At 35.1% G+C, this 72089-nt stretch overlaps 1 pseudogene; it reads left to right on the forward strand.

Annotated features, from left to right (window-relative positions):
* Positions 1 to 20236: 20236 nt before the first annotated feature.
* On the forward strand, positions 20237 to 21321 carry LOC125938115 (heterogeneous nuclear ribonucleoprotein A1-like; annotated as a pseudogene).
* The last annotated feature ends 50768 nt before the right edge of the window (positions 21322 to 72089 follow it).

Below are 72089 nucleotides of genomic sequence, written 5' to 3' on the forward strand. Positions count from 1 at the left end.
TTTGTGCTTTGAAGCCATTTCAGTATCTCTCTAGCAATTCTTATCAACATTGTCCATTTTTTTCTGCACGGAGCTATTCCACCAACTGTGCTATTATTTATTCAATCTCAAAAACCTTCTCTTGACTTCACTTACTCTTCCAGCAACTGTCATGATCTATATATAATTTTATTGTAGTACATACTTAGAAAAAACTATGGAAAATTATATGACCAAACTTTTAAAAGGACCATCTAAAGTAATGGAATTATTTGGGGTGCCTGGGTGGCTCAGTTGGTTAAGCATCCAACTTCAGCTCAGGTCATGATCTCAAGGTTCATGAGTTTGAGCCCTGCATCGGGCTCTGTGCTGACAGCTCAGAGCCTGGGGCCCGCTTTGGATTCTGTGTCTCCCTCTCTATCTGCCCCTACCCTACTCACACTCTGTCTCTGTCTCTCAAAACGTAAATAAGCGTTAAAAAAAAAAAAAAAATATATATATATATATATATATATTAAAGTAATGGAATTATCAGATAATTCAAGATAATCCATTTCTTAATCATATGTAACTATAAGTTTTAGTGTCTTTAGTGTCACACATGTTTTCATGTGTGTACACATGATAGTTATGTAACCATGAAATTGAAAATATATGTTCCATTATGCTTTGAAATATAAATAAATTTTAGGAACATCATTTACAAATGCTGAGATGAGAGTTCTTTCAATTTAACAGTTTCATAAATGTAGTACCTAAATGGGGTGTATCTGGATCAGTTGGGGGCCACCAAATGTGGGGCGATGATCCAGTGGAAGTTGGTAGCATGGGTGGTGAAAGAATTCACCTCGGGCAGAACAAAGGAGATAGAGGTTTACAGAATACACACCAAGGGAGCAGCAGACAGGACAGCAGAGGAGGGGCTGTCTGTAAGAAGGCGATTAGAAGGGGCTGCTTTTAAGGAGGGAAGATGAAGAAGTATGGTGACCTATGGAATTTTCCCTTTTTTGGTAACTGTGCCTGGTTGTTAAGTACCCCATTGGTCATTTAGGGCCAATGGATATGCTGAGGTGGGTCGCCTGGTGGACCTGTCTGTATTCAGCCAGATGATCACCATGGCCCTGTCTACATTCCATTGCTCAACCCTGTTTGCCTGAAAGTGACTTCCACCATAAATTTATACTCTGTCAGGTTATTAGTTACTAAATGACATAGGCAGGAAGGATCATTTTAATGTAATTAAGATGACTAAAAATAATAGGACACCAGTACCTCCAAGAATGAAAGCTCTTCTTAAGGAAAACAATTTGTCATCCCAAAGTAGGCCTCTATGACATAAGGATTGTTTTAGGCAAATTATTTTTAAGAAAGAGCAGACATAGGGAGAAGCTCTGAAAACTAAGCAGAAGTTACCTGTGGTGTCTAAATAGAGGATCTGTCCAATTGGATGGGGATCCCTAAACGTGGGGTGATGGTCTTGTGGGAGCTGGTGCTGCAGGTAGTGAAAGGATTCCCCTGAGGCAGAACTAAGGAGAAGGACTAAGGAGAACTAAGGAGAAGTTTATTGAATACATCACAACGGAGGAGCAGGCAGGACTACAAAGGAAAGGCTGTCTGCAAGGAGGTAGTGGATGGGGGCTTTATTTAAAGGGGAAAGATGAAGAGGTAGCCACCTCTAGAATGTTCCCTTTTTTGGTAACTGTGCCTAGTTATAAGTAGCCCATTGGTTATTTAGGGCCTATGGATATTTTGAGGTGGGTCACCTGTTGGGCCTGTCTGTATTCAGCCAGGTGGTCCCTGTGGGCCCTTTCCACATTCCATCACTCAAGCCAGTTTGCCTCAAAGTGGCCTCTGCATTACCCTTTTGTAAGAGACATTTACATTTAGAAGGGAAATCTCCATTTCTGAGAATGTCTCTCTCCCTGTACCAGGAAGAAGAGGATGACTAAATCTCCAGAAAATGTTATCATTGGAGAAGGTAGAAACTAAATCTTCTTAACAGTCATACCCTGGTTTACTGTGCTTTGCCTGAAAATGTCCCAAAACTGGCTTCCCATCCCCCAAAATCTTACTTTTGGCTTTAGCTAGAGATAGTATTTAAGGTGCTGGCTCGGTACATTTTGAAGAGTTACTCAGCTTCTCTGGGTATCTCCCATATATACAGCAATAAAGGGATGCAGGAGAAGACACCCTAAAAATGTGTCACTTTAGCATAAAGATTATTTCAAATTTAAAGTAATGAAAACCAGGGCTCTTGGGGGGTCTCAGTCAGTTAAGCATCTGACTCTTGACTTTTGGCTCAGGTCAAGAGCTGAAAGTTTGTGAGATGGAGCCCCATGTCAGGCTCTGCACTGACAATGCAGACTGCTTGGGATTCTCTCTCTCTCTCTCTCTCTCTGTCTCTCTCTGTCTCTCCCTTTCTCACTGCTCCTCCCCCATGCTCTCAGTCTTCTCTCTCTCAAAATAAATAAACTTAAAAAAAAAAAAAGATTCTCTGTCTCTCTGCTCCTCTCCCAACTCTCTCTTTTAAAAAAAAAATGTAATAAAAACTCAGCAGATGCAGGAAAGATGCTCTGCCACCCCCATAACTGCCTAAATTTACATTGGAAAGGAGAGCCTGCAACAGGAAGAGAAATATTAACAGGCCCCCTGTACTGAAGGAACTCATCTGAATAATAGAGCAATCTTGTTTTCCCCAAACATCTCCTTTCACTTTCTTGCTAATGAGTTTTCTCCCTTTTGTGTCCTTAGGCCCCTATCCCTTTCCTTGGATCGTATAGGGTTCATGCTGCCTCACTGTTAATTTCATGTCTGTGTGGATTCCAGGTATGTATACCTATTAAATTTGATTTTCTCCTATTAACCTGTCTTATGTCAATTTGATTCTAAGTCCAGCTAGAAGGACCAAAGGGCAGAGGAAGGTCTTCCTCCCTGACAGGAAGTATACATGTTACTAAATTTCCGTTTGTTTTTTTCCAGTTAATCCGTCTTTTATTACATGGAAGTTTCAGCCAAAAACCTAGAAGGGTAGAGGAAAACTTATTTTTCTCTCTCTATAATTCTGTGAAATAATAAGACAGGTTTTCTTTGAAGAGTTAACATGGAAATTTTGTCTTTATTATTACAATATTATCATCAAAAGGAAATGGCTTGTTTGTTTTGCCCTGAAGGTCAATTATTTGTGATACCCTCCAGTACCATTTAATTTAAACTAGGCTTATAGTATAAGAAACTAACATTGTTCCAGGTTTTACTAGCATTTGTTGCAATTAAAAATCTGTAACTACTATTTATTTTCAAATGCTGAAAAAGGTTAAGAATTACGTTATCTTCTTAAATTGCATTGTTTTTGAAGGTTTGTATCAATCCTTAATTGTTACTTCAAGTTCAAATCATGAATGAAGGCTGAATAGGCTTTATTAAACACACATTTGAGACTTCCCTTGACCAAACACATCAGGAACACTTGTATTATGACTTTGAATAGTAATCTTGGATTTATGTTACCTTAACACTTTTAAGTGTTTACTTGATTTTTTATGACAGCTGTCTACACATAATTCAAGTAACCAAAACATAAAAAAAATTAGCTTTATTCACAGCAAAATAGAAATCTTTGTGGAGCCCTGTCCTGAGAAAAATTTGATGACTGAAACCTACACAATCATGACCTGCATATTCTGAGCAGAGAAACTCATGAGAACAGGGAAAATAAGTTTTCATGCTCTCCTGTTCTCATGACTGCATGTAAATTTACCTGAAAAATAAACTGAAATATATTAGGAAGATATATGGTATTGTACTATTAGAGACTATTTAGATTATTATTTCACATAAAAAATGAGAACATAATTTTGTAACTATTTTTATGCTCCAAATATGATCTACTAATAAAATGATGTGTACATGTGAGTATTACTACTAAATAATTGCTGTACAGTATGATCTTAAAAAATCTCATTTGAAAGATGTTTAAGGAAGCAACTGTATTCCTGTGTGATCAGTTTATTTCTTCTGAGTAATTCCATGCTATTAAGAAGCATTATTATAAATGCAAACATAATTAGCATCTTGAACATGTGTGCTACAATTGACCAATGATACTGGATCTGAACACTTGTGATTTCACTAAAAACAAGTGGAAAATGATTTATATAGCAAGTCTCTAAGTGCTGTAGTAAGGCTTTATTCCAAATTCCAATTCTATATTTTTGTCATTGTTGCTGTTTTTTTTTTTTAATTTATTGCTTTCATAATGTACATAGAGCATCCCAAACCATACAACATTGGGTGACAGTTTACTAGGGAACATTTTAATACATTTTCTTCAGGAGAATTCTATAACCTTTATCAGACTGACCAATGATAATTAAAATTTAGAAGTAAATGCTCAGAGCTAGACATAAATATGAACAGGAAGGAAATCGAAAAAGAACCATTCAATGCCTCTGTGGAAGAATATTCTTGCTTTACCTAATATTAGTGGACCCCATGCTCCTTTGATAGTACACATTTTAGATATGTTGTAGTGCAAACATGAATGAGTGAAATAACCCATTCAACTCTCATTAAGTATTATGTTCCTTTCCACTTTAATCTTGAACAGACTTCATCCCAGAGTAGTCCTCAATCATGGCAGTGCATCTGAGTCACTTGCAAAATTTTGCCAAGATTGACTAGTCCTTAGTCCTGAAGTTTCTGATGTGGGCACCTGGATCATATCTTTATTTAGAAAATTACTTTTACCTCTACTCTACTTTATCCATGTGTGACGCTTTGTGAAAAAAAAAAAAAAAAAACTTCCAACATTTTTACCGAGTTGGAAACAGAAGGCCCAATGTTTGCTTCCACTTTGGGTAGGATTAAAATATGACCCCAGTAAGTCCTCACTCATCACTCTCAAACAGTATTTATGTAATGACCACAAGAGTAAGCCATCACATCAGGAAATTATTATGCAATCAAATTAATCCACCTACACAAAAATCTTTCTGAGATCTAGTTTGTATTTTGCACCATTCCAGAAGGCATTAAGAAGAAAGGAGCAAACACATTTTAAGAGAAATAATTCTTCAGTGGGTCTTGATAACTTTCAATCTAATGAGAATAGTTTCAGTGTTACTTTTCACCTTTTGGCAATGGCCATTTAAATAAATATCTAAACCAACTCTGCTGTTTTGTAGTATCCACGAAGGCATCTTTTGAGCTTTAATTTGATCATATTTACTTTGGAGATTAGCAGGTGAAGACATTTCTATTTTTGCAGACAGATTCACTAAACAATGTACCATGTGGGGAGAAAAACACTAAGTTTTATAAATACATCAGTAAATGCAATCAAAATATATTTCAGGCAGTCTTACAAATGTCTTACATGCTTTTCCATGCTCTAGGCTATTGGTCCACCTCTCCCTCTCTGACGTTTGAAGAACCTGTTTTGAGAATACCATTACATGGGGGAGTAATACATGGGGGGTATTGAACAAAGTCCAGACCATTCAACCTTTGCAACACATAAGCTGTATCTGCCCACTTGGGTATATTCTTTACCTCTATTCACTACTCCATTATTTCTCTCTAGTCCTACAGGGAGGTTTAAGGATGTCCTAGCCTGTATTACAGCTCAAATAAAGCATATTCTCTGGAAGAACTGCTGTACTTGATGTGAAAAATGTTGGGGTTCAGAGCCAATGTTTAAGAAATAATTCTTGAGGCATCTTCCATGCAAAAAGGGTGATTTTATTAAAGCATAGGGACAGGACCCATAGGCACAGAGAGCTGCCCTGGGGTTGTGTGAGGAGTGGCCTATTATATACTTTCAAGTTGGGAGGGAGTTAGGGATAGCATAAGTCTCTATGGAATTTGGAAGCAAGGTTTCCGGGACCTTGAGGGGCTAGCTGTTGTTAGGATAAGGTCATTTACTACTGTCTAGTAAAACTTCAGTCATGAGACCCTTCAGATATATATCAGTGGACCATATGTTTGGAAGATGATGGCTAACATAGCTTGGGGAGTAGAGATAAAGGAAGTTTCCGAGGGAACTTTATATGTTAAAGGAGACTTACAGGATTCTGGAGGCCAGGCTAATGTTGAAATTGCCTTTGCCTTTAGCAAACTATTAACATGGAGGCAGTTGAGTTCCTAGAGGAAGGACTAGGCACTTACCAACATCTCAAGGACTTACCAGTGGGCAATAGGTTGTAAGGAAATATATATATTTTTTTCTCTTGCCTTTGTTCTCCACATCACACTCAACTGAGTTGTGAATTCCAGTGATTCATAATTGTGCACCTGTAACAACAGAGTAAATTAAATAAAACATAATTTAAAAATAAAAGTAAACATGCCAATGAGTTTTTGAGGTGCTGATGATGATCAGTGATGATCAATTTAAAAATTTTTTTTTAAGTTTATTTATTTTTGAGACAGAGAGAGACAGAGCATGAACGGGGGAGGGGCAGAGAGAGAGGGAGGCACAGAACCGGAAGCAGGCTCCAGGCTCTGAGCCATCAGCCCAGAGCCTGATGCGGGGCTCAAACTCACGGACCGCGAGATCGTGACCTAAGCCGGACGCTTAACTGACTGAGCCACCCAGGCGCCCCGATGATCAATTTTATATTGAAGTGGCTGGGAGGAGATATTTGAGATGGGCTGGGTTGACATTGACATTGCAATTTTTTGTTAAGTGGTTTAAGAATTCATGATCTTGGTCCAGGGCTGGTAACATTGTGCCATTTGCTTCTCCCTCACAAAAAAAAATGGTTCTTGATAATGTTGAAAGCAGTCAGGGTAACCTGAGGGTTCTCATGAAGTTGCAAAGCCTCAAATTTCTTAACTACAAGTATGTGAAAAATAGATCAAAAGTCTTTGATGGATGAGGGCAAAATATTTAGAGTTATATTTTTTCAAGATTATTATCCAAATTAGTTGTGTGGGAATCTGTGTTGTTTGCAAACTTATATATCATCACCTATGCAATAGAAATCATTTCTTTACCTATTTTTCAGAGATGTTCAAAGAATGAGAGGAAATAAATACAAATCATCCATATTTAAAAGAACATAAAATAAAATGAAGCATCATTTGGGTTTTGCTATAGAATGAGGTGTTCATCTAGGTGAATAATATAATCAATCAACTTTCTTCCTTTTTGTATTTTAATAGAAGCATTTAAAAACTGCATGCATTACATGCTCTCTACAACAAATGGATTGTGGGAACACTTTGTACACTTCAAAGTATCAATGCCATCATTAAAAATATGTTCTTATTGTTTGTACTTCAATGGAAAGATGTCCAAAGGGACTATTAGACTTCTAAGACATTTTGCCTCTATGATTCTTAAATCTGTTTTGTATAATTTTCTTTCTCTTTTCTCTCACATTTATGCAATGAACAGTTTTTTTTCACTGCATGTGTACCTGGTAACTACCTTTAAAATCTCTCATCCATTAGCACGTTTGTACTATGCTGCTCCAAATCTACTGTGAGCTGGAAAAAGAGAGTTAATTTTGCTAAATATGTGGCCAAATAAGAGAGAACATATGTTAATTAAAAACAAAAGAGCTGGGGCACCCGATTGGCTCAATCAGTGGAGCCTGTGACTCTTGATCTCAGGGTTGTGATTGTAAGCCCCACTTTGGTGTAGAGATTACTTAAAAACAAAGCAATCTTTAAACAAACAAACAAAAAGACCTGCCTATGAAATAAGAAGGTGAGGTTTAGAACTTTATATGCATGCTATTTTTGTTGACCCTTTTGTTGTCTCATTTTCTAGTTATGTTTCTCAACACACTTTTCTATATTTGAAAATGTTCTATATATTATAAAGTTCTATTTTATTCAACAATCTCTGAGGTCACATTCTTTTTAGCAAAACAGGATGTGAAGCCCTCTGAATGATGGAAATATGACAAAAGCAATTACACAAAGGGTTTGTAATAAGGACAGAGATAAGCTTTCTTAATAATAGAATATTTATTGAGTTATTATAATATATAATGCCTTCTTTCAGGAGGTCACAATCTGTAGACAGAAATGTCTCTTAACCACAATAGAGAAATATTAAAATAGACATATAAAATAGTAGTCTGAGGAGGATATATAAGAATGAAGATAGGCAAGTAGAATTTTAAATTCAAAATGAAAAGTGAGGATATTTTAGTCTTAAGGATTAATTCAGAAATTCATAGAAACAGCCTAATCAATGTACAATTAAGTATCTCTCTTTCTAGCTGTGCATATCCCATCTATAAAGACTACAATTTGGCCACCTTTCTTTTACAAACCCTAGCTAGATATTTTGAAGTATTTGCTTTTTGTTAAGAAAATGAACTCATTCATATTCATTATAATTTTCCCATTACCTCAATATCTTCTACTACAAATTTTAATTAGATTTTTTAAAAAATATATTTGATTGAGCAAGTTTCTTTTTAATTACATCCTCACTAATTTATAAGTTCCATCATGTACCTCTATTTGACTACTATTTATCATTCTATCTTTAAAGGAATATTAAGTCTGTATTTTTCTACCATTAAATGTAAAGAATATCCTTCTTTATGAGGCTGATTTACTTTCTTTCTTCTCTTTTCACCATTGAGATGAAACTTTTATAAGGCTTTGATTTTCCCAATGATGTTTAATTGCAAAAACTTTAGGACTTTTAGTCTAAGTTAGTGTTTCTTCCCTTACTTGTGTGTGTGTGTGTGTGTGTGCGCACGTGCATGTGTGAGATCTTTATTTAACACATTTTACAAATCCTCAGTTGTACTATTATGATTACATTCATATACATCAATCTATCATTTTTTCTAGATTTATTGTTCATCATTATTTAGTGTGATCTTTGTCTTTTCTGTATTGGAAATTTTTCCTGATTTAGTTTAATTAGAATAGTTTCCTAATGATTTTCCTCATGTAGGGGACAGAGGTGACATCCATTCTTGGTCCTTCTATGTTAACAAAATCTTTCTTCAGCTCCAAAATGGGACTACTCTGGGTGTAGACTGCTTGCACTATTGCACTGTTTTTCTTCACTGAGGTCTATAAGTTTTGCTCATTTAGATTCTAGCATTGTAGGTAGTAAATTAAAACATGGGTTTAATTTTCTTAAGTCAAATACTCTTTCTGCCCATAAGCAGTATGTATTATTTACAGTCAGGCTTAGCTTCAAGGAATATAATACAGAAAAATAATAGCTTAAAACAGTAGTGTTCGTTTTTCTCCCATGTAAAAGAAATGGGAGATGAAAAGTCCAGTGATCTCTCTGTCTAGATGTGTATATCTCATCTAGATATACATGACTCATGTATACCTATCATGAGTATGTATCATTTCAGAGACTGGAAGTCTTTCATGCATTTCTCTAGTATCCCCTAGGAGACAGATCTTGTCCTCGTCCAGTGTAGCTGCTAAAGCTCCAGTTATCAGATTATCATTCCAAGAAACAAGTTGAAAAAGGAGATGAAAATGTAACTTTTTTTCTTTTATGAAATCAACCTTATTAAGGTATAAATTTCATAAAATAAAATGCACCTATTTTAAGTTTTCAGGTCAATGAATTTATCTGTATGAGCACTAGTACAAAATTTCAAACATTTCCATCACTCCAAAGAGTTCTCTCATGCCACACCACTTAGCTACTTGAAGCCCAGTTCAAAACAAATGCTGATCTGATTTTTATTCATATAGGATAGTACTGACTATTCTAGAATTTCATACAAATGAAATCATACAGTATGTATTATTTTGTATCTGATTTCTTTTTCATGTAATGGTTTTGAGATTTATCAATTTTCTTATGTATTGGAAGTCTGCAGCTTTCAATTGCTAAATAGCCTTTTATTTCTAAGTTGTTCCATTTACAATCCCCAGTAATTGTTTTTTGCCTGGTGTTGTGGTGTATCACCCTATGAAATTTAATATTCAGCCAATGACTCAAAGAAAACTCCATGCAGGTTTCTGAAGTTATTTTTTTTTTATATTTCACTCCTCTCTAGAATTATGCTCTACAAATTTCAGATACCAACAATTTCTATTTTCTCAACTCAGTGAGATAGCTGATCTCTGAATTTTTCCTTTCCACACTAATATCTAGATCGTACTCTCAGATAGAAAGCTGGGACAATTGTTGGACTTTCCTTCTTTTCATTCTTTCTGGGGTTATAATTCTATGGTGCCTCTTATCTAATGTCTACAAACAGATGCTTAGTTATTTAATTCAATTTTCTAGTTGTCTATGTTTGGAAAGCTAGTCTGTTACTAGTTATTGCATATTGACTAGAAATTAAGAGAAAACCCCTTACTGTTTAAGTAAACATTCTGGAAGTTCCATTTAACATGTCAGCTTATATTTCATTGATCAGAACTCATAGCTACATTCAGTTTATAAAGGAGACTTAGACAGAAATATAAGGTTCTGTTACTAAAGAAGTAGGGAACAGTGGGATTTTAAAGGCAATTAGAAGGCACAATCACATGAAGCCTATATGATTTTCTGTTTATTTTAGTTTACATACACAGGAGTATTGTCAGGGAAAATATATATAAACCTTTGGGGGGATGGAGAGACAAATAAGAAGCAATAAAAATTATGACACACAAAGAAAGCTCAACTATCTAATCTAGTAATCAAAGAAACGAAAATTAAAACCACAGCCATATAGGGGCAAACACTGAAAAGTCTGGCAATAAAATAGCAGAAAGGATATGAAACAATGTAAACTCTCATAAACTGCTAGTTGAAGTTAAAATTGGTACCACCACTTTGAAATACAATTTATAAATATCTAGTATAGATGAATATATGCATAATATATATTCCAGCCATTCCATTTCTAAGAATTTGCCTGAAAGAAACTCTTTCACAGAAACACAAGGAGACCTATATGAGGACATTAATAGCAGCATTCTTTGTAATAGCCAAAAAACAAAACAAAACAAAAAAAAACCAAAAAACTAAGTGCACACACAAAAAGGATATATTGTGGTATACGATTATATTTCAATCAGTGAAATACTTCATAGCAGGACAAATGAACTAAGAGCTTCCATGGACCATAAATTTCTCTGCAAACTCATGTTAGTATGTTTGAAACCTCTCAACATGGAGGTAAACTTATTGGTGTCTTGTGGCTAGCATTGGATGGAGAAATGGTAGAAACTAGAATGAGAGTTTCTTCTTCAGAGATTTAAGGTCATTAGTTTAGGAAGTTGTGTTGAGGCTACTCTACTCTCAGGTACAAATGTATAGGTTATTCTCAGCCGACAAATATAATTCTTCTCCAATGTTTCCATTTCTACTAAGAGCTAGTCACCACAAATCCACAAGAGTAGCACCTCATCCATGCTCCAAATACATTGTCACACAGATCAAATCACTCCCTTCCTCCCACATAATATTAGTGTAATGCTTCTGTTCATGAACTTTGTTTCAGATTCCATTGGCAGTATAAGACTTTTAAAGTACTTGGGGCTTTTCTATGTGCTATCTACCAAGATTTATTTTAAAGGTCTCAGCTATCTGCAGCGAATCTCATATATGATATTTCCTTCAGGCTCTAATAATCAGCCATGATTAGGTGAGCAGTGGGGAGGGGTAAGGGACAAGGTACCAGGCTCTTACAGAGGCTGCCATCTTCCTTCAGTTTATAAATTTGTAACTCTTACTCTGCTTTCTAGTCTATAGACCATAGCAAAAATAAATCATTACAGCCTCCTAAGACATCAGAGATGGCGTTTAGGTTCTTACTAATATTAGGAAAAAATTGTTATTTTCAAAGTATCAATGGTATTAAAGATCCACACCCTCCTTAGTGTCTGTTTTACTGATGACATGCCTGTGCTTTTTTGATATGTATTCTCAGCCATGCCCACTGCCAAGTGACACTGAAGTGTCTCTTTGCCCAAGCGATTTTACAGGCAATCTTCAATGATTATCTAATGATCACTGCTTTCCCAGTTTCATCCACCCTGCTTAATCACTGGAAAGATTTAGTTTTAATGTCAATAATAGAGATCTAGTTTCACCAAGAGGAATGTAGTTCACACAAATAACTACATTTTTTTTGCATGCCCAATATAGATTCTCCTAAACAAAATAAATCAAAACATAATAAAATAAAACCTCCCAAAGTGCAGATAATCTTCCAAAACAATTCCAAAAATACATAGCAAGACTTTATGCTATCTACCTATTGAAAATTACCAACGGAGAGGACCAATGAAAAAAATCTGTTTTGTCCATTACTGAATAGCATTGGAATTGTTAAAAAAAATAAGCCAACACATTTTTTGAAAAGGAACATCCATTGGCGTTAGCTAATCTGAATCTATCCTTAAAATTTCAAATCAAGCAAGTGAAAATAATAATCCAGATGAATTGGCAATAAAAATTAGGCAGTATGTCTGTTTTTAACATTGACAGCTCCCAATATTTCCAATTTTATGAATAATTTACGTCACAAATGTGTTGAAAAGGTAAAACACACACACACACACACACACATACACACATACAACACAATGCCATATATATTGAAAAAATAGATTTATGGAGAAATGGTATTTTGTGCAGCATATCTGGAGCAATACTTGAGTCTCCTAAACCTGGAATACTCCATTCTGAATATCTTCTATTTCTGCTTCTTTTCAGAGATCTCTGAATAGTTCTGTTTTATTTTTATTTTTTAATATTTATTTAATGTTTATTCATTTTTGAGAGAGCACAAGAAGGGGAGGGGCAGAGAGAGGGAGACAGAGGATCCCAAGTGGACTCTGCACTGACAGCAGCAAGCCTATGTGGGACTCAAACTCGTGAACAGTGAGATCATGACCTAAGCTGAAGTCAGACACTCAACCGACTGAGCCACCAAGATGCCCATCTGAAGAGTTTATGTTTTATACTTTCACACTTTTAATATGTAATTATTATAAAATAGCAAAACATATTGATATAAAAAAAGGCATTCTCTCAATGTGGTGGTTTCTGGACTTTGTTTCACAGGAGTATTAAATGGTTTTAAAAACCCAGTGCCAATGCTGAACCTCAAACTTATTAAATCAGAATATGTGGGAAGCAATGCAGGTATCAACAGTTTCTAAAGATTTCCCAGATGATTCTAATATGCAGTATGGTTTGGGAATGACTGCTTTAATGTCTCTATCATGTAGTAGTTCAAATAAATGACATTTTTATTTTACATATACATTGTTATCCCTAACGTAATGTTTCAAGAATTTCTGGGGACCACTGGGTGGCTCAGTCAGTTGAACATCTCACTCTTATAAAAATTTTTTTTTAATTTATTATTGAGAGACAGAGCAGGAGCAGGGGAGGGGCAGAGAGAGGGAGACACAGAATCTGAAGCAGGCTCAAGGCTCTGAGCTGTCAGCACAGAGCGCACCACAGGGCTCGAACCCACAAACCGGGAGATTATGACCTGAGCCGAAATCAGACGTTCAACCAAGTGAGCCACCCAGGTGTCCTCGAACATCTCATTCTTGATTTTGGCTCAGATCTTGATCCCAGAGTCATGGGATCAAACCCCGTTTGGAGTCTGCTTAAGATTCTTTCTTTCTCTACCTCTTCCCCTCTCCTCTGTGCTCTCTCACTTTCTCTCAAATAGAAAAAAGAAAAAAAAAGGAAGATGGGGTGCCTGGGTGGCTCAATTGGTTGAGTGTCAGACTTCGGGCTCAGGGCATGATCTCACGGTCTGTGGGTTCGAGCCCCAGGTGGGGCTGTACTGACAGCTCAGAGACTGGAGCCTGCCTCCGATCCTGTGTCTCCCTCACTCTCTGCCCCTCCCCCACTCTCACTTTGTCTCCCTGTGTCTCTCAAAAATAAATAATATTAAAAAAATTTTAATTTAAAAAAAAGAAGAAATTCTTAGCCAAGTGTTATGAGGTAGAGCCCAGCTATTGGTATTTTTTTCAAGGTTCTCCAAATTAGTCTAGTTTTCAAAATTGAGTTTGAGAACTCTGCCCCAAAGTGCTCAGTAACACCTTTGTAGCCTACACAAATGACCGGATGCAAACAAATGATCAGGTAAAACTTAAGTAATTTGTAGGATTATTTTCATGTAATTAATTTAGTATAATATGCTAAATTATTTTCAACTATTTGTTTCCTCAGGAATGTCTCTTGGAAAATTATTAATATTATATATATATATTTATATATATATATATATATATATACTTAGATGATTATATTTTCAGTGGTGGGAAAAACTTCAGATCAACACAAGGTAAATGATCAAATGAAAAATGAAGTTAAAATTCTATTGAGAGAAATGAAGAGAAATTCTTTACAACTGCTCAGTGTGTCTTGGATTATCCCACTGCCTTTTACTGTCTGGTAGAACAGAAACGTTAATAGCTAAACAGCAAGGAAAAGGTAAGGCTTATAATCTCCAGTGAACACAGGATTTGACGAATATGAGCTTGAAGTCAATTGAAGTCTTGAGATTTCAGCACATGACTAAACTAGCATTAAAAATGAATGCTTCTTTTTTCATAATGGAACAAAGTCTGTATGTCACATCTAGAAATATCTGCCTTTATTTCAAACATATTTTCAATCAAAGAATTAAAGTCACTTGAATATTTACAGATAGGTAATTTGAAACCCTAGGTTTTGCAAGAAAGGAAACAGAGGTCCAAAAGACATGATTAATCTTGAGAATGCAATGTTTGTTAGTAGCTAAGCTGGGTCTGGGACCCTGATTTTCTGACTCTTTTTTTTTTAAATTTACATCCAAAGTAGTTAGTATATAGTGCAAAAATGATTTCAGGAGTAGATTCCTTAGTGCCCCTTACCCATTTAGCCCATCCCCGCTCCCACAACCCCTCCAGCAACCCTCAGTTTGTTCTCCGTGTTTATGAGTCTCTTATGTTTTGTCCCCTTCCCTGTTTTTATACTATTTTTGTTTCCCTTCCCTTATGTTTGTCTGTTTTTTCTCTTAAAGTCCTCATATGAGTGAAGTCATATGATTTTTGTCTTTCTCTGACTGACTAATTTCACTTAGCATAATACCCTCCAGTTCCATCCACGTACTCTGAGTCATCATATGACAGTACTTTCATAGGCCAGACAATGGAAGACTATAAACAGGGCACAAGCTGATGGAAAATGGAAAATGATGTCTTCCAAATTATACATGCTATCTTTATAATGCAGTTGAGCCTGAAAATCCATCTGAATTAATAAATGAATGAGAAGTAGACAATAAATCACCAAGTGATTCCTTTACACTTTGGTTCCAAAAAAAAAAAAAAAAAAAAAGTTTATATTCTTTGAGAGACATTAGGGGACTTATTCTATTGTCATTGTGTTTCTAGACACCCAAATACAAATAGAGCATCCACTTCAGAACATGGGTGATATAGATAATATGCAACCAGAACATACCTGGTCAACTATATTGGCTTTTAATGGCAATGATTGGAATAGCTATGGCTTCTGGGGACTAGTTCATGAATACAGAGTGACTGGTTAAGGCTCTTACCTTATCACTTATTAAAGGTTTTGTATATTACTGTTAAAAAAGTTATTAAAAAGCACACAATTAAAAAATGCTCTATAAAACAAACAAAAAATGTAATGAATAGGACAAAAAAAGCAATAAGACAAAAGGTTGACACCACTGAAAGTTTAATTGTTAAATTGCAAGAATATGCTAGGCCTTGTTGAAACAAGTATGTGCTAGTAGTTAAGAATTAAAGGGGCGCCTGGGTGGCTCAGTCGGTTAAGCGTCCGACTTCAGCTCAGGTCACGATCTCATGGTCTGTGAGTTCGAGCCCCACGTCAGGCTCTGGGCTGATGGCTCAGAGCCTGGAGCATGCTTCTGATTCTGTGTCTCCCTCTCGTTCTGCCCCTCCCCCGTTCATGCTCTGTCTCTCTCTGTCTCAAAAATAAATAAACATTAAAAAAATTTAAAAAAAAGAATTAAAAAGGTAGGCTTTGAAATATGAAATATTTTAAGCAAAAAGGGGAAAGGAGATTGCAAGGCATTTGCATTATTTTTACAGTGCGGTTAAATAGTAATCACACTTAAATATACACAATGCTAGAATGCATCCAAGCTTTCGCATGTCAACACTCATACCATTCATGGTTTCTGAAGATTTGTAAACCATAATAAACTGCTTTGACCCTAATAAATGACACAAATGTACTACATAAATAGAACAATCATGTGTTAGAAGGCATTTTTGTTTGTTACAAATCTAGCTCACTCTCTACATCATTTGGGAATTTATTTATACTTTATAGCCCTAAACACCTGATTGATTATTCTACAAAATGAATGGTTGTTAAACCATTCATAAAGTCAACAGAATTTATAATAATAATTTGGTATTAGTAAACCAAGTCCAAAGCTTGTATTTGGTATTAGTAAACCAAGTCCAAAGATTGTTTTTAGACCATCAATCAGTGTGATATGAGCACTAAGTAAAACCACACAAAATTTGTCGCTTTCAATACTCAATGGACTTTACAGTAACATGTGGTAAATATGTGCCCCATGAAATGCATCTTGATTCCAATACTCTGGTGACTTAAGGGCCTCCAGGCATCTGGTCTTCTATTCAGTTCATTAGATGGCTCATTTTTAATGCAGACTTTATTTGTAAAGTTCAATTTGTTGAATTAAAATTAAATTGTAAAGTTCATTTTAATTTCATTAAAATGAAAATGAAATGATATCCATGGTAAAAATGTTGTTCATTAATATGAAGTTGATGATGATGAGTGGCAACATTAAAGAAGGATTGTCTCCACGTTCCAGTGGGAATTGTAAATACTTGCTGAAACTACTTACAGAACTGGATTTTCCAGAAGGAAAGTGGAATGTTTCAACAAATTTGTGATTTCACCTGCTAATCAATCCAGCAAAGTATTAAAGATGGGATGATGTGAGAGTGACAAATTATGCTTAAAATAAAACAATATTTCCCCATCATTTTCCACTTCTATTGAGCCCTTCTTTCAGATGAAACTGTGTCATTTTTAAAATGAAAAAAAATTCAGTCTAAACTATCTTGTTGGCAAGTTAAGTTAGGAAATGCACCCTTGTTGCCAGCCGGCAATACAAGTCAAAAACTCAGACTTTCTCCAAGTGACATATTTCCCAAATTCTCAAACATCAACACACACTTCAAGATCCATGGTAGCATTCCAAGCAAGGTCAAGGTAGGATATTGACTGGAAGAGAAGAGGGAGGGAATTCCATCCCTCATAGAAGGAATGACACAAACAAAGGCTCAAAGATAGCAAAGTGGAAAGTATGTTTGGAAAATGGAGCGCGATTCAGTGTGCCCAATGAATAGGGCTCTTGTGGTTGGAAATAAAAATGAGAAAGCAGTTTCTGTACTGATAGTCAAAACTTCACATGTGAGACTAAGGAATTCTGAGTTTGTTTTGTGGGATACGTGAATCATTGAAGAGTTTTGAATAAAGTGAGGAAATAACTCTGAACAAAATCAGAGCTCACATTGGCTTGAACATGTATGAAAGATCAAAGGAAAAATCTTGTGTTTTAATCTTGTCAAATGTTTGCTAAAGGTTCGAAGTACTCAATGAAGATGTAGCAAAAGCATCATCACTGGTGGGAGGATATGGCCCATCTTGACCTTTCACATTTGGAATCACAAGGTAGAAAGGGGTTTTGCAAAAGTGATGAAATTAAAAAACTATATGATTACTAGAGAACATTTTTGATTTCCAGCCTAGTATTAGTGCAAGGTTAGTCCTAATATTGAACACAATTGTGTCTTTTCAGACTTGTGATTCTAATAGCAGACCTAATAGATGAGTTCTCAAGGCAACTTGAATATAAAACAAAGGATACACAGAGACACTTCTAAATATATTCTCTTCCTCTTCTCGTATAGGAAAGTGGCATTTATGGCAGAGATAGGAGAAAGAAAAAATACCAAACATCTTTGGCTTTTGATAGTTGGGAATAAAAAGTACACATTTTAAAACAAACAAAACAAATAAACTTCACTTTCATACAGTTTTGCATCCAAATACAATTTCTTATTCAGAGAACTTAAATTTTTTCCTAAAAAATGATATCTAATGATATATCTAATAGGTATGCTCTAATAGATATCTAAAAATGATATCTAATGATATACCTAAAATAGGTATATATCTAAAATGATATATCTAATAGGAAGGTAATATCTTGTGACCTCAGATTAACTGATGAACTGAGAAGAAATTCTAAAAGGAAATATGGTGACCCTATGGCATGCAAATATGCTGATGTTGGTTTTATTTCAAATAAACTGACCACTCAAGAGAAGTAAAGCCTTTGTAGTTAATGGCCCTTCTGGGGAGGCAATGTGGTTTGGAGGTCTAAGACTTGAAATCAGTATCCTCACATTTATTAACAAAAATTTCTTTCTTGGTCAAAGACAATGTCCTTCCTATCTTTCCAACAATGTGTTAAAAGGATCAAATATTTTATTGAATATGAAAGTGATATTTCCATTATTATATTCTTTTTTAAAAGCGTTTATTCATTTTGAAAGAGAGAGAGTGTGTGTGCACATATGTGCACACAAACGGGGGTGGGGAGGGGAAGCAGAGAGAGAGAGAGAAAGAGAGAATCCCAAGCAGGCTCCACTCTGTTAGAGCAAAGCCCAATGGGGGGCTGGATTCCACGAACTGTGAGATCATGATCTGAGCCAAAATCAAGAGTGGGAGACTCAACTGACTGAGACACCCAGGAACCCCTCAATTACATACTTGAGTGAAAGTTAATATTCAACAAGAATATTTTTAAAAGAAATAAAATTTTTAGTATTATTAGTAGTTTATAATAGACAAAATATATGTACACATAAAAGAAATTATGACTGAGTGCCTGTCATAATGCATTTGTCTAAACCCATAGGATATACAACATTAAGAATGAAGCCAATGAGGGGCGCCTGGGTGGTTCAGTCAGTTAAGTGTCTGACTTCAGCTAAGGTCACGATCTCATGGTTCATGGTTTCCAGCCCCACTTTGGGCTCTGTGCTGACAGCTCAGAGCCTGGAGCCTGCTTCAGATTCTGTGTATCCCTCTCTCTGCCTCTCCCCTACTCATGCTCTGTCTGTCTCTCTCTCTCTCTCTCAAAAATAAATTTAAAAAGACAGTAAAGAACAAAAAAAGAATGAACCCCATGTAAACTATGAGCTTTGGATGATTATGATGTGTCAGTGTAGGCTCATTGGTTGTAACAAATGTACTCTGCTGGGGGATGTTGATAATGGGGGAGACTGTGCATGTATGTGGGTGGGCATATGAGAAATCTCTGTACCTTCCTCTCAATTTTACCGTGAACCTAAAACTGCTCTAAAAAATAAAATCTTAAAGAAGAAAAAAACGAGAGGAGCTCTGCCTTATCTGATTAGTTCATACTATTAGTTCATATTTTGTGTCACTCTACTTTTTAGAAATAATTGGTAACGTTCACACTATATTTCTTGTCCCTCAGTGCCTAGTAAACATGCCACTGCAGCCTACACTAATGTTTGTTTTACATAATGAAATGTTTTTCATAAAAAATGATGATCTTATTCTTGTCAGGTCAGGTCATACCTGCAGTTTGGGGTAACATATTGTAACACGAAAGTTGATATGACGATCTTTTCCAGAAACAGATAGCTGGAAGATCGAGGGACTCAAAAAAAGTACCACATGAAATGTGTTGAAAGAAATTGAAAATTGTTAGGCTGGAAGAAAATGTAGAAACTGAATGATTTAGCTTATTCCGTTTAATTTGCAGAGTGCTGACAAATAGACAATGAATCACAATTTCAGGAAGGCAAAGATAAAGAATGATATTCTAAATTAGATAATGTCCAAGCTTGGAAGGCTTATGCAGTAAAGAGTTTTATAGCCACAGGTGATTTTAGCACATGTTGAAATATTGAAGAGGAAATGTTTGTATTTAGCAGATATTTGGAGGAAAGTGAATAAGTGAATTATATAGATTTTTCAGACTTTTTAGGAATATGTTGCCGTACAGCCTATGTTGCAAACTTTCAAAGTCTTTCTTTTCTCAAAATTCTCAAATTTGGCTTTCAAAGTTTTAAACACTATCAACACCAATATCTGACCCATTAGAATCTTGGCATCAGACGTTCCATCATCATAGTCTTGAAGTTCACTTTAATAACTTTCTACGATTCGCTTTCTGCCCACGGACGCTGCAGAGTAAGCATTGTTAAAGTGTCTCCTCCCACTGCTGTCATGACTAAGTCAGAGTCTCCTAAAGAGTCTGAACAGTTGCCGAAGTTCTTCATTGGAGATTTGAACTTTGAAACAATGAATGAGAGTCTGGGGGGGCCATTTTGAGCAATGGGGAAGTCTTATGGATGATGTGGTAAAATGAGAGATCCAAACAGCAAGCGGCTCAGAGCCTTTGGGTTTGTGATGCGTGCCACTGCGGTGGAGATGGATGCAGCCATGAATGCAAGGCCACAGAAGGTGGGTGGAAGAGTTGTAGAACCAAAGAGGGCTGTCTCGAGAGAAGATTCTCAAAGACCTGGTGCCCACTTAACTGTGAAAAAGACTTTTGTTGGTGGCATTAGAGAAGACACTGAAGAACATCTAAGAGATGATTTTGAACAATATGAGAAAATTGAAGTGATTGAAATCATGACTGACTGAGGCAGCATCAAAAATAGAGGCTTTGCTTTTGTAACATTTGATGACCGTGACTCCATAGACAAGGCTGTCATTCAAAAATACCATACTGTGAATGGCTGCAACAGTGAAGTAAGGAGAGCTGTATCTAAGCAAGATATGGCCAGTGCTTCATCCAGCTGAAGAGGTCAAAGTGGTTCTAGAAACTTTGATGATGGGTCATGGAGGTGTTTTTGATGTGAATGACAACTTTGGTCATGGAGGAAACTTCAGTTTCGGTGGACAAGGTGGCTTTGGTGGCAGTAGGGATGACCATAATGGATTTGGTAATGATGGAAGCAACTTTGGAGGTGGCAGAAGCCATAATAATTTTGGTAATGACAACAATCAAACTTCAAATTTGGGACCCATTGAAAGGAGGAAATTTTGGAGGGAGAAGCTCTGGTCCCTGTGGTGGTGGAGGCCAATATTTTGCCAAACCACGAAACCAAGGTGGCTATGGCAGTTCCAGCAGCAGCAATAGCTATGGCAGTAGCAGAAGGTTTTAATTACTGCCAGGAAACAAAGCTTAGCAGGAAAGAAGAGCCAGAGAAGTGACAGGGAAGCTACAGGTTACAACAGATTTGTGAACTCAGCCAAGCACAGTGCTGCCAGGGCCTAGCTGCTACAAAGAAGACATGTTTTGGACAATGTGTATGGGCAAAAAACTCGAGGAGTGTCACTGTGATTCATTGTATAAAAGGTTATTTTATTTTCTATTCTGTGGGAAGTGTAGAACATTCCAACAAAGGTTTTAATGTAGAATTTTTTTTTGCACCCACCCATGCTGTTGATTGCTAACTGTGTGTGTGTGTATACACTTTTTTTATTTTTTTATTTTTTTTAATTTTTTTAAACATTTTTTTAATTTTTTTTTATTTTTGAGACAGAGAGAGACAGAGCATGAACAGGGGAGGGGCAGAGAGAGAGGGAGACACAGAATCTGAAACAGGCTCCAGGCTCTGAGCTGTCAGCACAGAGCCCAAGCGGGGCTCGAACTCACAGACCGTGAGATCATGACCTGAGCCGAAGTCAGACACTTAACCGACTGAGCCACCCAGGCGCCCCTATATACACTTTTTTTTAATGTGCTGTGTAAAGTTACTCTACTCTGAAGCCATCTTGGTAAACTATCACAACAGTGTAAGGTTAGAATTCCTTCAGGGTCATGCCAGGTTTCATTTGAAATTTATTTGCAACCCGCTTGGGCACAGAAGCCACTGTCTCCACAAACCTTGGTGTAGTTGGAAGTGTCAGTTAATGTGTTGTGACTTTTACCATCAAAAAGGTCACCCAAGGAAGTCCTGGAGATTATTTGTTTATCAACATGATTGTTGGTACATCCTATGCAATGTATCAGAATTGAATTATGGTATCAGATAAAATTGTAGATCGGGGAAAAATAAAAACTTTCTATGATTCATTGAATATATCATAAATTATTATCTTTACCAATTTGTACCAGCTAATTGTATCTATTTATTTACTCATGATCATGCATTTTTAAATTTTTAGATTTTTAAATAAAGACTCCACGATTGCAGGCTGAACATAAACTTTAGAGATTCAAAACAGAGAAAAGCATTTCTTCTACCCTTTCCACACAATAAATGAAGCGCACAATATTTCAATCTTTGAAAATTTTGTGAATTAAATAACAAATAGTGATACTTTTTTATTAAAATTGCTTTTTAAGCTTTTACAGGCTGCTAAAATGGCTAACAATTGAAAGTAGATTCAGTTAGTTTAAATCAGTAAATTAACATTTCAACATATTATATTTGTGAATACTAGTACATTTTAATTCATGCATATAATTACTTTAATTATTATACTGAAGCTCTTAAAATCCTTACCCAGACTTTTTAAAAAAGACATTATTCAGCAAAGTGCTATTACATGTTATCTCTAAGTGTTTGATTTCTAGATGTGTTTAAAGAGATTTAGTAAGAGATTTATTAAAGGTTTATAAAGTTAGGTTTGACAAATATTTTCTTTTATTTGGGGGGGGGGGATTGCACTTAACAGAGGGAATTTTAATTTAAACTATGAAAAATGTCAATCACTGATGTTTTCTTGGGCCTAAATACCATCTCAGTACTAATAGAGAAAAAGCACACATAGTAAGTTCTTAAAAATAATAACTGTATTTGATTAGCTTTCATTATATAAAAGTAAAAATATTTATAAATATACCTAAATTAGTATATAATGCATATTAAAAAATTTTTATTAAAATAGCTTTTGGCAGCATATGTAAAATATTTTATACCATTAGGTGTTATAAAATATTTTACACTATTAGATGAATAGCTTTGATGTAGAATGTAAGATACTAATTTAATTTATATACTTTATATATATAGACTACATTATTATGGATTAAATGACTAAATCATTTAATGACATGAAGCTTAATTTATTTTAAAATGGGTTGAAATACATCATATGTAGAATTTTAAAAATAACTTCTTCCTAGTCTCCATTTGATTTGTAAAAAAGTGATAAATTAAGTAATTTTAAAATGACTTATGAGAATTTTGAATTAATATTTACTGAGCTCAAACCCACACTTGAGTCAGTTTATCATTGATATTTAAGGAAAATTCAATTCCTCTAGAAAATAATCTGGCTGTAACTGCACACAGAAGGGACCAGACCAGTCACCATTGTTTTGATCTCCTCATGGAAATTCTTGCCATTTGATCTCCCTTCCTTAGTTTCTGAATCCTTGGAGAAATAAATTAGAGGTAGAAGGGGTATGAGGAACAAAAATGGGCCTAATTATTGCAGTGACAGTAGTAAAGATTTTCAAATATTAAGGATAATAGAGTACTTTATTCCTAAACCTTTTCCTCCTCAAATTTCCTCTAATAGTTCAGATTAGAAGAATTGTGGAACTTTACCAGTTTTCTTTCTTCTTTCCTACCCCTATCACAACTTTGTCATCAAATACTCTTACTCTTTTTATTATTTTGCTTTATTTCCAGTTTAGAGAAGAAGAAATACTTTGGATAAGAATCACAGTTACACTGTCATGCTTAGTAAAACCTAAATGAAATCACATCTCAAGTGCCTTATTAATCATCCGAGTTAGAAAATTTTGGACAAGTGATAATCGCAGTTCTCATAACACGAAATCCATGTGTGTACACATACATAAGCTGTTAAATGAGAAACAGAAAGATTTGACTGTGTTTGTAATTATTCACAAGATAGACAAAAGAAATGTTTTACCAAGGAAGTTTATAGTATAAAGAAAAGTAATGTGGATTTAGGATGTCCATTCAGATCGGTAGCGATTAATGGTCATTTTAAGTCTAAAAAACAAGCATTTAAAACGAATCCCCCCTGATCACTCACACCCTGATAAGCCATAGTGGAATTAGGCATTTCTATAATTTCTGGACTGCCACATTAAGTTATGTGCATGCAAAATCAGGTTGTTTAGAGCTCATGTACCAACAGCCTCAGGGGACTGAAAGTAATTGCTCTATTTAGAAGGTGGAATGCAGTTTTGGGTCTTCTATTCCTACTGCATTAGGACCAGGACTGTACCAACTTGCTATAATTTAAAGCCATTATTGAAATCCTCATAGCATGAGATAATTCTTTTCACATCTTTGAAAGCCTTGATACAAAGCGGCTTATATCCCAGGATTTTCTCCACAATGACATAGTTGTTCACATAATGTGTAGCCCTGAAAATATGTTCCATTATTATCGAATGCTTATTGAGTAGCTATAATGGCCAATTTTTGGCATATATTCAATATGAGCACAGCTGAGGAGGACCATCAAATTTGATGAAAAGACAAAATCAACCTAATCTGGTGGTAGTTTGAAATGCATCATAACAGCTTCTCTCTTTAATGAAAGAGAACTTGATTATGTCACACAAAGAATTTTACCAAAAAGACCTCCACTCTAATGTTATGGACTTGGGTAGAACAGACAGACCACAGAATAGTTCTGTTAATACTATGTTATCGGATTTGAATCACATATCAGTCAGGACTCCAATGAGAACCAGATGATATACTCAAAGAGATAATTTGAGGCACACTCACATGGGATTCATTTGCAAATATATCAAGTTTGTAGAACAGAAGAAGCCCAGTAATACAGCATAATAGCATCTAAGTTTTTACCACTCCTAGGACAAGGGAACAGGGGAAGCACAGAGTTCTTGGGTCTCTGAAGCAGATAGTTTTGTAGACTCCTCCGTGGTCTTCAGTGGAAGGACACGTTCAGCTCACTGCAAATGCTTAGTGGGGGAAGCCCAGAGCAAAAAATACCCTGACCTTCTCCCTTCCTTTAATCTCCTGCTGGCCTTTCTAAACCCAACAGAAGCCAGGGGATGTGGGTGAATTTTTTTTTAAGTTTATTTGTTTATTTTGAGAGAGATAGTGTGCAGGAGGGGCAGAGAGAGAGAGAGACGAAGAATCCCAAGCAGGATCTGCACTGTCAGTGCAGAGCCCCATACAGTGCTCAAACTCATTAACCGTGAGATCATGACCTGAGCCGAAATCAAGAGTCAGATGCTTAACTGACTGAGCCACCCAGGCACCACCCAGGTACACCTAATATGTTCCAAAAAGGTGAGTCTTCTAGGGCAGCAAACAAGATGGGGCAAAGTAGAGAGAGGACATGGGAGAACACACAATAAGGACAGTATTAAAATAAAACAGAACCAAAAAAAAAACACTTTTTTTTTTCAGAATGCAAAATGAAACACATTGCCTTCTAAAATTTGGAAAATAAGTAAAGTACATCTTGGTGCAGACATCCCTTTTTAGCAGTTACTCCTCTCCCTGTTGAAAGTAGGAAAACAATAGCAAAAACAATAGTAAGAGCAAAAGCAAAAAAAAAAAAAAAAGCAAATGAAAGTCTTTACGCACACTTTAAAAGTGTAGAAATTAGGACAGTCTTTGGGGTTGGTTTGATTTTGTGACTCAAATGATGACACTAAAGACACAATTTCTCTTTGTTTCTCTGCTTGCCCCATAGTGTCAATGTTAGCATAAAGTTGACACTTCATGGTGGCAAAATGGCTGCAAAACTTCCAGGTTTCACACTTGTGTACCCCAACATGTGGAAGAAAAATGCAAAGAGAAATCTGTCCACTGCCATTTTTTTTTCACCCACAGCTTCCAGAAAATTTCCACCTATATCTATGTGGCCTGAATTGAATCACTTGAACCAATATCTGTAGTTAAAGGAAGGAGAACCATATGCAGATTAGTTTGGGAAGAGGTTATTGAAAGCCATAATACTGACAGAGAAACAAGATTTCCATTCCTCAAACTGATGGCCGACTCAGCATCACTTCCAAGGGCATATGGCAGGACACCTAGGAATAGGCAGAATTAATGTTGTGGAGACAGTATCAATATGTAGTATTGCTCCCTTTATTCTCTACAACCCCTTTAACACATGAGGAAATAGGCCTAAACAGATTAAATAGTAACATTTCCTGATGGCATTTCGTTATTAAATAATGGGGCTGGATTTATGTTTTTAATTTTCCAGTTCAAAAGCGTATATTTTCCAACCATTAAAAATTGCTGTAAGAAGTAATTATTTGGTATATAAAGTATCCCATAGTCTTCTGAGTAAGGGCTTGTAAAATATAAAGTATGGTGATCAAAAGCATAAATAGAATGGATAATTGCAGTAAACTCACTTTAAGAAAGCATTTTTTTAATATAAGCTCTAATTAATCAATTTTATAATAGATTAAGGACTAAGGTTCACTGACATATTTTTGGAAACAAAATTTGGAACCATCAGAACAACTCAGAGAAAGAACTACTACTGTTCAGGGGCACCTGAGTGTCTCAGTCAGTTGGGTGTCCACCTCTTAATTTTGGCTCAGGTCATGATCCCAAGGCTATGGGATCAAGCCCCATGATGAGCTCCACGCTGAGCATGGAGCCTGCTTAAGATTCCATCTCTTCCTCCCTTTGCTCCTCTCCCCTACTCGGGATCTTTCTCTCTCTAAAAAAACAAAAAGCAAAAAACTACTACTATTCAGTTAGTAGAACATATATAAATTACAGAGAGGAAGGAGTACTTATGGTGCAACTATCATTTGTATGGGTGAAATATGAAGTTTTAATATATACCTAAATATACATATATATTTTTGATCTCCTGAACTATATTGCCTAATTTATCATTATCCTAATTTTTCTCTATGTTTTTGTTTGTGCCTTTGAATGTTTATACCTGGTAGACAGTTGTTTTATATGTAACCAAATCTACAAAATATGTAACTCTGAAGATGTTTAAATGTATCTTTTTTCTATTGATGTTCTGATATCCTGTTAGGCCAAGTTAGGAATCCAAGTGCTCCTACTTACCATCTCCTCTAAGCCTTCTGAACTAGGTAAGTATAAAGTGCTAAGCAAAACACACACACACACACACACACACACCCCAAACAGACCAAAAAAACCCAACTCTCATTCCTTAAGGACAGTGTTACTTCTGCAAAAAGCAAAGAGATCAAAGAAAAAGGTAGAAGTAAAATGTCAGATCTTATAGTTTCAGAGACAGTTTCTCTCACACCAAGACAAATTTTATCCTTTGTAATGCACTGCATGCCTCTAAATAAAGTTCAAAAAACATCATGTAGATGAAATGTTTGATTCAATAGCATGTCCCCTGGGAATTAATAAGGGTTTACAACCTACTTCTAATCCCTAGACATTGGACACAATTGGGCTTACTGCTGAAGTATAAATGAATAAAATATTTGGGAAACAAGAAGCACAATGTACTAGTACAATGTTAGATCTCATTGTAGGTGCCAATTAGACTTTTTCTTTGATTTTAATTTATTTTTATATAAATTGGTACAAAGTTTTATAACAGAGCAGTGTAATTCCTGCCCTTTCCAGGAGTAGAGAAAAGCAATTGGTGTTTAGATTTGAAAGTTGTGGTATTGTGGGATAAAATATAGGGAAGAAGCATGTTGTGATGCTCCCCCAAACGCTGCTTATTATGGCCATGTCGTAGAGACAAAACACTTCTTTTATTAATATTTCACTTCCAGGAGATCCCTAATAACTATCAGAGAGGCATTTTAGCTGTCTGTTGATATACTGACACAAAATCTGGTAATATATGTAGCTGGACACTACCAAGGAATCTATAAAATCATGCTATATATGGAGAATACAATTTAAACATCAAATTAATCATATATTCATATTTACTAAATGTAGAATATACACTACCTTTTGATAATTCCTTCCTGGTTAAGCAAAATATAGTATGTTCACACACATGTTCAGTTATGTGACACTACATGGGCTGGATTTATCCCCTCTTGGGATGAAAGTCTTTTTGGGCTGTTGAGATGGTTCACAGCTTCTGCCTCCTCATGAGCTCTTTATTTAGGCCAATAGTGAAGAATCTGTGGAGAATCAATGCACTCTGTGAGACAGGGATGTGGGAAGCATTGGCAGAGCCAATATCATGGCTAAATTTCTTTTAAAGCCTTTGATTTGGTTGGCAGTGCATCCCCTATGAAGTTGACGTTTGTGTTGCCTTCAGAGCATGCTGAAGTTGACTTTCTTCATAAAGGCCATATTCCTGCCAAGGAACAGAGGGCCCCAAAGCTGTGTTGTACAGACAGCTGTAGGGAAAACACAAAGGCATTAATTAAGAATGTAAGTAAGTATGGTCTGGCTCAGAGCTTTAAAAGTAGGTGGAAATAGCTCTCTGGGATAGCCAAATGCCAGATATATTTTGTCCTCAGGTCACTTTAGGGCTCCCAGTGCCTTCTCAGAAACCTGCTGTCCTTTATTTCAGTGGGAGTATCTTTTAGCAACACACCTTTTTGTTGATGTTAAAACAAGGAACCAAAATTCCCTGACCTAAACTGGGAAGCACGATTAGTTTAAGCCTTTTGTATTTATTTGCATAACTAAACTGAGGTTGGAGAGACAGTAAATTAACATTTGTTAAACAACTATTGTCCCAAGTTGACAAAAGGTTAAGTATTTAATTCAGAGGAAGTGCTTGAGGAAAAGATCAGAAAATTAATTATAACTCACCCATGTTTATCCCTAGGAGATAGAACAGAAAAATAATCGACAGAGGTAAATAGATGAGCTAATGAAAATTATATAAAACAATATTTATAATTTAAATAATAATTGTCTTGCCAGAATATAGTAAATTGGAATTTAGGTTTCCCCTCATCTGCCCTGGCATATATCTGTTTTTCCAAAGCCCCTCAATATATATGTATGTATCTTCATTTCCATTTGCTTTCAGAAAAGATTAAAATACACAAGTTTACAGGTGTTTTATTGATTGTAATTTAGTTCAACTCCATCCTCAGGCTATAAAAGGAGGTATGATATGCTCACCAGTAAGCTGTCTTTCAATGATTTTCAGGATGGATTATTGTTAGGATTGTTTATCATAGACAAATCCACTTCAGACTTATAGCTAGGTGTTAAAGTGTATCTCAGAGGGTCAATTTTCTAAGCTTCTTTCCCAAACCAAATGTTTTAAATTCCTTCTTGCTTTAAATGTTAGCCTTTGTTTTACTTTTGTACTTGTAAACTAGGTTTCTCTCAATTGATTATAAGTATTATTTAATAATTTATTTTAATTAAAAAACAACTGTAAGAAGATAAATGATCTAAACGTAAGAAAATGAAACTCCTATTTAACCTGGTCTCGTATATTTAACAACTGTCTTTAGCAAATTAATATTGGTGAAATCATAGCAAATATATTTAACATAAATTTGAGAGACCCTGCTCTGCATGGTAAATTGTTTTGCTTGAAAGTAACGTGGTATGGAAGACATTTTTTTCAATGATTTTTTTTAGGAGCTTGAAACAAAAGTCAAGTTATGAGTTTGTTTATATAACATTTGGGACAGTTTTTTCAGTACATATAGAAAGATTTTCAGAGTTGAAATATATTTAGGTACCATGTTCATTCATATTCTTGTCTTTTTATTTTGATAGCTCATTTTAATAAAGTTCACTATTTCTCAGGAAATGTTACCATTTGATATGAGTTGGAGTTCTTTGTACATTACTACATTTTAAATGTTTATTTTATTTGTTTTGAGAGAAAGAGACAGAATATGAGCATGGGAAGGGGCAGAAAGAGGAGAGAGAGAATCTCAAGCAGGTTCTGTGCTGTCAGCAGAGAGCCTAATGTGCGGGGCTGGATCTCACCAATGATGAGATCATGACCTGAGCTAAAATCAAGAGCTGGACACTCATTCAACTGAGCCACCCAGGCACCCCTACATTACTATATTTTTAAACACTGCAATACTATAGGGGGTGCCCTGGTGTCATTTCTCATTCTAGTCCCCAGTATATCTCAAATTCTCACATATCTTCGATTGTCAAATATACATGGATAACTCACAAAGTCTTATTTTCTGCTCAGCTCTCTCTCCTAAGTTCCAGACTATAGCTTCCTAGTGGACATGTTCACATGAATGTCTTCTAGATACATTAAATTTGTCCAGAACTAAATTGCCCTCATTCCCCCTCCTCTGTATTCCTCACTTCAGTGAATGGTATCATGTTTCACTCAGTTCTAAGATCAGGAACCTGAGAGCTATTGTTGACTTCTACTTTCTTGCCCTATTCGTAATTGATCATGGAGTCCTGTTGATTGTACCTCGTAGACCATCATGATTAAAATAGTCTTTTACTAGATTCCCTGGCTGCCATTTTGGCTTTCTCTAATTCACTCATTGAATGGTGCCAGTATGATCTTCCTGAAATTAAACTATGGTCATGACACTTTGTTGTCTCAAATCCCCCAGACTGCCTAAAATTACATGTGTACTCACGGGATATTATGAGACCTTTCATCACTTAACCAGTGGTTTTGTCTTTACACTGTTCTCTGGGCATTACCCTTCCTTTTGTCAAACTGTAGCCATAGGGAACTCATTCAGCTCTTCAGCTGTGTCAGCTCTGTCTCACTGCAATGTCTTTCAACAGGCAATCCCCATGTGTGCCCAGAATATTTTTCACCCTCCTCTCCCTTCCTTCCCATTCACCAGCCTATGTTAAATATCTGTCTCAGTCTGTGTGTCAATTCCTCTGGAAGACTTACTATGGCCCCTCCTAACGTCTTCAGGTTGAGGTAGAGCTCCCTTTAATGTGCTCCCACTGCACATTGCATTCTTCTCAATACCCATCATATTTTACTTAAACTATTTCTTCAGTTGCTTATAAATTTAATTATTATAGGTTTCTCTCACTAGATTATAATCTTCATTCAAAACTTTGTCAATCTCTTTTTAAATATTATGTCTCCTTTGCTTAGGACAATGATCACATAGACGTGCTTAGTGAATATTTATTGACTATATGAATGGTTTAATATTGGAATAGTGAATCTTGCTGAATATAATTGATAAACAGTTTTACTAGAAACTATTTATGTATCCTGATACTTGCTTCCTTCTCATTTCTAAACAAAGTCTAATGAATTAAAATCAATTCAGAAACATTACATTTAAATATAATATTTAAATAGCATCATTTTGATATTATGTTTAGAAATATATGTAGGACCTAGCTGCAAACTTATTACACAAATACTAATAGATATCTTGTTAAATTGAACAAATAACATTATTTAAGTTCATTTATAATTGAAAATTAGCTAAGTATAGTGACATGTTCTTTTCTTTTTTAAAATTAGAGCATATGGTTCAGTGTCTTACATTTATCCCAAACATGATCATTTTTTTCATATCAAGTTTTATTTGGGTGGGACAGTATTACCATTTACAACATCCAAAGCAAAGAAAGAAATTAGCCAATTGGCTATTTTTCACAAACCGCCAATTATTACTCTGTTTTGCTTTTGTTAAAAACATTTTCTCTCTGATGAATTTGTTCAGCATAACAATTTTATATGGGATAATGCAAGCGTATCACCTACATTACTTATTTTCCTTTTACAGATAAAAGAACAACTTTATTTGGGGGAGATATCCAATTCTAACTTTGAAAAGGACTAATCTCTGTTCATAAAATTAGTTCCAAGAAGACAGTGACAGCTTGAAAAATTACTGTGGGAATTGTCTGAAAGGAATTAGTTTTGGGGAGTATAGTCATGTGTGTGTTAGAAAATTATAGACAAGTTTTCACAATTTAACATTTTGCACATGTATGACGATATTTTCACCAAAGAACTTTTTCATCTTCCCCAAGGAACTAACACATTAATTATCAAGACCCTTATAGAATGGAACCATAAACAACCAGTATAAAATTTAACTGGCGGTATGATATTTATTTTTATCATGATGCTAATAAGAAAGTACATACAAAGAATAATGCAGGGTACTGTAATAATCTTGGCATTATGAAATCCCAAACTCCAATTAAACCTTCATATTTACTTTGTACTTTTATCTAAGTCATGATTTTTCTCAGAATTCTTCCTGAACACTGACCATTGGCAACACGCTGTCATAAAATTTCTAAACAACTGATTATCTTATTTATATCTATTGTATATGCCATTTATAAAGTTTATTTTTTGAAGATGATATGATCATTTAAATTGAAACCCAGGAAAATGAACAAACTATTGAAGTGAATAATGTACTTGGCTAAGTTAACAAGACACAATCAACATTTATTAAAAAAAAAAAAGTAAGGAATTTTTCTTTATATTAATAATAATCAACTATAAAAATAATAAAAATAAAAATAAAAATAATAGAAAGTAGGATAACTATTACAACAATCTTTAAAGAGTATAATAAAAGACATTAACATGAGGAACTTTATCATGGTCATGAACATAAAAATATTAATTTCCTTTTGAGGGATTATGAAATAAAAAAGGGCAGACATATTTTATGAATATTAAGATATATTATAAAGCCATAGTTATTAAAAGTGTGTTATTGATCCCAAGACACTATAACAAATAGAAGAGAATAGTGAGTCTTACTTGGTATATAGCAGAAGTAACACCACAAATCTATATTAAAAAGTAGCTTTAGATTATTGCATTGAGAAAGTTGATTCACCATATGGGAAAAATTTCAGAATTTCTATATCACATATGCATACATTAAAATTAAAATCTCCAACTTATTTAACATCCAACTATAAAAGGTTAAAACCAAAAAATCTAATGGAACAAAACAGAGGGGAATATCATCATGGTTTTTAAATACTCCAAAAGGCCATTCAGTAGGAACAAAAGGAAAGTAAATTGTCAGGTTGGCAGGGGGTATTTACAACATCAACAATTGCAAAAGATTAATAGCTGAAACATAGGAAAAAACTGCTAATCTGTTAAAAGTGGAAAAAAATCAAATTAATAAAAATACTAGCAAAGAATATGAACATCAATTTACAAGAGGGGAAACCTAAATGGTAAATATGCACATGGGAAAGATATATATCTTTTTGTTTTTTGAAAGATACACATCTTAACTAGTAGTCACAAGAGCACAAGGTAATTCAGTGAAATACCACTTTATATCCTTAATGTTGACAAAAGTTAGAAAACCAGATAACATTAAGAGTTGTAAGGATATGGGAATATATACCTATGTGAAATATATATATAAAATGTATGATATATGTATATATATGTAAAATACATGCAAAATACAAAATATATAAATATGAAATATATATAATATGCATATGCACATATATATTTTAGCATATATTAGTATATATTTAGTATATATTACAGTATGTATAATATGTGTACCATCCAGCAATTCTCTGTTGGATACATAGCCCAGAGAAGTATTCACACTGGTCTCCAAAGAGACAAGAATGAGATTGTTCTAAACTCAGTGGGTTTTGAAAGCAAAGAATTAGAGATAGCCTAAGTGCCACTAAGGATCATTATAGTAAATATATTGTAAATTTACAATATGCACTAATACAAAGCAGTCAAAAGAATCATGTAAATAAGAGCAACATGACTAAACATAAAGAAGAATGTTAAGGAAAAATGTGAAAGAGAATGTTATTTGTAGTGCTATACCAGTTATGAGAATTCCATTGACACAAAACATACATTATTTGTTCCAGAATAACAACTATGAAAATAAATGACAGGCAGATAAATTGTAAGATGTGTATTAAATTTACTAAAGTTGGTGCCTTTGGGGATAAAGACAAGAAATTAGAATCAAGAGATACAAGTGAACATACAGGTTTATGTAGGAATCACTGATAAGGACATAGCAATGGGCTGAAGAACATGATGGGTGTGTCCTGTGTACTTAGGATCTTAATTAAATGAATATTAAATAGAAAGAAAACCTTTCTTTTTTTTAATTTTAGGCTATATACTGGGAATTTATTTTCATTCTTATTATTTACTGAATGTTTCCAGTAGGAAGTAAAGCAAATGATTACATTTGGGGAAAACTAAATGTAAAGATTCAGTACAACCGAACCGAATAAAAACTATACCCAGCCAAATACTAGTGCTTCCATGTAACAATGCTTAGTCAGGTTTCATTGACTGAGTAATAAATACAGCTCTGATGTAAATATTAACTGACTCTTGCTAAATAACTTCTAATATTAATTACAATCATTATCAAGAATGGAAACTTTCAGTTTACAGAAAGATTACTAGAATGCACTAAATAATAAAGCTTCAAAATGTAGAAGGCAAAAGTTTACATAAATTCTAGGGAAGAATTTGCAAATATCCATGGAAGTGGGAGATGATAACACACACATCTTACAATTTTTGATAGTTCAATTAAAATTAGAGAACTTTTTAAAAGATTTGAAATATGTAAAAAGCTTGATTTATTCGAGGTTATATTCTTATAAAAATATCACTTACCAAAACCAATTTAAAAAGAAATAATATGACGCCTAAGCATGAACACAGCAAAGCATGTATATATGAAAAAGTGTAACATTTTATTAAAAGACATTATAGATAATGTTTTCATAAGAAAGAAAATTCCATATCATAAAGATGTCATTTTCTCCAATGATCAATAGATTTAATCTACTTCCAATGGGATTTTTGAGGACTAATAATAATATAGCTACTCCTGAAAAAAGAAAAGTAAGAATATGTTATAAAGCTCATTGAGGCCATGTGGCATTGGCACAGGAACAGACAAGTACCGACAGAATGAAAAAGATGTATCAGAAACAGACCTAAGTTGGACATATAAGAGAGGTGACTTTGAAGGGCACTTGGAAATAAATAGATCTGTAAATAAATGAAGCTTATTTATGGTATATTATTTTAAAAATAAATGAAATGGGCTTTCTACCTCATGCCATACATCAAAATTATTTTTTAATGGACCAAAATCTTTAATGCTTATGTTAAAGTGGAAAAAAATTTTAAAGGGAACAAATTATATGAAGCAGTATTTCATAGAAGAGTCAATAGAAATGATCCAGACACATAATATATTAAATTTCATTAGAAATCATGTTTTAACATTGTAACATTATTTAGCACAGACTAGTTGGGTAAAACTTAAGAAGCATGGTAATTTCCAACATAGGATCAATGGAGACTCTTATGAAATTCTGATGGGAGTTTAATTTGGTATATATATTGATAGCATGTTGAAAACATGGATCTTCCTATTATCATCCCTAGCAATTTCACTACAGAGTGTGTACAAGAGATTCTAAAGCCTGAATTAAAGAACATATACAAGAATGTCTATTGCATTATTGTTCATAATAGCAAAATTTGAAAATAAACCAAAGTTTCCTTAATTGTAGATACATAAATAAAATTGTATCTTTTTAAAGAATAAAATATTACAGAACAGTGAAAGTAGATATATGCACCCATATTAAAACTCTTAAAAGAGGAGAAAAAACGGTAAGGGTCAGGAGAAAAGAAAGGGAATGAAAACAACAAGTTCAAGTGGTAGTTGCCTCTTGAACGGAAGCAGAGGGAATGGAATTGGGAATGAACCTGTAGATTTTTGTAATTCTGATGGTATTCTGGTTCTTGGGTTGGATGCTAGGTTCAGAGGTTTTCCTTTTGTTGTGAACATTATAGTTTAGACATATATACTGCGCACACTTTCCTTGGTATAAATTGAGCATTATTATGCAATGTAAACAATCTAAAACTAATGCCAAATGCAATTCACCTTCGTATTTCCAACACATAAACAGTACCAGCACATAATAGATCCTTCATACATATTTGATAAACCAAAGCATGAACCATTAAAAACACATTTTAAATATTTACAGTGGAAGGAGAAAGCCTTCAAAATACATACGAAAAGAAGGAGGGCAACAGAGTGTAGAACAATGAAGCATTTTGATAGAGAACAAAGCCCAAGTTAGGACATAAAAGAAAGTCTATGACTGAGAGGCATTTCTTAAAACACTGAATCCACTTAACCAGATGTCATTTCACTTACAGTAAAAAGAGCTGTGGAGCTCTTTGTATTTATAATCTTAAAATCTTCTTCTTAGGGCAAGAAGACTAAGGCCAAACAGTAATAAGCATCATCAAAATCTAAGACCCAGAATTTATTTGTAAAACATGTTACAGGAAATTCAATTCATAAAACAACGTTTTCAGGCACAGGTCATCAGAATTTTAAGATTCTTGACAATTATCAAATACCCTTTCATGTAAAGTGCTGAACTTGCTGTTAGGTAGAATGAAATTCTCAGTACCAAGATATCAATTACTCCACTTTTATTTTAGGTGGACAAAGGGAAATTAAAACTAATTACTGTTTGTGTAAGTGGTACGATTTGTTGAAGGTCTGTAAATGAATAATGTTCAACTGATAATTCAGAGAAAAAGTCTTTATCAAATGGATATATTTCTTTGGAGTGGTTCAGCAAATATGTGATTGTTTTACATAAAACTTTTGGCTAACCCACAGAAAGAGCTATATTACAGTCTAAAAAGATACTTCTAACACAAATCATATAATATTGCAAGGCTTTCCTTTCTCATCATACCCAGCAAGACTTTGCTGCATAATTTAGTGGTTAAGAGCCCTTCTTCAGAGCCAGGCTACCGTGGTCCAAATGTTGTCTGTGGAACTATCTGTATGACTTTGGGCAAATTTCTTAATTCCTCTGTGCATTAGTATCCTCATCTGAAAGTGGGAAATGATAATAACACTTAATTCATAGTTACTGTGAGAATTGACATCTAACATATGGTAGAAAAATCAACAAAAAATTATTCCTTAAATGATTTCATGGTGTTATAGTAAACAAGAGCTAATTTGTCAAATAGCATCAAATATTATCCTTGAGTTTTTATTCATATTGCCAGACACAGTGCTTGGTATATAGTGGGCACTTAGTAAAGAATTACAGAATAAAAATATTTGGGGATGCTTTTTATCACTTTCTCAATGAAAGTCTTTCTCAACAAGCTACGAGGATTGACTGTAAAGAAAAAACAGCACTGGGAAATGGCTGGTGCTGGGAGTAGGGCAAAAGTCTGAGTTGAGATATATAACATAAATGTTGCAAATATTCCCGCCTCTCTATGATATTGTGATCTCTACATTTCACACTGATAAAAGCTAACAAGCTATTCTGAAATTCAGTAAAGTCTTGGTTCATTCAAATAACATGTATCAAGAAGGTTCTAGACAGCAGTCATTATACTGTGGTCAGTAAACATACTGTTCCAGTTCAGCTGTTGCAGACACAGGTGGGAAAACATGTAATCACAAGAGTGTCATTTGTTAATAGTTCTGGAAAAATAAAAAAAAATTTAATCCACTGAAAGTAGGAAAGGAGCTGTTTATTTTTTCTTCTGTTACCTGATATCTGGGCAGAGAAGCAAATTACCTTATCTCAAAATTTATTTGTGGTATAGTGGTGTGTGGTGGTGAGTCAAAGGGAAAATCCTTTCCCGTAAGAGCTCCTATTGCAAACATTTAGAATTTTCCTGGGAAAAGATGTAATTCCTTTTTATCTTTTCTCTTTTCTCTAATTAGAAGTTATTCTCAGGGCACCTGGGTGGCTCAGTCAGTTGAGCGTCCGACTTTGGCTCAGGTCATGATCTCATGGTTCATGAGTTCGAGCCCTGCGTCTGGCTCTGTGCTGACCGCTCAGAGCCTGGAGCCTGCTTCGGATTCTGTGCCTCCCTCTCTCTCTCTGCCCCCCCCCCCCGCACAATCTCTCTCGCTCTCAAAACTAAACATTAAAAAATTTTTTAAAAAGAAGTTATTCTCAATTATTAGGACCAAGGACACTAGTTTATAGATCCTTAGAATGTTTCTAGAAAAATGGCATCTTTTATGCCACCATCAAGATTAATTTATTGAAGGAATCTTGGTGAGAATTGGAAGTCATATAAACTTACTTTCTCTTCCACTTAGCATGCACTATATAGAATGTGTATAAAATTAAACCTATGTGGTATTAAAAATTAGTATGTGTATACATTTCCACACTGTATGGCTATTCATGGTATTGACTTTACTGGTGCACTTGGATGGATTAAATTTTAGTACAAAGTGAATTTAATAGCTATGATTGCTTATGCTATTTCCTGAGGTTAAGCTAGTTTCTTTTGAAAGGATCTGGCTATTGCAGATATTGAATTCAATGTTTGTTCACTTAATCAAGGCTTTATTACTCAGTCTTTAAAAAGCTATTCCACATGAAAATATCATTCCCTTCTCCCTTCCTTCTCAGCAGCCACCAACCCAGGAAAAGGGGGATTTAAAGCTGTTTCCAGAAAACAGACAAAATATTATGATACAGCATGGTCTGGCTTTCACATCTTAAAAGCTGAAACGTGCCTTTGCTAACTTGCAGTAGGCCATGAAATAATTATGTTGTGTGCTAAATGGCACTTTTCACTTTTCATTTGTGCTTCAACACTCAGTTTTCAGTAGATCTTTTAGAGAGGATCAGCATTCTTTGGAAACTAAAAACACACCACAGGTCAGCGCTGCACGGCCTGATGGGAAAAGAATGCAGTCCACAAAGGTGGTCTTTGTGAGACGTGACGACACGCCGGTATCTGTTACAGAATTGGCAGGTTCAGCGCTTCCCCTAGTGTCTGCTTCTGAAATACTAAACTCATCTGGGTTGCAAGGCACGACTCAAGGAAACAAGTAGGCTTTTAAGGCACCCAACCTGTTGCTCCAGAACAAGGATTAATTTCACACATTAAGGTGAAATCCTTCAGCAAAGGAGCTTGATGTTGTGCAGTGGGTTTTGGTAAAGGACCATTCAGTTTATCGATTTTTTTTTTTTAATGGAACTCAACTCTTAAGGTTCAAAGTGATCATTGGAATAGTGGGAACACTGACAATTTCTAGAAATGCATTGAGTGCTCTCATTGCCTTATTCTTTTCACTGAGTCTTGAGCTGTTTAATCGACAGAAACAGCAATAGTTACTAATATTTTATGCTTGATGTTGGTTTCTTCAGGACTTTTTCCAAAATGAGGCACTTGGAAGTTCTATAAGCTTTATACATTAAAAGTGACTTTACTAGTATATGAAAATATTTTGTTTGAAAAAAATCTTTGGTATTTATACTTTATGTACCAAATTGAATTCTTTTCCACCTCTACTTCACACAAGAATTATTCTGCCAACTTTAGCACTGAAGTTGAGTGATCTAAACTGTCACATTTGGTCTTACATAAGAGTCCAATTCCAATGGCTAGATAACCTGTCTTTTTAGTTCTTTCTTTTTTGTTAATTCTTTCTTTAAAATTTATTTATTTAGAGACAGAAAGAGAGAGTGGGGGAGGGGCAGAGAGAGAGGGAGAGAATCACAAGCAGGTTCCACACTGTTAGTACTAAACCCAATACAGGGCTCAAACTCACAAACCGTGAGATCATGACCTAAGCTGAAATCAAGAGTCAGACGCTTAAGTGACTGAGCCACTCAGGCGCCCCTAGTTCTTTTTGAATTCAGTGCTTATCGTGCTATTTGATTCTTTTTGTCACTTGAAAATATTTTTTCTCTCAATTTATAGCTAACCACAATTTCAACCATGGTGGAATCTCAGAAATTTTCTGTGTTAGATTTATGAGGTAGCAAATACCTTTAGCACCTTATTTTTGAGGAAATTCAAAATAGTTTAAAAGTACTGACTTATTATGCATTACTGTGAAAAAAAAGGATATCATTTTTATTCACAAAGAATGACTTAAAGTTTTCTATAATCTATTATTTGGAGCCAGTGTACATCACTTTACTCTATAATTCCAAAGAAAACTTTGGTATGTTCTGAAATAATCCCAGTTACTTCCCTTTTCCTCTTTCTGTTATCATTGCGTGTAGTTCTTGTTTTGTTTCGTTTTAGTTTGTATTTAAACACATGTCAATACTATTACATCCATCTTACTCTATACTCAATTTTTTCAATGTTTCTGTAATAATGATGTGCACGATATCAACATGTGTAAACTTTACACTTTACAAATGCTTTCTGATGTATTATCACATTTGTTCCTCATTACCCCTCGAAGTAGTGAAGGACTTACCTAAGGTAACACTACTCATGTAACAATGGAGACCCAGTGTCAGGACTGCTGATTTTAAAGTCTCCCTTTCCTTTCCACAACTTTCTTTTGTATATAAAAAAAAAGTATTACTTTTCATGTATATATTTTCCATCTTTAAAAAGGTCATGCATATTACTATTATATGTCAGCTGGAAAGAGATCCAAAATATCCTACCCAGAGGCACGTTTTCCCACAAAGAACAAACTTTTCTGTTCTTCTTAGTCATGAAGCCATTGATTATCAAAATTAATTGTAAATAGATACATATCAACCCATGTAAAGGGAATATATTTTCAGGTAGGATGAGGTAAATGGAAATCCCAAAAATGAGAAAAAACAATGTGAATCTTAGCCAATAACTGATAGTATAAAAACTTTAATGGTGGTTAAAATAAAAAAGATTGTCACCTTATAACTGACTGGAAGTTGTTCTCCAATACTGTCGTAACTTTATCTCTATGTAGATAGATTATATTCTATTTTTTTCTGTACTTTTCTTCTCTTGTTTTCCCAATGACTAATGCAATAGAATTATACAAGATATAAAGTAATATTATGTAAACCTCTAATTCTACTGCATTAATACTATTTCTCTTTTTCTGAACTATATTCCACAGTTTTATTTGTGTTTAAATTTTTGAAAATATTATGTATGTTCTATTTGTCATCCTTCCTTATCACTTATTATGTATGAAAGATTATTCTGGTTAATAGCAAGTGGTTATATTTTAATAATTTAATTTAACTTAATTTGTTGATATCATGTCCAGTTATTTTCTTCATACATTTTTTAAAAATTTGTTGTTTACTGTATAAGTAGATCAAGAGCAAAACCTGATGTTTTTGTAGCTGGCAGCCCACAGTTGCTTTTGCAAAGAGCTGCGTCTCTGGTTACATTTCTCTTTTATCTGGTTTGAGGATGAAATGGATGCTACTCTGGGAGGCCAGGGGTTTCAGATGGTGGAACCATATAATTTATCTCCCACATAGGAATATTTTTGACACTGAAAGAAGACACTAGAAGTAAATCACTCTGAACAATAAATCAAAATTGTTATTTCCTTGGGAGAACTGAGATATATGGTCCTTCTAGTTTTAAGTAAGTTCATAATATTCTTAATATTATTTTATAAACTGTTTTCTTAGTCAAGTAAAAGCACCAGAAATCCCCTTGTTGATAATTTTATGCTTCATAGCGCCACACAGTCTGCACCATTAGGGAGGAGACACTGACCACTCGGTGAGGAGTGTGCCAGGCTTGGCCTTATTAAGCAGATGTCAGTTTAGAGAAATGCAAACTACAAACTCCTGTGTAAGGTTTTTCAATTCTCTTTTTAAGGTAAAAGTTAAAGCAATGATATAAGAGGTGTACACTTTCGTCCATTCTTTGGTCTTGATAATAGAGATCTTAAGCGCTGTCAGTATTCTTCACCAGGTGTCGAGATCAGAGAGAATCTCATAGGATTCATTCACTTCTTCGAATGTGGTTTAAAGGACAAGTGAATCCTGCAACAGCTGATCTTTAAGGAAGACTTGTCTTTTTCAAATGGTAAGATACATTCATAAGATGCAGCACATGCACCTAAAGATTCTAGGGGTACATGGGATGCTCAGTCGGTTGAGCACCCAATTCGGCTCAGGTCATGATCTCAGGTTGAGTACAGGACTGGCATTAGGCTCTTAGCTGTCAGCGTGGAGCCTGCTTCAGATCCTCTGTCCCCCCTCCACCCCCTCCGCCCCTTCCCCATTCAACACTCTTTCTCTCTCAAAAATAAACATTAAAATAAATAAATAAATAAATATCCTAGAAATGATAGTGCTAAGGCTTTTCACATTACATTCCATCATCACAACTATAAAGTATTTATTGCATTTCCTCCACAATCCCCCATGCTGTGGTGATTTTGCAAGGAACAGACTCTCACAGGACAGAGGCTAGAGACTAGTAGTAACTTTACTTACAACCATGGTGCATATATTGGAAATGACTTCTGCATTTAAGTTAGAAAAATAAGTGGAAATGTGACACAAATTCAGGCAGGCACAGAGTGACTGGTAGCAGGAAACTAGGAGAGAATGGAGATAGAGGGTCACAAAGTATAGAAAAGCAAGGTGAGCCCTAAAAGGTTGAGATCAGATGTTTGGAATTGATTTGAAACAACATAAAAGTCTAAACATATATGAGTGTAAAGTATCTGTTCTCAGGACCTGCCTAGAACATTTATTGAAGCTAGGATTTATGAACATGGCAAAAGAGTTAACAGAAAAGAGCCCATGATATGATTAATACATTTTGTTTATATGAATAATTTAGGTATAAATATATTCATGAATTTTTAATTACTATAAAGTGGAATTTGGATATTACATGACAGTTCTCTCTCTTCAAAGAATTGGTGGTTGCCCTTGGTCATTCTGGTAGCGAAAATTGGAAGCCTCCTTTTAAGTGCCTATTTTCACTCACAGTTATTCTCAGCCTAATTTAGTTTTTCAAAATGATTTTTAGGAATAACCAATGGAAATCAGTATCATCATTGCTTTGCTTCCGTCAATGATCACTGCAGATTTCTATCTACTGTTACCTAGGCCGTAGCTATAGTCGATAGATAGTCACCATAAACAATAGAGTCCAAAGGCAAAGTCAGACCCAGGGCTCTTGAACTCCTTAAATTAATTTCCTGCCTTTCTGGACTAATGCACATGCTACTATTCAGGAGCTCTGTATTATCCAAAAGCCCCTTCTTAATTTGTGATAGTTAGGAGGTTCCTCCACTCTTATGTTCCTTTGTCTTTCCAATGTCATCTTGTCTGTATCACAAGAAAGTTCTCAAAAATTCAAACTGTTGATAGCACCACTACTTTCTCTCCTTAATGCTATTATTGATTTTGTTTTTTAACGTTCAAATATGGTCTGTCCTTTCGAATAACTTTCAGTGCAAGGTGATACCAAGTTGTGGACTTTATTGGCCAGCATGATATAGAAGTTCTAATATTTGTACACTGTGAAATGTTCTGGCCTTTGGTAGCTTGGAAGAAATTTCCTGCAAAGCCATGTAGTTGTGGCATATTTTTGGAAGGGAGTTTAGCAATTTGTTTTAATAATTAATATTTCAGTTGGTTTATTTCAATTTTCCAATTCTGAAGACAATCAATAATTTATATTCTTAATTTATATTCTTCTAAGATATACACATATTTATAAACAAATTGACAGAGTTGAATATAGTATTCTTTTACAATTTTTAGTCTTTCTATTTATAGGCATACTTGCTGTTATTTTTACTTTTTATTTTGGAAAATGTTAAACTTACACAAAAGTGGAGAGATTAGTTAATGAGCTCTCCTGTCACCCAGCATCAGCAGTTATTAACTTATGTCAATCTTAATTAATCTCTACCCTCATCTGTTTCCTTTCTCCATTGATTTATGCTGAAGTAAATCCAAGACATTTTATCAGTTTATATGTAAATATTTCAACACATAAAACATCAAAACAGGAGAACTGTAAAAAGCCACTATCCATTAGCATTATCACTTCTGAAAACATTAACTATTGTCATCAAATATCTAGTAAGTGTTCACATTTGCGAAAATAGCTTTTTTTAGTTGCATATGTTGATTTATTTTTAATCAATAGACTTCCCTTCGCTCTTTGTTTAAAATTTTCTGATTATATACCCATGAGATAAACATGTTGCTTTGCATCTTGTTGAGGACTGTACTGTGCACTCCCCAAAATCATATTTTGGAGCTCTAACTCCCAATATGACTATATTTGGGGATAGGGCCTATAAAGAAATCATAAAGATTAAATAAGGCAATGAGGGTAGGGCCTTAATCTGATAGAACTGCTGTCCTTATAAGAAGAGGAAGAGACCCCATAGATATCTTTCTCTTTCTCTCTCTCTCTTTGTCTCTCCATCTACACACAGAAGAAAAGTCACATAAGGACACAGGGAGAAGTCAGCTGTCTGCAAGCCAGGAAGACCTTCACTAGACACTAACCCTGATGGCACCTTGATCTTGAACTTCCAGCCCCCAGAACTGTGAGAAAATAGTTACCTGTTGTTTAAGCTACCTTGTCTACAGTATTTTGTTATCGCTGTCTAAGTTAACTAAAACACCCCTTTGGGGGAACCTAGTGGCTCAATCAGTTAAGTGTCCAACGCTTGGTTTCAGCTCAGGTCATGATCTCAGGATTGTGAGATTGAGCCCTGTGTCTGGCTCCAGCCTGGGTATGGAGCCTGCTTGGGATTCTTTCTCTCTCCCTCTCTCTCTGCCCCTCCCCTGCTCACTTTCTTTCTCTCTCTCTCTCTCAAAAAAACCAAAAAAACAAAAAAACTAATAAAAAAAAGTTTTCCAGTTATCAATCTATATTGCTCCTCAGTTCCAAATCCACCTGTCATTACCTTGCTTATGATATTGGAAAATATTTTCTCTTACAAGTGGGCATGATATTCAGCTCTATCAGTAGGGATTCTAGAGGAAGAAAGGAATTCTGCCTCCTGGCTCTGGTATGCTCTTTTGGCTCTTGTGTAGTGCGAGGTGGCCAGCAACACAAGGCACCTTCTGTGGACAACTTCCCTGGCACCCCTTTGGGTACTTTTGCAGGAAGTTCCAGGATAAGCACCTTCTTGTGGGAGGAATTTCTCAACTACCTCGAAGAAAGTTTTTCCAGTGAATTTCTCCAGGGTGAGTCTCCTCTTGGGCAATTTCTTCTGAGCTTCTCAGCAAATCCCTCCATGTGGCACTTCAGTGAATCTGCTATTCAGTGTTTCTTGACCACACCCTCTCCCATGAGATTTAGATCTCATTACTGGTTGGTAGTCTTTCCCTGATTTCAAGATTCTTGAGTGTTCTGTTTCAGCCCTTGGGCCAGTGGCAACTCCCTACTGCCACTCCTATATTATTTAGAATTCTCTTTACTCCACACTATGGAATCCCTTATTGTACCAATCCTGAAGTAGTTAATGTTTCTTTATATTAAACTTTTCCTGAGGTACCTGGATGGTTCAGTCAGTTAAGTTGATTTCGGCTCAGGTCATGGTCTCTCTGTGAGATTAAGCCCCCCATCCAGCTCATCGCTGACAGCATGGAGGGTGCTTAATGTTCTCTCTCCATCTCTCTGCCCCTCCCTCACTTGTGTGCATGTTCTCTCCCTCTCAAAATAAATAAACATTTAAAAAAAAAAACACTTTTCCTGTCCAAATTACTATATGGTTTCTGTATCTTGTTTAGACTCAGACTGATTAACAAGGCCTGATCAGACCCAAATTCAGTTTTGTTTTTGTTCAACTTTTGCAAGGCTACTTTATAGGTATGTGTATATTCATCAGTAAATGTATGATGTCTGGATTTCTGTCTGTGATATCAGCAGTCATTGATGATTATGCATTTCATTAATTCATTAGGGTTTGCAAAGGCTTGAAAATTGATATTTTTTCTATCTTTATTGAGATATAATTTAAAAATAAAATTGTAAGATATTAAAAGTGTACAACATAATGATTTAATATATGTGTACATTCTGAAAGGATTCCCATTATTGAATTAACTGACATCCATCATTTCACATATTTGCCTTTTTTGTGTTGTGTGTGAGAACATTGAAGTTCTTACTCTTTACTCTCAGCAAATTTTAATTATACAATACAGTGTCATCAACATATTCTAATTTTATCATTCCTTTTTCTAATGAGTAACTGGAAAACTTCTATAAAATAGAAGCATCCCTTCATCACTATTTGGTTACTCTGAGATACAGATGATAAATAAAAGATACAATAAATGCATAACTATATGTGATGTTTTCTTTCCCCTTGATCAACTTTTCAAATCATGCTTTCTGTCATTTTCAAAATAATAATTTTCACTTGCTAGTACCCATCAAAATGTCTTTTGGGGGGACATCCCTGTGAACTCATGGAAATAAATATATTTGATATGTTCACTGTGTTTCATTTATCCTTATTAGTGATCTAATTGTCCCAACTTCAGTGACTTTGGGTCTTATCGTGGTTTCTGAGTCCTTATTTTCTACTCTGATGAGATATTCCATGTTTAACCTTCTGTATTTCCTCCATTAAGTCTAGAATCCACCATTTCTGAAAAGAACATTTTATCTTTATTAGAGGATGATTTTGAGATCCCCAAATATAGGTTCTTGGGATGCTTATTGCTTTAAGATTAGTCTAGATATGCTCAGTGTTCAGAAATAATAAATAGGTATTTTTTAAGGGAAAACATATCTAATTTATACTGATATTTCCAATTCAAAATGAGGATTAGAATTTTTATGTTTTTGATGCTATATGTATATTTCTCTTCTTTTACACTGAAGTCTTAGATCCTAAAGACATGCAAGTTTATTCTGTTTTCTATGTACTCTCCCCATTCATCTCTCATTTTTTGATGGTTGTGCTTTATCTGTCTTTCCAGGACATTTAACAATTTTTATTTACTGGAGTGTTTTTATTAGGAATGGGTGTTGAATTTGGGCCAAGTTTTTTTCAGCATCCCTGGGGATATATATATAATTTGTCTTTGTAGATTTATTATTATTATGTATTAATGGATTTCCTAATATTGAACCAGTTGTACATCCTTGAAATGTCTGATTTATCATTTTGTTAATATGCTATTGGGTTATGTTCATAATTATTTCATTTAGTACTTTTTCATTGATATTCATAAGTGGCATTAGTTTTTAATTTAATTTTTATACTATCTCTATCAGAATTATATATCAATGTTTCACTTGTTCTAAAAAGAATTTGAAAGTTTTCCTTCGTTTTTATACTTTGGAAAATTTTATGCAATATTGGACCTTTGATGTTTTGTTAGAATTCTACTGTGAAACCATCTGGATCTACCTCTTTTTGGAGGATCAGTTACAGTGGTATGCTAGAGCTTGCTCAAACTAGTGTCAAAAGTAGATTGTTAAACGTTCAGGAATTATATAAGCTCATTGTTGAATATAGTCACTATTAAATAATATAGAATCAAACAACATTTCAATCTCTGCAACTATACAAAAAGATAAAGGAAGAGTTAGTAAGAGTGTAGTGAATAGTGAATACATTCATTAATCCCAAAAGTTTGTGTCTGTTATCCCTCCTGCCAATCCTTCCTTATTCCCATATCTAGACAACCATGGCAGCATACTTTTTTTCCAGCATAATTATTTTGAGATTTATCTTCATTGTTGCATGCACCAATAGTTTATTGTTATTTATTGTCATATATTATCCATTCTATGGCGATGCCCCAGTATGTTTATCCATTTATCTCTCAATAGGCATTGAGGTTGTTTCTGGTTTTTGGCTGTTGCTGAATATCTTTTCATGAACTTATTTGCCATCTGTGTATCTTATTTGTTGACGTATTCAAATCTTTAGCCATTTTTGATTGGGTTGTTTGTTTTTTTTCCATTACAGTTTGAGAGTTCCCAAATATTCTGGATACATATCCTTTAGCAGATACATGATTCACAAAATTGTTCTTGTATTCTATGGTTCATATTTTCATTTTTGTGACATGACAGTGCAACTTAAATAGGAACATGTTTTATTATGTTGATGAAGTTAACTGATCAAATTATTTTATGGATTGCATTTTTACTATAATTAAGACATTTTTCCTAACCCAGGATCATGAAGATTTTATCTTCTGTTTTTTTTCCAGAACTTTTATATTTTTAGTTTTTTAAAAAATACTTTTTTTAATGTTTATTTATTCTTGAGAAAGAGAGAAAGAGAATGAGAGAGAGCAAGCGTGAGCAGGGGAGGAGCAGAGAGTGAGGGAGAGAGAATCCGAAGCAGGCTCTGCACTGTCAGTGCAAAGCCCAATGTGGGGCTTGAACCCACAAACCATGAGATCCTGACAGAAGCCAAAGTCAGATGCTCAGCTGACTGTCAGGCATCTCAGTGTTTTTAGTTTTATATTTAGATCTATGATTATTTTGATTAAGTTTCTGTACATGGTACAAAGTATGTGTCAGAGTTCATTGTTCTGCATGGATTTCCAGTTTTTCCAGCATCATTGTTGAAAATGCTATAATTTTTTCAATGAATTGCCTTTGCACCATTGTCAAAAGTCAGTTGTCCATTATCTCATGATATATTTCTATGTCCTTCATTCTGTTGATCTATTTATGCCGATACATTAGCCTTCCAGTTTTGTTCTTTTTCAAAGTTAGTTTAGCTACTCTAGGCCCTTTGCATTTCCAAAGGATTTTTAGACACAGTGTTCAATTTCTGTAAGAAAATCTATTTAAATTTTATCACAATTGTGTTGAATCTATAGACCAATTTAAGAAAAATTGACATTTTAACAATATTTGAGCTTTCCAACTCATAAATATGAGTATCTGTCTCCATGTATTTAGCTCTTTATTTTTTCTCAGTGTTTTATAGTTTTCAATGCAAATGTCCTGTACTTTTGCCAGATTTATCCCTAAATACTTCATATTTTGAGGCAACTGAAAATGACACTGTTTTATTTATTTCAATTCCCAGTTGTTAGTTGTTATATAGAAATACACTTGATATTTGTGTGTGTGTGTATATGTGTATATGTATGTACATATACATAATGTATATACTTTACAATCCAGATAAACTTTCTAAGTAATTCTAGTAGCTTTTATTAGTAGATTGCATCAGTTGTCTTATATAGATGAGCCTATTTTCTGTGAATATAAGCAATTTACCTCTTTTTCTAATAGAGACACCTCTTACTTCTCTCTCTCTTTTTTTTTTAACTTCTTTAACATATATATACATATACATATGTTATATATAAATGGTCACAGCAGGCATACTTGCCATATTGATCTTAGGAGGAAACAGTATTCATTTTCTCATCATTAAGTGCCACTGGGGTTTTTTTTGTTTTGTTTTTTTTTTTTAATTTTTTTTTTCAACGTTTTTTATTTATTTCTGGGACAGAGAGAGACAGACAGAGCATGAACGGGGGAGGGGCAGAGAGAGGGAGACACAGAATCGGAAACAGGCTCCAGGAACAGGCTCCAGGGTCCGAGCCATCAGCCCAGAGCCCAACGCAGGGCTCGAACTCACGGACCTCGAGATCGTGACCTGGCTGAAGTCGGATGCTTAACCGACTGCGCCACCCAGGCGCCCCACCACTGGGTTTTTTATATGCCCTTTATCAGGTTTATCAGGTTGAGGACACTCCCTTTTACCCATAGTTTGCTGAGAATTGTATCAAGAATGTATGTTAGGTTTGTCAAATGCTTCTTCTGCATCTACTGAAATTTTTATATGGTTTTCTTTCTTAATTTATGAATATGTTGAGTTATACTGATTGATTTTTAAGTGTTAAGACACTTTGCATGCCTGGAATAAACCCCTGTCCTTTTCATGTACTGTTGGATTCAGTTTGGCTAACATTTTGTTTAGAATTTTTGTGTCTTTGTTCATGAGGAATGTTGAGCTGTAGTTTTCTTTTTTTGTAATGTCTTTGTATGGTTTTGGCTTCAGAGTAATCTTGACCTCAGTGAATAAGTTAAGAAGTATTCTGGGGCGCCTGGGTGGCGCAGTCGGTTAAGCGTCCGACTTCAGCCAGGTCACGATCTCACGGTCCGTGAGTTCGAGCCCCGCGTCAGGCTCTGGGCTGATGGCTCGGAGCCTGGAGCCTGTTTCCGATTCTGTGTCTCCCTCTCTCTCTGCCCCTCCCCCGTTCATGCTCTGTCTCTCTCTGTCCCAAAAATAAATAAACGTTGAAAAAAAAAAAAAAAAAAAAGAAGTATTCTCTCCTTTTGAAATTTTTGAAAGATTTCCTATGGAATTGGTAATATTTATTCCTTAAATGTTTGCTACCATTCATTAAGTTTTCTTTGTGAGAAGACTTTTAACCACAAGTTCAATGTCTTTAATAGGTGGAGAGCCATGGACATCTATTTCTTCTTGAATTTCCTTTTGTAATTGGCATATCAAGGAATTTGTGCATTTCAGGTCATTCATTTTTTTTTAAATATAAAATTTTGTATTTGTTCTTAACATTACATTTTCTCTTTGGGAATTGCTATTTTGTGAGAATATGTTTTTTCAAAAAAATTTTTTAATGTTTATTTTTGAGAGAGACAGGCAGAGTACAAAGTGGAGGGGGAAGGGCAGAGAGAGAGGGAGACACAGAATCCGAGGCAGGCTCCAGGCTCTGAGCTGTCAGCACAGATCCCGATGTGGGGTTCAAACTCACAGACCCAGAGATCATGACCTGAGCTGAAGTCGGATGCTTAACCAACAGAGCCACCCAGGTGCCCCTTTCTTTGTTTGTTTTAAAGAATATTCATCCTTCTCCTATAATATTATTCATGGTATGTTTTTACTCTTACATTTCCTCTAATTTGGTTTTCATTTCTGACAGAATATTTTTCTTTTTTAAAAAAATTTTCTCCTAAGATTTGTGAGCTCCTTTTTCAAATCTACTTTTAGTATAGTTGTCTCATTCCTAAAATTTTCTGCTTCTGATTTATGCTTTTATTTTACCTCTTATATAACTGTCTTAATTTATTTTAGCCTTTCTTAATTATCTCTTATTTTTTCCTAAAATACAAGATTATAGGCTTTTTTTTTTCCTTTTGTGGGCATATCTTTCTATCTTTGTTTTGTGTAGAGATAGTTTTTTAAAATTATAATAGCACTTTTTATTATAATAGCTTCATATATGATTTGTTACCATCTTGTGTTGCTTATATTTAAAATGTGTCTTCCTGTGATCTTAAAAAAAGATAATGGGGGGGCCTGGGTGGCTCAGTTGGTTAACTGTCTGACCTCAGCTCAGGTCATGATCTCACTGTTCATGAGTTTGAGCCCCATGTTTGGCTCTGTGCTGATAGCTCAGAGCCTGGAGCCTGCTTCAGATTCTGTGTCTCCCTCTCTCTCTCTGCCCCTCCCCTGCTTGCAGTCTGTTTCTCTCTCTCTCTCTCTCAAAAATAAATACACATTATAAACATTGGGGTACATGTGCTCCTATGAATCAGCACTCCTGTATCCTTTAGATAAATTCCTAGTAGTGCTATTGCTGGGTTGTAGGGTAGTTCTATTTTTAATTTTTTGAGGAATCTCCACACTATTTTCCAGAGCAGCTGCACTAGTTTGCATTCCCACCAACAGTGCAAGAGGGTTCCCGTTTCTCCACATCCATGCCAGCATCTGTTGTTTCCTGAGTTGTTAATTTTAGCCACTCTGACCGGTGTGAGGTGGTATCTCAGTGTGGTTTTGATTTGTATTTACCTGATGATGAGTGATGTTGAGCATTGTTTCATGTGTCTGTTGGCCATCTGGATGTCTTCTTTGGAAAAGTGTCTATTCATGCTTTCTGCCCATTTCTTCACTGGATTATTTGGTTTTTGGGTGTTGAGTTTGATAAGTTCTTTATAGATTTTGGATACTAACCCTTTATCTGATATGTCATATGCAAATATCTTTTCCCATTCCGTTGGTTGCCTTTTAGTTTTATGGATTGTTTTCTTTGCAGTGCAGAAGCTTTTTATCTTGATGAGGTCCCAAGACCTCATTTTTGCTTTTAATTCCCTTGCCTTTGGAAATGTGTTGAGCAAGAAATTGCTGCAGCTGAAGTCAAAGAGGTTGTTGCCGGCTTTCTCCTCTAGGATTTTGATGTTTTCCTGCCTCACATTTAGTTCTTTCATCCATTTTGAGCTATTTTTGTGTATGGTGTAAGAAAGTAGTCTAGTTTAATTCTTCTGCATGTTGCTGTCCAGTTCTCCCAGCACCATTTGCTAGAGACTGTCCTTTTTCCATTGGATACTCTTTCCTGCTTTGTCAAAGACTAGTTGGCCATACAGTTGTTGGTCCAATTCTGGGTTCTCTATTCTATTCCATTGGTCTATGTATTTTTGTGCCAATACCATACTGTCTTGAGGGTTACAGCTTTGTAGTAGAGTCTAAAGTCTGGAATTGTGATGCCTCCCGCTTTGGTTTTCTTTTTCAACATTACTTTGGCTATTCAGGGTCTTTTGTGGTTCCATACAAATTTTAGGATTGTTTGTTCTAGCTTTGAGAAGATTGCTGGTGCAATTTTGATTGATTTGCATTGAATGTGTAGACTTCTTTGTGTAGTATTGACATTTTAGCAATATTTGTTCTTCCAATCCATGAGCATGGAATGTTTTTCCATTTCTCTGTGTGTTTTTCAATTTCCTTCATAAGTTTTCTATAGTTTTCATCATACAGATCTTTTACATCTTTGATTAAATTTATTCCTAGGTATTTTATGGTTCTTGGTGAAATTGTAAATGGGATTGATTTCTTGATTTCTCTTTCTTTCTTCATTATTGGTGTATAGAAATACAACCAATTTCTGTACATTGGTTTTGTACCCTACCACTTTGCTGAATTCATGTATCAGTTCTAGCAGCTTTTTGGTGGAGTCCTTCTGGTTTTCCATGTTCATAGCAGCGCTTTCAACAATAGCCAAATTATGGAAAGAGCCTAAATGTCCATCAACTGATGAATGGGTAAAGAAGATGTGGTTTATATATATAATGGAATACTACTTGGCAATGAGAAAGAATGAAATCCTGACATTTGCAGCAACATGGATGGAACTGGAGGATATTATGCTAAGTGAAATAAGTCAGTTAGAGAAAGACAGATATCATATATTTTCACTCATATGTAGAACTTGAGAAACTTAACAGAGGACCATGGGGAAAGGGAAGGGGAAAAAATAGTTACAAACAGACAGGGAGGGAGGCAAACTATAAGAGCCTCTTAAATACAGAGAACAAACTGAAGGCTGATGGGGGAGGGGCAAGGGAGAGGGGAACATAGCTGATGGCATTGAGGAGGGCATTTGTTGGGATGAGCACTGGGTATTGTATGTAAGTGATGAATCATGGGAATCTACCCCCCAAACCAAGAGTACACTGTATACGTTGTATGTGAGCCAACTTGACAATAAATTATATTTTAAAAAAAAAGATACCATTGCCTAATGCAAAAATAAATAAGTAAATAAATAAATAAATAAACACTAAAAAAAAGATAGTAGACCAAAATATCTTTTGTAGCTATAGGGTTCTAGGGTTGGTTTTTCAGTTGTTACATTTGCCTCTTTGAACTTATCTTTATAATTTACCCTCTTATAGCAATTCCATGTGGAGCTTCTCTTTCTCTTGTCTCTAGAATGTCTTCGGTCTCAATTTAAATTTTATTCTTCAGTTAGACTCTGTTCTGAAGAGGATTATATTTGTCAGAATTCTCTAGAAAAACAGAATAGGAGATTTGTGTTATCTGTCATCTATCTATCATCTAGCTAAAGAGAGATATTGTAAGGAATTGGTTTACATTATTATGGAGGCTGACAAGTCCCAAGAACTTCAGGATGAAGTGCAAACTGGAAACCCAGGAGAACTGATGATGTAGTTCCCAGTCTGCAGCTGGTAAACTGGAGATTCAGGAAGACCCACTGTTTCCCTTCAGACCCACTGTTTGAAGGCAGTTAGGCAGGAGGAATATTCTCTTTTTCAGGCCCTCAAATATTTGGATGAGGCCCACTCACCTTAGGGAGGGCAGTGTGGTTTATTCAGTCTACTGATTTAAATGTTAATTGCATCCAAAAACACCGTCACAGAAACACTCCGAATAATATCTGACCAAATATTTGGACACATCATGGCCTAGTCAGATTAGCACATAAATTTAGCCAGCATAAATTCTTTGATTATTTTCTAATGTTCTTTTAGCTTAGAACAATCTAGCTTTCCAGAGGTCTCCTTGTACCCTTACATCGGAGCCTCCGGTATCCCCTCCCAGTTTTGGGTTCTATTGGCTTACTGGACTTTGCACACAGAGTCAATAAATAATGAACAGGTATCTGTTGGCAGTTTCTAGGTTCTCCAGCTTTAAGGACTGCAGAAGTCCCTTTGCCTTCCCTTGGTTTCTTTCAATAGCTGCTCATATCACATAGGATTTGTGCCTGCATATGACTACTCATATTTTGAAATTTGTGGTAAGGTCACTTTTTAACTTACATATGCTGTGTGTGAGCTTATGTTTTGCTATCTTAGTTACTGTGTTGTTTTTATGGACAGAAACAGGGAAAAATCAAAGGTTATGCCTAGTTCCTCTTCCTGCCTGTAAATATATTGAGCATCAGCTTTCTGTTTTTCTTAGTGTTGGGCCAGGCAGGGGAAAAAGACAAAAGTATCCTTATGAGATGTATATCCTAATGGGAAGGGAGGTTAATTTGGAAGAAAATTTAAATAAGTAATATTTCTCGTACGACTAAGTGCTATGTAGAAAAGTAAAGTAAGTTAGAAGAACAAAGAATCCAGGGAGAGGTTATGCTGGATAGGGTAGTCAGATGGCATTTCTCTGCCATCTGTGGCAGTAATGTTTCAACTGAGACCAAACGAAACAGAGATACAAAGATTGAGAATTTCAGACATAGGGAAGATATAGTTTAAAAGCTGTGAGGTGGGATTATATTTGGCAGGACAAAGTCCAGAGTGCCTAGAGCACAGAGAAGGAGACTAAATATAACTCCTAAGTCTCTTATGAATTAGATTCACATGAACCAGTCCAAGAGAGACTGATTATCTCAGAATGTACTTACCAAATTGAGTTTCTAAATGTCTTAAGTGGAAGACTAGACCTTAGTTGGTGTTATTCAATTAAAGTATTACCCCTAGAAGACCCCGACTAAGCAGCCAGCCAAACATCTGTAATCACATTCTTTCCTTAAGTCCATTTCAGGGACCCTGACTTAAAAGCAACATTTTCATGGATTTTAAACTGTACATATAGACATGTAGCCACATTATAAAACATTAGGTCTGTTGTATCCTAGAAGTCCCTTGGAAGGAAATGTTGGCTCTCTTTAGTGAAGAAAACCTGGAGCCAAAACTAAATAAGACTATTTTCTTTATAGATTATAACTTGGCTCTGATTTCTTATGATAAAATTCTTGATCCTCAGAATGAGAGATTATTAGAAATCTTGAACTTACTATCCCACCCCCCAAGAATCAGTACTAATTGAAACCAAGTTTAAATCTATTTTTCAAATTCATAACAGGGTAAAAAATGTCTTTTATGTACTTGGATAAAATTACATTTGAAAGGTAATTTGTCTATATTGTCTACATTTTTTTTCTTGATAACACACACTCACTTCCTTTCACACATGTCTTTGTGGTTGCTGCATATGGTCTTTCTCAGAAAAAGATATTATCAGGTTTCAAAAAAATAACTCATACAAGTATACAATTCTTTTCCTAGTTCTTCTATGAAAGAAGAAAAATACATTGTCAGAATTGGCAAATCTCTTTGGCTTATCATTCATGAACTTTTTCCCTTGAAATATGCTGACAGAGAGAATTAAAAACATTGACTCAATGGAAATCTCACTTTACATGCCAATTTGAGATTGTTCATAACAATAATCAAGATACTTTTATGTGTAAGGTTGAATTTATGCATAGAGTGTCAAGTTAATGCATTATGTTATATACGTTTTTGAAAACGTGACTCCTGAATTAAGTGCTTAAAAAAACCAAAAATAACTTTATATTAATTCTGCCAAGACAACTGTATTTTATGAAGGCCAAAGAGATTAAAATGGGAATAGAAAGTAATTTAAGAACTTGAGAAGTGAAAGAGAATTTTGATTGCCTGACATAAAAATCAAGATAATCTTTTCCTCGCCTAAAAGAGAATAATAAATAAACTTGATTTACAGTATTTCAAGTCTACTATGGTTATTGGGAACTTTAGAGATATATATATATACATACATATATATATATATATGTATGTATATATATTTTTTTCTTTTTCTTTTTGTTTCTTTCTTCATTGCCTTCTCCCTTTTCTGACTATAGATTGTAACATGCAACCCCCAGAGGGCTTAGAGAATGGAGGAAGTTCAGAGCTACTTGTTTCAAGAACCCTGATGAAGGAATTTACATTTTAATTAAGTTATTTATGAATTCCACCACTACTTTTGTAAAAATGAGTCAGAATGAACACAGAACACCTTTATCCATCCCTTAATAATATAACACTTGATCTTGGAACAGAAGTTAGTTTTGAAAATTGATTAAGAGAAAGCTGTTAAAGAAAAAAAATTCAATTGATCTTTGGCATAATCCAGGGCAATAAATATCTTCACACATAAGTGGGAGTGCTGATGTTCTGCTCAGAATATTTTAGTTACACATCAGAATTATATCTGCGGTCTTTAGACCTAGGAAGATTGTACAAATCCAACCCCATGCCTATTTGTACTTTTAGAGGAACTTCTTGTTCTCATCAAATGAGTCAGACCAGATGGGAACATTAATTTATTTTTAATGAATGTGTGTCAATCCAAAAATGAAGGGGTTCTGCCATTCTGGAGAGCATATATCCTAACAGGCTTAGTGTTTTGGCAGGAGACCTCTGTCTTCAGACATTTCTACTACCTAGTTTCTGATTTATTAAATTATTTTATTAAGGAATAATGTCTTTCAATCCACCATTGGAAATAATATCTAAAATCCAAATCTCCCTGGAACTATCAACATGCTAAGTTTAAATAATAAACATAAGTAACCAAAATAAACAAAGTTGATGCTTTCCTTCAGCTCAGATTTCAAAAGAGTAGGATAAAGGCACTCAAAATTTAACAGATACCTTCAGGATGCTAAAAAAAACACAATGCTTCCCTCTTAGAGGTAGTTTGAGATTTGTTCAAATCTAGTTGTTTGGGCAAGAAAGAAGTAAATTTTCACTTCTCGTATACTCTAAATAAAGGCAATCCATAGGGTCCCATCCAAGGTCCATGTTGATGAAGTTCCATGAAAAAAAAATTAGACAGGGAACCACAAATTGTGTACTGCAGACTCGGTGTCCCCCTGTCCTTACCCTAATACCCTTAATAGTCACTTAAGATTTTAATGTTCTTCACCTATAAAAAGAGTCTCAATTCTAACCGTTAGGCATGCAAACAGTGGAACAAAACAGGGTCAACTTGCAGTTAACATTTGAAATTGCATATAACTTGCAGTCTGTTAAATCTGTAGGATAATCCTAGTGAACTACTTTATAGATGTAGCATGTCACATAGATCAGATACCCTATCTCTAGGTATGAAGCAGAAAAAGGATGAAGTCTACTCATTTTGCTTAGAATTGAAAAAAAAAAAAAGAGTGCCAAGATTTTGTACCATAATTGATAAAAGTAAATCATGAGAAAATAATTCTTTGTTCTGTTTTCCCCCAATTGCCTCTGTGTGTTTCTTATATAAAATATATTCTTCTAATTGACTTTTCTTTCATTTTAACTAAGCATGAGTTGAATCCATGGAGAATTCTGCCTCTGTGTGTGCTATGTCATGTCCACTAGATACAGATATGAAGCTAGGAGGAAGTTTGGATGAAGCAATTATTTTTTTTAAATACAATTATTTAGACATTTTAAATGCACAAAAGTGGTTGGAAAAATTTTTCCTTGGAAAGATTCTGTAACATTGAGAGGTTAAACTTGGATTCATCTTGAAAACCCGAATCCAAACAGTGCTGAGTAGAGGATATAAAAAAGTCCATCTGGCCACATTGAGGAAGAAAAAGCAACTAAACAGTCTGGAAGGGAGTGAAGGAAAAGCCGGACTTCAGGCTCCATCATACTCTGGAAAGATGGGGCCATGACCTGACCTTGGGGCCTTCAGCCTGCCAAGCAGTAACAATGAGGGGAGAGAGCCAGACTTATTTAGACATGGTTCAGTTGGAGACTGCTTGACCTATCATTTGTGTTAAAGCAAAGAAAAGCTGATGGCCATTCTAAACTGCTTCAGTCTGGATAAAGTTTTCAAAGATTATTTAAATATATATTATTGATCTTAAATATCTGAGGACTGATTGGGATAAAACTTCAATGTAGGAAAACCCCATTTGGGGAAGAAGAAAATGAAAGGGAAATGTGTAAGTCATCTTTAAAATATATGTTTGTGAAGAGATAAATCATAATTGAGTCTATGGCCTAGCAGATTGTCAAGGGTTCTTTATTTCATGTGTTTTTAATGGGGTCATTTGACTACGTGCCCCATTGATTCGTAGAGAAGGGGAAAAAAGGAATCAAAGTAATATGACTACCTCTGGAGAAATGTGGTTTGAGACCTTGAGAAATGAGGATATATTTTTCTCCAACTATAAAAAGAGCTTAAAAAAAAAGAGTAACCAACTCTAATGCCTGCTACTTTCAATGCTCCCCTTCATACCTGCTTATGTTTCATAGGCAATCAAATGTTGTACTAGTAAACAGGAATGGCACCAGTCCGAGAGGCAATGCACCTATAGGCTGGATAGGGAATACGGAATGGCCTGCTATGAGAGCTCTACCCAAAGAGTGTGCTCTACCTCAAGTATGATCAATTAGGGGCACCTGCGTGGCTCAGTCAGTTTAGCGGCCGACTTCAGCTCAGGTCATGATCTCAGGGTTTGTGAGTTCGAGCCCTGCACCCGCCTCTGTGCTGACGGCTCAGAGACTGGAGCCTGCATCGGATTCTGTGTCTCCCTCTCTCTCTGCCCCTCCCCCGCTCATGCTCTGTCTCTCTCTGTCTCAGAAATAAATAACCATTAAAAAATTTTTTTAAAAAAGTATGATCAAGTATGCCAAAAATCATTTATTGCAAGATATGTCATTAATAAACAGAGACAAATGACTTACTGTCCCATGAGCTACAAGACACAGAGAAATCAATAAGCAGAAGTTACAACAAATGAGAAGTTGGAAGACAATCAGAATAATAAACAAGGAGAAAGCATGAAGCAAAGAGGAGAAAGCAGAAAGCTGCTAGCAGTAGCAGTGGTATTCTGCCAAAATATATGAAATACCTGCTTTTATGGGTTTAATACAGTAAAATATCAACAGTTTAATATGATTTAATCATGAAAAATGACTTTTAATTAGGAAGTAGTTGGATCAGTGTAGTGGTTGAAAGTACTGGCAAGATTGCTTCTAGAGTTGCCAAGGTACCACCAGAATTCCCGATACTGGGTCGTATCTGGTATTTTTATCCAACACAGAGTAAAAGATGGCACTCTAACTCTCCATTTGAGAGTCTTCGTTCCATAACATCTAAAAGAATCTGACATAGCCATCTGATATAAATATGAAATATGTTAATATTTTCATGCATCCCCTTCCCCCAGTCAACAGGGAATAGTCACCTAAAGCAAAGAATGTGCCACTCTTTGAAGATATCCCATAGCCTTATAATACCTTCAGTGTGGTATAGGTAGTATCCTAGACATAACAAGATTTCAAGAATCCAAGAATAATCAGAAGAGAGTCCTGATAACTCAGTGTTTTTCTTCCAGCAAGAGAAGAGAAGTAAATTCTATGAGGTGGTCCGCAATTCTCACAGGCAAAATTTATTTGCCTGGAAAAGGCCCAAATTCTGTAGCTAGGGATCTCATGAGGACAACATACTTTAACCAAAGGCATCACCACAATAATAACCTATAAAGCCACTGGAAGCAGTGTTCCTGAGAGGAAAACCCTCTGGGGGTGGAAATGTGAGTCCCAGTGTAGGTGTACAGGGAATGTAAAGAATGTTAATGCGATCTTGATAAAGAAGGATGCTTGTCTGCAAGGGTCCTTTAGTTTTACGTATCAATTAGGGATAAAAGTACATTTTTGACTTGAGTTATGTATATGTGCACCTGGGGAAGTACCATGCTTACAGATGGATGTAAAAAATAGATGTCCTATCATTTGTCACTGTTGAAATTGTAACTCAGTGACACATTCTTAGTCTTCTTTATAGCACTTGACACTTGTTCAATCGTAATTGAAATGTTCTTATCCCTTTAGTTATATAAAAGCATGCTCTCCTGGATCTGCATCTATTGCTTTGTTTCTCCTTTTGTCTTCAGTGCAAGGTGTACACAAGTCTCTTTCCTTGAAGCAAGGCATTATTAATTAGTAGGAGGAAAATCATAAACTTGATATCATAAGCATTGCTTCAAGTTCCGGCTCTGCCTCTTTTCACTTGTGGAACCTTGGGTAATTCAGTTTTATAAGTTTTTCATGTGTAATCGCTGTCCCATAAGATTGCCACCCAAGATTTTAAAGAATATATAACTACTTCAATACCACCTGTTTTCAAGGCCACTTTGTTCTGTCAAAGGCACGTGGGGCATAGCCTACCAGCTTAGGTCTGGCTCATAAGTTGCCCTTCTGAAATCACTGCTGTTGTTCTGATGTCTCTGTTCTACTAGTTATGTTACATATGGATGCTCTGCCTGGTTCATAATGGCATGTCTGTTCCTGCATGCTTTCATAGATTCTCTGTTGGTCTGTAATCTCCTCCAGAACTTCCCAAGTGTAACTGGCCCCCATATGGGCAGGGAGAGACCAAAGGAAGAGGCAGACCACTCAAGATTTTTAAGTGGAAGTTTTAATAAACAAAGGAAACTTACAGATGAGACTTGCCTTGGGTAGCAGTAAGAGGAATGGATACCTGCACCTGCTTGCCAAATCTTAAAAATTTATAAAGAAGCCTTAACTGGATTCAATCACTTTACTATTCATGTGTTCTCAATATCACATCACTATCTCCAGGCTATGTCTTTGAAGCAGCCTCTGAGTAAGAAAGGCAAGTGGAATTCACAGTCCAAGGACAGGGGATGGCATGAGGAGCCTCTCAGTGCCTGGGTCCAGCTCACAGGTCAGTAGGCAGTCATGCTTATTTGATGACACTCCCCAGCACACTCAATGGCCCATGGACTAATCCCATCTCATTGTATACCTAGATCTTCTGGAATCTGGCTTGGGTTCAGGTCCCTGGATTCCCTGGTGACTGAGAAGAGCTCAAATGGTTGTGTGAGACTTAAATTAGATTATACATACATATATATATATATATATATATAGTAAACTTCAAGTTACTAAAGTCATTAATTTCTTTTACAAATGTATATTGAACTCTTAAAATATACCAGGCACTGTTCAAGTTACAGGATAAGCATGAAATAATCTGTCCTGTGCTCTCATGATACATCAGGAAAAATAAAAAGAGAATAATATAATTGAATATAGATTCAATGATAGAATCTGTCTATATTGCAATGGGATCACCTTATAGAGAGTGATGAATTCCAGCTCAGAAATTAGAAAGACTGCATAGAAAAACCTCTGAAATGGGAGTTTTGAAATATGTGCAGTTATTCACCAGAGATAACGAGAAGAAGGAAGAGAAGAGGGTAACCGAGGCATGGAGATATTGTTGTTGAGAGAACAGTAATAGGAGGCTAGAGTGAGACTCAAATAATGCTGGAGAGGTAAGCCATACCAAATAATGGAGACCTTTTAATTCCATTTGAAGAATTTTAAAGGAGGTTCATACTTGATGGTCTTAATTTTCTGAGTGAGTTAAGAAACAAACTCATTTGCTGAATAGGGAGCAAGTTCCTTGAAGAGAATGCTGAGTTCTTGGATGACTATTATAGGAACGGTAAAAAAGATTCATACTGGAAAAAGGTGGAGGGTGCTGTGGATTGCAGCACACCTATGGCTCAGTTTTCATCTAACTTGTTATGTACCCCTTTCCAGGGGGATCAGAGGCCTTTCTCTGAATAAACAGTATCCTGGGAAGTGAGACCATTTTCATTGTTTCAATTAATATATTCTTACAGATTTGTCTTCAGTTTCTTGGATTATATTTGCTGCAACTGTTAATTTTTTTTATTTTTTTTCCCTCTTATCAACTTTATTGAGGACTAATAAATTGCATCTATTTAAAATCTATAATTCATAATTTTGAGTCATATACACCCGTGAGACCAACACTAAAATCATAATACAGAATATTTCCATCTCCCTGAAAATATTCTATTTACTCCATTTGCAATCCTTTCCTTCTTTCATCCTGACTCAATAGAGCTGATCTGCCTTTTGTTGATATAAATTGATTTTCATTTTTTAAAAGTGAAATCATACAGAATGTGCTGTTTTTTGTCTGGCTTCTCTTACTCAGCACATTTATTTTAATATTTATCTATGTTATCTATGTTATTGGATTTACTTCATTCCTTTTTATTGCTGAACAGGATTCCCCTTATATGGGTATGCCAAATTGTGTTTATACATTCATCTATTGATAGACATTTGGGTTGTTTCCAAGGTTAGCCTATAATAAATAAAGATACTGTGTATGTTTCTGCAAACCTTCATAGATAACATGTTTTCATTTTTCTTGGATGAATACCTAGAAGTGGAATGGATGGGTCAGTCATATGTTTAACTTTTCTAAGGAACTGATAACTTGACATCCAGCCAGAGTATAAAAGATTTCCAGTTACTCCACATCTTCACAAATGCTTGTTTTGTCAGTCTTTCTAAATTTAGCCATATCATAGGGTTGTCCAATGATGTTGAACATTTTTAAAACATCTTTACTGTCTATTCTTACACCTTCTCTTTGTGGGACGTCTTTGAGATATTTTACCTATTTTTTGATAAGGTGATTTGTCTTAGTATTGCATTACAAGTTTTGCTTTATATGTTTTGGATACAAATCTTCTGTCAGATATAATTTACAAATATTTTCTCTCCTATGAAACACTTTATTGTTTCCTTATTGGTGGCTGTAAGAAAAAAACCTTGACATTTTGATAAGGTTCAATTTTACCTTTTTTTCAGATTTTAATATTTTTTAGGGTTTACATTTAAATTTTTGACCCATTTCAAGTATTGTGTTTGTGTGTGGTACAATTAAAAGTCTATGGATATCCAGGTATTCCTGCAATTTTTTGAAGGCTCCTTTTGCCATTGAAGTGCCTGGGCCCTTTTGTGAAAAATCAATTGGCCATATGTGTCGGTATCTTTTTTTATACTCTATTCTATTCCACTGATCTATCATTTCACCTATATCACTGTATACATTGCTGAAGTTTCATAGGAGATGTCAATTCAAGTAGCGTAAGAATTCTACTGTGTTTTAAAATTGCTTTGTCTATTTTAAGCCATTTGCATTTAAGCCATTTCCATATAAATTTTAGGTCCATTGTCAATTTATATAAAATGCTAGAATTTTTATGGAATTAATTTAATTTTAAAATACATTTGGAGGGGCGCCTGGGTGGCTCAGTCGGTTGAGCGGCCGACTTCGGCTCAGGTCATGATCTCGCGGTCCGTGAGTTCGAGCCCTGCGTCGGGCTCTGTGCTAACATCTCGGAGCCTGGAGCCTGTTTCAGATTCTGTGTCTCCCTCTTTCTGACTCTCCCCCGTTCATGCTCTGTCTCTCTCTGTCTCAAAAATAAATAAACGTTAAAAAAAAAATTTAAAATACATTTGGAAAAAGTGAAATTCTAAAAATATTGTTTCCCCCTCAAAAAAGAAAGTGATAGAAAGAGAGGTAAATGAAGAAACAGATTCTTACCTACAGAGAACAAACTGATAGTTACCAGAGGGGAGGTGGACAGGAGGATGGTAATGGGGACTAAGGTGATGGAGACTAAGGAAGGTATTTGTTGTGATGAGCACTGGGTGTTGTACGGAAGTGTTGAATCACATCTATTGCACACCTGAAACTAAATATTACACTATATGTTAACTAACTGGAATTTAACTAAAAAACCCCTGGAATTCAAATAAAAACTTAATATTATTCTCCAGTATATAACATTGTATATTTCTCTCTGTGTTTGCATCTTTAGTTTTTCCCAGCAATATTTTCAGTGTGAAAGTTTTGCATGTATTTTAGACACTTGCCCCATATATTTTTAAGTATTTTATTTTTGGCTCTATTACACATGGGATGTTTAATTTCTAAATATTTACTGCTAGTATATAAAAAATTAAATTGCCCTTTTGAAATTTAAATTTATTTCCCATGACCTCACTAAGTTCAGTTTTGCCACCTCTTTCCTGAGCAGTATGTCAGTTGTTTTTTCTTGTCTTATTATAATATCTAGAAACCACTAGAATGATGTATAATAGCAAAGAAGTGAGTGTGTAGACACCCTTGCCTTCTTCCCAACCTTAGGAAGGAAGGGTACATCATTTCACATTTATGTATGCTATTTGCCATACTTTTTTTCATAAAGGTCCACTTTTTAGGTTGAAAAAGTTCACTTCTATTCCTGGTTTGTTGAGACATTTATTATAAATGGATGTTGAGTTTTGTCAGATGCTTTTTCTACATCTATTTAGATGGTCATACAGTTTTTCTTCCTTTATTCTGTTAATTCAGTGAATTGTATCAGTGAGTTTAAAAAACTTTTTTAATTGGTATTTACTTTTGAGAGGGGCAGGGGAGGGGCAGAGAGAGAGGGAGACACAGAATTTGAAGCCGGCTCCAGGCTCTGAGCTGTCAGCACAGAGCCCAGTTAGGGTCTTGAACTCAACAGATGGTGGGATTGTGACCTGAGCCGAAGTCAGATACTTAACTGACTGAGCCACTCAGGCACCCCAATGTATCAATTAGTTTTAAATGACAAACTAATCTTGCATTCCTGGAATAATTCCTGTTTGTCATTATGAATTACTGTTTTTGTATACTGAATTTAATCTGCTAATGTTTTTGAAGGATTTTCGTTTCTATGTTTATGAAATATATTGGTCTGTAATTTTATTTTCTTATAATACCTCGGTATGGTTAAGGTATCAGAATAATGGCCTCATAGAATGAGTTGAGAGGATTTTTACTTCTCTTGTTTTCTTTCTTCTTTTTTTAAAGATTTTATTTTTAAGTAATCTCTATACCCAGTGTGGAGCTCAAACTCACAACCCCAAGATCAAGAGTCACACATTCCACCAACTGTGTCAGTCAAGCCCCCCTACTTCTCCTGTTTTATAGAAGAAAGTGTGCAATACCTTCATGTCTTCCTTAAATATTTGGTAGAGTTTACCAGTAAAGTCATTTTAGCCCAGAGCTTTATTTGCGGGAAGATTCTTAATATATATAATATACAGTTCTTAAGGTTATATATTTCTTCTTTTTCTTTATTTCTTAAAGAGAAAAATATTTACTAAGTACAGAATTTGTACATAATAAGCTATTAAAAAGAATGGTTGCTTGGATCACATGACTTCATCATAAGAAAGTCCAGGTTAGTAATTGTTTCTGGGCTTAACCAGATGCCAGAAATGCTCACCTTTGTGAAGAAACCTTTGTTTCCTCTAAAGTTTGGATACATTTCACACACTGCAGAGTGGTACAATGTGTGAGCTCCGGATCAGACAGCCCTCTCAACTGACCCCAACACCAGCTACATTGGACTTTGCAAGTTTATAATTCTTTGAGCCTTTTTTTCCTCTCTAGAAATTGAAAATAATGAAATATACCCCTTACTGGCTTTTTATAAGGAATAGACAATAAATGATGTTCCTGGCACAATACTTGAGTACATGATATAAACTCTAGAAACAGTCATTTCTCTTGCAATTTAAGTCATTTTGTTATATGGGAAGAGGTCTGGTATTGAACTCTTAGTGTATCTTAGATATTAAAATGTAGAACTAAGAGAGATGACACTGTTTTGTGTGGGATTCATTGAGCATCAATTGTCCCAGCACTGCTACAGTATACAATATTCTATGGTCCTACTTTTTGCTACTTTCTCCTTGGAAAATAGACAATTCCCTAACAGGTGAAACACTGTCTTCTACGTTTTTGGGTGCTGGACACCCAACACACCTTAGTGAATCACCTGAGGACCTGTCAAGATACTTTCCCCCCAGAGAGGGCAGCTCAGAGAGGATGCCTTGGAACCTGTCCCTGCAGAACAGACTTTCCCACACTGTATCCAGCAATCCAGTCTGGATGCTGCCAACACCCCAACCAGGACTTCACAACTCCTGGTACTTACCTTCTGAACCCTTGACAGCTTCATACAGACCCTTCACAGGATCAGCCCTTTGCATTCTCGCTCACTGCAGGAGAATGTCACTGAGCAGTTGAAATTATTGATGAAACATATATTTCTTCTTCTCAAGTGTGCTTTAGCATTGCATGTCACTTCAGGAATTCCATGTATTGTATGCTGTTGAATTTGTTGGCATAAGGTTGTTAATAACATTCTCTTACTTCCTTTTCTCTCTGTAGGATCTATAGTGATGAACTCTTTGATTTGTGGTAATGTGATTTATGCCCTCCCTTCTTTATCTTGATCTGTCCTAGAGGAAGATTTACTGAGTTTGTTGATCTTTCCAACGAATTCAATTTTGGTTTATTTTCTCTATTATCTGTCTGTGTTTTTATTTTGTTGATTTGGGCTCTTGACTTAATTTTCCTTCTTCTTGCCTTTCATTTGTTCTTTTTCTTTTCTAGCTTCTTGTGGAGGACTCATGATCATTGATTTTAGATTTCTACTATTTTCTATAAAAACATTTAAAGCTATAGGTTTTCCTCTGCATGCAGCTTAGCAGCCTCTCACAAATGGTGATGTGTTGTGCTGTAATTTTCATTCACTAACAATATTTTCTAACTTCCTCCTCCTACACGTGCATTATTTAGGTATGTGTGTTTTTATTTTTAATTTGCAAATCTGTGTAGTTCTAAATATCTTATTGTTATTAACTTCTAAAGCAATTTTAATTTCTAATTTTTGTAGTTATTGAACATGTTCTGTATGAATGTAATCCTTCTAAATTCATCAAGACTGTTTTTTTTTTAATCGCCCTGTGTATGGTCTATCGTGTTAAATGTACTATGTGCATTTGAATGGATATCTATTTTGCAGTTGCTAGCAGTATGTTTTATAAATATCTCACTTACGGTTAGTAGAAAATGATATTCAATTCTTCTGTCTTACTACTCTGGTTCTAGCTTTATAAACTGGTGAGTGAAAAGTATCAATATCTACCCCCATGATTATGGAATTACCTGTTTTCTCTTTTAATTCTTCAAATATTGTTTCAAGCATTTCAATGCTCTATAATCAGATGTGTACTTATTTATGATCTTTATGTCTTACTTATAAAGTTTTCCCTTTAGCATTATGAAATGTCTCATTATCTTTGGTAATACTCCTCATATTGAAGTCTTTTTTATGTGATTCATATACCATCTCTGGCTTTCGTATGCTTATTGCTTAAATGGAACATATTTTCCCATTCTTTTACTTTTATCCATCTGTGTGTTTATATTTAAAATACTTCCCTTGTAGGTGAAATATAGTTGGGTCTTGCTTATTTTATCTATTGTGATTATCTCTGACTTTTAATTGGAGCATACTGCCTCAATATTGAATGCAATTTGTTATCTTCTAGTTCTGTAGTTAGAAGTCCTTCATGGATCTCACTGGCTAAAATTGTTGGTAGGGTTGTGTTCCCATGGGGAGTCTTTAAAGGAGAATCCATTTAACTTGCCTTTTCTAGTGTCTAGAGGTTGTCTATATTTCTTAATTCTTAATGCTTTTCTATCTTCAAAACCAGCAACATAGCATCTCTCTGACCTGGCTTCCACAGTCACATATCTTTCTCTGATTCTCTTCTTCCTCCTTCTTTCAATTTGAACGAACCGGGTAATTACATTGGGCCTACTCTGATAATCCCGGATCACTCCTTATCATAAGGTCAGCTAGTTAGCAACCTTAATCTCAATTGCAATTTAATTTCCTCTTTCCCATGTAGCCTATAATAACCACAAATTCGAGAGATTTGGACTTGGACATCTTTGGAAGGGGGCCATTGAATAATTGCCTACTACAGATCCTAAGGGGCAGTTTGGTGGGGACTTAGGTCAGTGGGGGTTAATAGTCCCATAATCTACCCTATTTTTTTTACTATTAGTAAATGTCCTGTAATAGAGTTAATTCCATGTCAACATAATTATATCTTATTACAGTGGAGGGAAACTTGGCTTCAGATTATTCCACTAATTCAAAGAGGATGTCTTCACTGCTAAGAGAAACAATGAGCTATGTTATTCACATTCCCAAATTTATTGGACTTTTCTCTGGCATCCATCTCTACATCACTCACGGCTAACAGAGGGAGCGATGAGGTAACACTAGCACCTTTTATCCATAATTACTGGTTCATAGAGAACCTACTGGTGTCTCTCCCTCAGAAAACTTTATTTTTTCATATTTTGCTTTAACCATCTATGTCTCTGAAGAAAGAAAAAGACATTGGGAAAAAAGCTATAGTGTGGAAAATTTCTTTTAGAAACCACACATGTCAAAATATGATTATCTTTAGATTGGCATATGTGTATTAAAGAAAGTTTTTTAAGGTTTTAACCTTTCACTTTTCATTGGTTTGTTTGGAATTTTGAGGGATTTGGGTCAGCAACTGCATAAAACCCAGCTGAGATAGAATGGTTCTCAAAAATGACTAAATTATACTACATCCTTTCTTAGTTTTAATCATTTCTATTAATCATTGATTCATTTAGTTCATTTTGTTATTATTGAATTGGGATTTCAAGTATAGAACTTTTCATCTTTAACTTTATTCTTCCTTCTGAGGTTGAAAAACATATGCATTTGTGTGTATATGCTTACATACATGTAGATATTAAATAGAATATGCATATAAAAATTTTCCACTTAGAGTCAGTTATTCTAATATACTTAATAGATAGGATTTTTATTTGTGTTCTTGAAAATTTGGTATGTTTATTTTGTATAGATATATTTTTAATTTATAGAAATTAAGTCATGTTTTATATCTCATTCTTCATTTTCTTTTATTAATTGACATTACATTTAAAAATGATACATCCAGGGGCGCCTGGATGGCGCAGTCGGTTAAGCATCCGACTTCAGCCAGGTCACGATCTCGCGGTCCGTGAGTTCGAGCCCCGCGTCAGGCTCTGGGCTGATGGCTCGGAGCCTGGAGCCTGTTTCCGATTCTGTGTCTCCCTCTCTCTCTGCCCCTCCCCCGTTCATGCTCTGTCTCTCTCTGTCCCAAAAATAAATAAAAAACGTTGAAAAAAAAATTAAAAAAAAAAAGATACATCCATATTTTTTATTTTTATGATTACATTTAGTTCATTGACATGAGCTTCTTCATAATTCTCCACATTGTATCCATGATACCTTACTTATACAGCCTTCTGATGACAGGGAGAAGATTGGTTGCCTCCAAATCCTTGACATCAAATACGATGTGGCAGTGAACATTCCACCATGTGTCTACTTAGGTACCTATTTGAGAATTTGTTTGAGTCTGTACCCAGGAGCAGAATTTCTGAGTTAAGTGGTATATACATATTCAATTAAGTTCCCAAAGAGTGCTCTCTAGAATGGTCACACAAGCCTTTATTCCCAACAGTAGTGCATCACAGCTCCTATCTTCTACAGTTCTGCCAACAAGTCATTATTCTAAGAAAGTCCTCAACAAAAGGCAACTATTTAAACAAAATGAGAGTATATATATCAGAAATATAGATGTTTAATTCACAATCCTTTTTTAATTTGAAGCAATAAATACCTGAAAATACCTTATAAAAGATAAACTCACTAACTGCAACATGAGAATTTCTATCAATTCAAATTATACTATTTATTCTAGATATTGAGGGGCACACTTAATCATTTATGTTTACATAGGTGTAGAGGAGTGGGAAAATGTAAACAAGATGACACAGAGAAGATCCTAGAGTTACAGTACAGCAATAAGAAATATTTTTTTTAATTTTTTTTAACATTTATTTATTTTTGAGACAGAGAGAGACAGAGCATGAACGGGGGAGGGGCAGAGAAAGAGGGAGACACAGAATTGGAAGCAGGCTCCAGGCTCTGAGCCATCAGCCCAGAGCCTGATGTGGGGCTCGAACTCAGGACTGTGAGATCGTGACCTGAGCCAAAGTCGGACGCTCAGCCGACTGAGCCACCCAGGCGCCCCAAGAAATATTTTGATGTAATGATTATTCAAAGTTATATTGTTAAACTGTGTCACACCCAAAACCAACAGCACACTGTATACACTGTATATTAGCCAACTTTATAATAAATTATATTAAAAAAATAGAATAAGAAATGAAAAAAAAAATTTTTTTAATAAAATTAATTTTAAGTGACCAAAAAACTGCATCGTTTTCTGTGACACAAGTTGTCTTATCTTTGTCTTTAAAAATGTTGGTTTAGGGGCACCGGGGTGGCTCAGTTCGTTGGGTGGCTGACTACAGCTTAGGTCATGATCTTGCTACGAGTTCGAGCCCTGCATTGGGCTCTGTCCTGAGTGCTCAGAGCCTGGAGCCTGCTTCCAATTCTGTGTCTCCCTCTCTCTCTGCCCCTTCCCTGCTTGCTCTTTATCTCTGTCTCTCTCTCTCAAAAATAATAAACAATAAAAAAATTTTTAATGTTATTTTATAACATAAAATATTATACTTATTACCATATTTGATAGTTATTTTCTTTGCCTGTCCACTTAGACAAATTTAGGTTTGTATCAGTCCATAATTTATTCTTAGAAATTGTCTAAAGAGATATGAGGGATTTTTTTAAAAATTGGGATTATAGTTCAAAAAGTGTTATGATAAATAAAAAAGTAACTAGAAAAATATTTATATGCTAAGTGAATTTGGGGAAAACTGCACACTAACTGATTGAAAACATTGAATTATAAAACAAGTAGGCTTTGGCTTGATAACATTGGTTTAAGTTTATTAACTGTGGTTCTAAGAAAAATCAGAACTGTCTATATGATACAAATATTTTGACTTTTCTTCTTGTTTAATTAGAAGTTTCTTGGGTTAATGTAAAATGGGGAAATCAGATAATATGACTATGAATGGCTAAGTAGAAATGTGGATATGGTGCTCTTTTAAATTATTAAATCTCTGGAGAAGCACATCAATATGAAATATATGCTAATTATGAAGAAAACAACATGCCATAAATATACCAGTGACTATTTTAGGGAAATGGCATACTGTGGAATATAGAGCTACACTGCCATAGCTCCTTTATCAGGGCATTTGAGAATCAAAGGGACAGGAAGTGATGCCTCTAATCTGTATAAGATCTCAAAGAGAAATGTCTCAAGATTCTTATGTTTTATTTTCCTTAATCACTCACCACAGAATGTTATTCCATATACTTGGCAACATTAATAAGTCTTCTCTTCTGACCAGCATAATTATCCCCACTGATTCTGCTCTTTGAAAGGGCTCAAGAAGTGGATGCTGGATAGTGACCAAAGAAGGCTGTCTTTGACTGGGAGGTAACCAACTCTACCAACTAGTGCTTAATGAAGCTGAAGGGCTTAGCATGGATGCCGTTTACATAGCTTCATGCTTTCAGCAAGGCCAAACCAATATTTTGCCTCATGAACAAACTTCTGAAGTTGGATACAGTATTTTTGGAACCTTCTTTTTCTCCACTGGGGAACTCTGTAATGTTCATTTTTAATACTTCTCCCTTGTCCTCCCCCCTACACACAAAAAAGTAAAACTACAGGAAGAGAAGATTCTTAATGCACTCACTGTAAGTTCTGAGTCCTCCCCTCTCACACACACATTCACATGTGTATAGTTATCCCCCAAGATGCTTCAATAATTGAGATCATTTTATCATGTTCTTCAATTTTTCTGAACTCTTCACAAAAATGTTTCTTGATTATTCTCAGTCTTTAGTAACATAGTAGTCTATAAAGTATTATGCATCACAGTATTATATAGAATAGCAATATAACAATAAAAGGAGAATGTAATATATAATCAAAGAATTGTTTATAAATTGTGACATTTCCTTACAAAGAATGCTATGTAGCCATTAAATATTTTTAAATGCTTCAATTGCCATTCCTTATCTATCATTTTTAACATGGAATTTCCCAGTATGCTGAAAGTTATAAACAGTATAAATACATATGGTCATTTACTGTGATTGTATATAAATATATTTCTATGCATAGATAAAGCCTTGGTAAATATGTAACAAAAGTATTTACAGTGGTTATTTCTGGACTGACTACTAGATAAATT

This window comes from Panthera uncia, assembly GCF_023721935.1.
Source record: "Panthera uncia isolate 11264 chromosome B2 unlocalized genomic scaffold, Puncia_PCG_1.0 HiC_scaffold_24, whole genome shotgun sequence".
Classification (NCBI taxonomy): domain Eukaryota; kingdom Metazoa; phylum Chordata; class Mammalia; order Carnivora; family Felidae; genus Panthera; species Panthera uncia.